At 33.0% G+C, this 71488-nt stretch overlaps 8 protein-coding genes across 10 annotated transcripts in view; 2 read left to right on the forward strand and 6 right to left on the reverse strand.

The window, feature by feature from the left end:
• The window catches only part of LOC102578828 (probable membrane-associated kinase regulator 6), a 1635-nt gene extending 229 nt beyond the window's left edge, over window positions 1-1406 (forward strand). The window contains exons 1-2 of the mRNA XM_006360126.2: window positions 1-389; window positions 1102-1406. The exon at window positions 1-389 is cut by the window's left edge and continues 229 nt beyond it. Of these exons, the coding sequence (XP_006360188.2) occupies window positions 1-389; window positions 1102-1112 (400 nt within the window). The 3' untranslated portion in view covers window positions 1113-1406. The remainder of the gene's footprint in view (window positions 390-1101) is intronic.
• Window positions 1407-9142: 7736 nt separating this feature from the next.
• Window positions 9143-12241, reverse strand: LOC102586339 (S-type anion channel SLAH2-like). The gene is made up of 5 exons (XM_006360146.2): window positions 12102-12241; window positions 11087-11593; window positions 10115-10885; window positions 9793-9824; window positions 9143-9698 (listed from the first exon to the last, which is right to left on the reverse strand). Exons 1-5 carry the CDS (start codon window positions 12174-12176, stop codon window positions 9287-9289), a joined length of 1797 nt encoding a protein of 598 aa, XP_006360208.2. The 5' UTR covers window positions 12177-12241; the 3' UTR covers window positions 9143-9286.
• A 5244-nt stretch (window positions 12242-17485) lies between these two features.
• LOC102579160 (reticulon-like protein B2) lies at window positions 17486-20376 on the reverse strand. Its single transcript, XM_006360127.2, has 5 exons — window positions 19972-20376; window positions 18501-18681; window positions 18282-18423; window positions 18073-18142; window positions 17486-17958 (listed from the first exon to the last, which is right to left on the reverse strand). Exons 1-5 carry the CDS (start codon window positions 20171-20173, stop codon window positions 17792-17794), a joined length of 762 nt encoding a protein of 253 aa, XP_006360189.1. The 5' UTR covers window positions 20174-20376; the 3' UTR covers window positions 17486-17791.
• Window positions 20377-22152: 1776 nt separating this feature from the next.
• Window positions 22153-26115, reverse strand: LOC102579484 (protein SGT1 homolog A-like). Of its 2 annotated transcripts, XM_015314729.1 has the most exons (11): window positions 25842-26115; window positions 25601-25670; window positions 24740-24864; window positions 24333-24498; window positions 24072-24168; window positions 23917-23982; window positions 23565-23703; window positions 23266-23345; window positions 23067-23171; window positions 22635-22790; window positions 22153-22277 (listed from the first exon to the last, which is right to left on the reverse strand). In XM_015314729.1, exons 1-10 carry the CDS (start codon window positions 25999-26001, stop codon window positions 22683-22685), a joined length of 1116 nt encoding a protein of 371 aa, XP_015170215.1. In that variant the 5' UTR covers window positions 26002-26115; the 3' UTR covers window positions 22153-22277; window positions 22635-22682. The 2 variants fall into 2 exon arrangements, with proteins under 2 accessions (XP_015170215.1, XP_006360190.1); XM_006360128.2 differs by lacking the exon at window positions 22153-22277 and having other exon boundaries at window positions 22414-22790.
• A 13953-nt stretch (window positions 26116-40068) lies between these two features.
• LOC102579808 (probable NADH dehydrogenase [ubiquinone] 1 alpha subcomplex subunit 5, mitochondrial) lies at window positions 40069-46456 on the reverse strand. Of its 2 annotated transcripts, XR_368324.2 has the most exons (3): window positions 45980-46456; window positions 40418-40676; window positions 40069-40346 (listed from the first exon to the last, which is right to left on the reverse strand). XR_368324.2 is itself a non-coding variant. In XM_006360129.2 (2 exons), the coding sequence occupies exons 1-2, from the start codon at window positions 46296-46298 to the stop codon at window positions 40468-40470; spliced, it is 528 nt and encodes a 175-aa protein (XP_006360191.1). In that variant the 5' UTR covers window positions 46299-46456; the 3' UTR covers window positions 40069-40467. The 2 variants fall into 2 exon arrangements, 1 of the variants encoding a protein (XP_006360191.1); XM_006360129.2 differs by having other exon boundaries at window positions 40069-40676.
• Window positions 46457-47067: 611 nt separating this feature from the next.
• LOC102580234 (uncharacterized protein At3g49140-like) lies at window positions 47068-52491 on the forward strand. Its single transcript, XM_006360130.2, has 10 exons — window positions 47068-47342; window positions 47430-47658; window positions 48268-48370; window positions 48493-48560; window positions 49313-49495; window positions 49578-49700; window positions 49892-50233; window positions 50948-51100; window positions 51653-51748; window positions 52186-52491. Exons 1-10 carry the CDS (start codon window positions 47236-47238, stop codon window positions 52288-52290), a joined length of 1509 nt encoding a protein of 502 aa, XP_006360192.1. The 5' UTR covers window positions 47068-47235; the 3' UTR covers window positions 52291-52491.
• Window positions 52492-52604: 113 nt separating this feature from the next.
• Window positions 52605-53839, reverse strand: LOC102580560 (delta(1)-pyrroline-2-carboxylate reductase). The gene has a single exon (XM_006360131.2). The coding sequence runs from the start codon at window positions 53719-53721 to the stop codon at window positions 52744-52746; it is 978 nt and encodes a 325-aa protein (XP_006360193.1). The 5' UTR covers window positions 53722-53839; the 3' UTR covers window positions 52605-52743.
• Window positions 53840-71402: 17563 nt separating this feature from the next.
• Window positions 71403-71488, reverse strand: part of LOC102581249 (uncharacterized) — a 1227-nt gene continuing 1141 nt past the window's right edge. Inside the window, exon 3 of the mRNA XM_006360133.2 lies at window positions 71403-71488. This exon is cut by the window's right edge and continues 608 nt beyond it. The gene's annotated coding sequence lies outside the window, so the exon portion shown is untranslated.

Consider the following 71488-nt stretch of genomic DNA (forward strand, 5'->3'; position numbering starts at 1 on the left):
TGAAATGGATCCTTCACTTTCTCCTTCTAAGAGATTCTCTAATGTTAATCGACATGATTTCAATTTTGCGATATCTGATCAGGAGGAATTGATAATGAAAAATAATATGGCGGAGCCTTCGAGTTCTGATGAACAAGTGCTGCATAAGGTTGGGATATTTCAGAAATTGTTGGATTTTCTGAAGAAAATGAGTTTTGGGTGCAAAAGTGGTACTAGTACAAAGGTGCTGGATGGACCAATGTTAATGAAGAAGTGGGAAAGTTCTGAAGGAACATCTTTGACTCCAAGGACAAGTATAGCTAATTATTCTGAAGAGGATTGGCGCAGATCTTGTGATTCTGAGGCATCTATTTATGAAGCTGTTCTTCATTGCAAAAGAACTATTAATGGTATATATATATCTCATACTCATCAACTTCTTCTCTATATTTAATGACTTAATTAATTTCGCCCTATATTTAAATAAAAAGTAAGGTTTTCTTTAGTAATTAATTTGATCCAGATCTCCGATCCATTCTTCTTACCGCTCCTCAATCAAATTCATAACTGTTTTTGCTTGTGTGTTCTCTCTTTATATGATTTTAAACGATTCTCATATCATAAGTTAAATTTGGCAATTTATTTACTTTACAATATTGGTATTAAATTTTATTTGTCTAGTTTTGAACATGTTGGACATGTTAGAAGAATGAGTTGTTGTATCTCTAGTATGTACATTCTTTTACAATTTTCTATCTCATGAACTAAAATTTTGGATTGAGTTTATTATAGGTCTAAAAAGCATTTTCTTGATAGTTTATACTACTACTTCTATTAGTTTGGTATTAAGAAGTATTAATATATAGTTAATGCATATATAAACTACAATTATTATACACTACAATAAAAGATACATTTAATGGCAATAGATTTTTTTTACAAACATTTAGCGATAATTGAGTTCAAGTCATTATATTCATAGTTACTAAAACCTTTAACAACATTTATATTAGAGTGTTGGTTGTACATATTCAGATCATATTATTACTGCTTAATAATTGCCGCTAACATACCTCCTTTATTCATTATACTGATAGTTAAAACTTAATTTGTCTATTTCAGGTGATGAGTAATAAGTGAAGGTTTTTTCCAGTACTAGCAAGGAAGAAATGAAAGTCTACTTGAATGATATATAGAAGAAAGAAATTAAGAAAAAAAGACAAGAGATGTATGAAAAATATTTTTTTTGTGTTGTTGAAAGTTTTGAGGAGACAGAGAATCTTAATGACTCACATTGTTTGTCCTTGTGTTTTCCCCTTTTCTCTCAAGGAACAATCACTTTCCGACTTGGAAAATGTCTTGCTTTCTGCTTTGTAAAGTCATATATGTAATGATATTTTTATACTCTGGTTTTAATTTATGTGACGTTATTTATTATATATGAATTATTTTTTAAAAAACTTTTAAAATTTATAATTTTAAAGGTGTCATAATATTTGTATATCTAGAAGACTTTTAAAACTTAAAATGTCGATATATGATGAGACAACAATCATCTATGCATCAGCTTCAAACAAATTTGAATTTTGGAGTTCATTTTATATCATCATCATAAAAAAATTGATAATGTTACTATTAGAAAAATCATATTGTTTTTCTTTAATACGATTTTTCTAATATTTTAAATAGAACTTACTATAAAAGATTGTGCATATTTTTTTTTCCTATTCATTTTGTATGCGGCTAAGTAATTTCAACTCCTCCCTTTTTATGTTAGATTAGGTCTTAGGCCTAACTCACACCCCAAAAGCTAGCTCAAAGGGAGGAGGATTGCCCAAGCCTTATAAGGAGTCCACTCATGGTATCAGAGCAGGGCCCGTCTCACCCGATGTTGGGGCCCCCAAAATCAAAATTGCCCACGCACCAGATGCTAAGCACTGGGCGTGAGGTGGGGTGTTAAAGAATGACAAAAGTCCCACATCGGTGGTTAATGAGATGAGTGGACTCCTTATAAGGCTTGGACAATCCTCCTCCCTTTGAGCTAGCTTTTGAGGTGTGAGTTAGGCCTAAAACCTAATTTAACATTTTAATGCCCAACATAAACAATATGCAAATGAAATTCACATGAAAAATGTCCCCAAAAAACCAAGAATATTGATTCATTTAAATAGATATTTTAATTTTTTTTTTTTTTTTTATAAAGCTTCTAAAATAACTAGAAAAAGTTACATGTATGTACAAATTTTCAAAGCCAAGGATGAAGCATCATAATTTTCAAAAATGATGATTGATGATATTGTGGGGACCTTTCAAAAAAGATTTTACAAAAGCATGAAATTCTAGCATAAGGACTATGGTCGTGGATTGACTTTTTGTTTCTTTGAACCAACGGAGGAGCATAGCGCTTCAATTATGGTTTCGATCAAATCAGTAACTTTAGTCTAAATTCAATATTTATATTTAAAATTTATTAAATAGATATATAAAAAAAATTAATTTAGAATAATTTAATAAATTTTAAAAAGTATAATCTTATATTTATCAACTTCAAATCAGGTCTCCCTCTGCCTTTTTTGACGCTCCTCCTAATTATTTTCTTTAACAACCATGATTGTGGAATATGATCGCCTAGTGAATTGTTTTTATCTGCGAAAAGGACTTAAAGTTCTATTAATTTATAATAAAAGTGTAATCCGAAAAAATACAAATTATATTTCAAATCTATTTGTTGAAAAAGGGTACTGGTCATCCTCATCTTTTGCACCAATGACTAAGTAACAAAAGCTCCTTAGTATGCTTTTGAACAGAGGTGGACCCACATTCGGGGTGCACGTGCACTCGTTAATTTTGGAAAAAAATCATATATATATATATATATATATATATATGGATAGAATTAACGTTGCACCCATGGGGAGTATAGGATTTCCCTTGTGTTGTTGGTATAAGCTAAAGAAACCACCTGAGAGACCAGGGTTTAAATCCAACTAGAGCCTTATTTTTAAAAATATATTTTAAATTTATTAGTGCACCAAAATTTTCAAATCTTAAATTCGCCTCTGCTTTTAAAAGATTAAAAAAAAGTGAGTTCGAAAATATGTTATAAAAGGAGTCACATTTTTTCTAATACATGCAGTTGGAATGCCTGAGACCACTTTTAGCCTTGCTGCTCTTGCTTCTCTGGCTACTGCTCCGGCTAAGGCTTTCTTTCTGCTTTGACTTGCCTTCCTTATCTATGGTTAAAATAAATTCTTTAGGTAGAAAATTAAAACTTGAGTTTGTAATTAAACTCATTAACTCCTTTTTGTTAGAGAATCCTTTCTTTGGCTTAGCGCGCTGCTTGAGAATTTCTCCCTTTAATTTATAGTCCTATTTTTTGTTTTGCGCCAATATAAATCAGTCAATATTTTCTATACGTATAAGTTAATGATGAAGTAAAGCATATTGATTTAATTTCTCTGTGACTTAATAAGATGGATGATAAATCATGTCTCACCGATTATAAATTGAGTGCATGGTGATTTTTATCTTTGGTATAAATTTTTCTGTGTCACTTTAATTTTCTTCTTTGGTGTAAATTATAAATGGGGTTGAATAAATTCAAATTCATCTAAGTTTCAACATACAAGAGGAGCCTAAAATGCTCCTTAACAATTTGAATTGGTACAAAATTGTCTCAATCCACCTTTTGGTCCCGAGATACCCTTGACTTGAAACTTTTGGCTTAAAATATCCTTATTTCTAACTGCTCACACTCAAAACGTAGATGAAGGGCAACATTATATCAATTCAAATAGTTGAGGGCTATTTTAGGCCTTCTCCGCTCAACGTATTCAATTTTTTCATAGTGAAACCTCTTTTATATATTGAACTTTGTTTAAGCAATATCCTTAAGTTAAAATAGTTGTTGATCTTTATTTTGATTACTCAGAAATTTATGTTTCAATAATTTTATGTGATTATTCGAATTCAATTATGTACCAATTTTTTTATATAAAAATACACGTGCCAGAGAATAGCAATTTTCTTATTGTTTGGATGATTCACTGCCGTGGCTGAGAAAAAGAATGCGAAAAAATATGAACACCTAACTCAAAAATCTTACAGAATTAGATAGAGTAACGTAATAACTTTGATAAACTATGAGAAAAAAATAATTCTTAGACAACCAATGTGATGCAATTATATAACTCAATATCTTCCCACCCGTGTAACACGATATTAATATTCATACATGGACTTTAATATAGACTTAAGAAATGTAAAAATGAAATTACCAATAGATTGATTTTAATACTACATGAAAGGGGATAAGGCACAAATATCCCCTAAACTATGGCCGCAATCCCATTGTAGGGCCTATTTGGCTTAGGAGGTTGGCTTAGTTGTGAACTGACCCTTCTGAGTAGTAGTTGGGAGATTGCTTTCGCCCGTTTAGTCTTTTGGATTCGTCTGCTTCTTGTGGTCTTGGCGGTTGGTTATTGCTAGCTGCAGTGGCGGATCCAGAAATTTTGTATCTTGGGTGGTCAACTATTTTTATCTCGAAAATTGCTACATATAATGGGTGCTCAGTTAATATATTTCAATGAATTACTAAATTATGTACATAAATAATAATGTTGTCACAAAAGGCAGTAGGTGCTTAAGCACCCATAAGTCACTACATAGGTCAGCCACATGCTAGCTGGAAGGTGGAGGTGTGATCCCTTGTTGTGCCTGGACTAGTTGTTGTGTTGGTTCTTTGTTGTTTCGCTTATATCCCTCAAGGCGAGTGTATGATTTAGAGTCGGAAAGGTGATGCTCATCGGTGATTTCAGGCCTTAGCCTTGTCGGGAAATGAAAACTTGCTAAGAAGATTCATCTTCACGATAGGGTCATGGTAATTTGTGGGATTTTGGAGTTGGCTCTAGTTTAGGATGCATGGTTTGCTTTTATCCTTCTTGGTAGCTTGCATGGTTCGTGGTAGGGTTGGTACATTGGGCCACTATCAGCCAGTTAACTATGTTGATACACCGCCTTCCGGCTTGGTTTCCCTTAAAATGGGGTGTTTGACTCGAATTTGCAGTGGCAGAGCAGTTTGTGAGCTCATGGTGTCAGTGTTTCAGAAGTTCCTTTGGTTGGAGTAGGTCACTGGTGTGAGGCTCAATGCTACCTTGTCGTTCACATGATGATCGTCATTTGGATTAGTGTGGTTAGATTTAGAAGGTCGTGTTTCAGATGGGTTTGTTGGTTTTGAGGGTTAGAAATGGATTTTGGGGTTTTGCCTTGGGCTGAGTTCCTTGTTTGGGCAGTTGTCATTCCTCGATGTTTGGGAGAAGCATGTTGTTCTTCTAAGGTTGATGTTGTGTGGGCTTGTAGGAAGGTTTCAATTGGTGCTGGAAATGTTTAGGATAACTAAGGACCAATAAAACGCTTTTGGTGGTTAGAAGATGTTAGATATGGAGCGTAAGGTTAGTTTTTTTATTTGGGAGTTGTGTTGCATCTACCATGGTCTTCCGTTTGCTCAATTATGTTGTTTTAGGGTGGTGTTTGCTTTTCAGATGAATCTGGTTCTTTTAGGCAAGTCCAGTTCAATTGGGTGAGAGTTTGAGACCAAAATGAATTTGGAGGAGTTTTTGGTGTTTTGAAGTAAATTTGAGGATTTTCCTCTTAGCTAAGTTTCATGATGGCATTGTTCGATCCGAGAGGTTGTCCAAGGGTCTGGTGGAGCATGCGGCCTCAGTATCCTCGTCTTTTTGTGCCTTTAGGCTTTGTCTGCCCTTCTACTTTCGCGGACGAAATTCCTTTTAGTAGTGAATGTTGTAATGACCCTTCAGGTTATTTTCTTCATTTTTTTTCAGTATTTAGAGCTTTCTTGTAGCGACCACAAGCCATTTATGACTTGCTGAGACTGACAGTTGATCGTCGGGTCGTCCTTTTAGATTTCATGTAATTTCGAATGGTATTTTTAGGATATTTAGCTTTTCTCTTGTTATTTCATCCTTTCTTGATTCTGTTTGGGCTTATTGTGGTGTTAGAATCCTTAGTTTAGGCTGTGGGTTCGTTTGTGGTGTAGATGATCTCACTTATCCTTGTTAGGATTGATTCGTGATGGCCTTAGACTAGGCTGGACATTAGATTCTTTAGGTTGTGTTTTATCGCCTCATAGTTATAGTTTGCTCCCTTTAGGGCTTGTTTTATGTAATTCTCCTTGCGATGATGCTTGTGACCTTGGTTGCTCGTCATAGTCGTGCTTTGGTCATGATTGTGCTCAAGCTGGGACTGGAGCAATGTGATTGGGGTAGGATATTGTCCCTTTAGTTTTCTCCCCCTTTATAGATTTGAAATCTCTTCTTAATCCCTTTGCTTGTTGATTTGCAGTGGGCATGGTATATCCTTATTGAGCTTATGATTATACTGTTGGGCCCGATGACGTATGTGAGGACTAGTTGGATTCCAGGTTAGTAATATCTACCTTGGTAGCGTGGTTACATCAGTCGTATAATTATTTGATTTTAAGTGCCTCGTTTGAATGCTGGTGATGGATTGCATTGCATTGTTTGCACATTTTCACGAATTTTGTGGTACGATCTCAGCCCATGCATTGACATATTTATCAAGTATCTTACTCAGCTTTTATTCTAAACTGATTTTAACGGGAGTTATACCACTTGGATCACTTGACTTGGTGAATTTTGAGATTACGAGCATCATGGACATGATCCTTTTTATACTTGAGATATTAGAGGCATTTGGGATGTGCTCAGTTTTTACTTGACTAATCGGCGCGTCGACTCCGTTTCATGCATGTTTTTGGTCTTTCTGGCGCTCTTGGGATTTTACTAATCGGGTAGGCGGCCCCATATTGGTTATTCACGGTTCGAGACCGTTTCTTCCGGTTCGAGGCCAATGCTCATGGTTCGAAGCCATTATTTCTAGTCTGAGGATGATGTTGACGGTTTGAGGTCGTTATTCCCAGTTTGAGGTTGATGTTTTGTGGTTCGAGGTTGTTACCTCTAGTTAGAGGTTTGGATGGTGTTGCTCATCATGCATTCATATGCATTGCCTATCACTAGTATACTTGTTTGTTGTTTGTACCCTCCAGATTATAGGGGTCGGGTGGGTTATGTTTGTTGTTTGTACCTTCCGGGCTTATGAGGGTCCGGTTAGGTTATTGTTTGACTACATTCTGTTCTATGCTATTGTTTTATTGTTACCTGGTGGGTTTTGATGTTAGAATTGTGGTTGTGGGTCCTCCTGACACTGGGTAGTTGACTTGGTATCTTAGTTGCTTGCAATTAGGTTGTTGGCTTGCAATCCAGGTGTGTTCTTGACTCGACTTCTTACCCCTTGTTTCCTATTTCTATTCTTTATTTCTTGGCTTCTTTAGTATCTCTTGTGTTATCTTTGAACTCAGTCGGTCGTTGCTTGCTGAGTACCGTTTTTGGTACTCATACTACACTTCTACCCCCTTCAGATTGTAGTTGATTTATCACCGTTATTTTAGAGTCGTGCGGAGTAACTTGGGATTTCGTAGATTAGGGTGAGCTTCTGGCGTCTGGAGCTACCGGTTTTCGTCTGTTTTGGCTAGGCTTAGTTTTTATATTGTATTCAGAGACATCATGTACTTGCCTTGTATTTGTGAAAGCCTTATACTCTTATTTTGGATTAGATGCTCAATTATTGACTGATGTTAGGTCTTGGAATGGTTCCTATATTGTTTTTCAGTTGATTATCATTTCTTAGCTTGATATAAGCTTTTTGCTTTTTATTGTTGGCTTCTGCTTGGTAGCTCGTTGCTTATGGCTTCAGGCTAAGGGTTAGGCTTACCTACTGGTGGGATGTAGTAGGTGCCGTCATGACCTGAGAAATTGGGTCGTGACAGTTTGGTATCACTAGGGGCCTATTACCCCACTGAACTCATTTGTTCGTATTTTTGTGCACCTTTTGTGCTGATGTGGCACCTTCAACCACCCAAGTTGGTTGTGTTTGTACACACTCCTCTGCCACGTGTATAAATATTATTATTTTTATTTTATTTTTTAAAATTATTTTATTTTCTTTATCTTGTATTTAAATTAAGTTAATACACTTTTTTTTACCTTGTATTGAAACTTTTTTTTACCTCTTTTATTTTTCTATTGATTTTATTTTATTTTATTTTTTAAAATTATTTTATTTTCTTTATCTTGTATTTAAATTAAGTTAATACACTTTTTTTTTACCTTGTATTGAAACTTTTTTTACCTCTTTTATTTTTCTATTGATTTTATTTTATTTTATTTTTTAAAATTATTTTATTTTCTTTATCTTGTATTTAATTAAGTTAATACACTTTTTTTTACCTTGTATTGAAACTTTTTTTTACCTCTTTTATTTTTCTATTGATTTTATTTTATTTTATTTTATTTTTTAAAATTATTTTATTTTCTTTATCTTGTATTTAAATTAAGTTAATACACTTTTTTTTTTACCTTGTATTGAAACTTTTTTTTACCTCTTTTATTTTTCTATTGATTTTATTTTATTTGGCTTTCGTTTTGATTTGATTTCTAATGTGATAATCAAATACAGGAAGAATATTAACAGATTGTCATATTTGATTTTAAAGTTTTAGAGCTTGATCTTAAATCTGAACTATCTGTCATAAACACTTGAGTAATAATAATAATTTGGATTTGCTCAAGCACCATGAACAATTAATTCAAGTTCGCATTGAACTTGATTTAAGGGCTTGATAATTTGGCCATGAAAACTTCGATGTTCATCATCCCTGGAAAAACTTGATGTTCACAAATGAGGATCGGCCAAAAGCTATATTCACTCTCTGGGTTTATCTTATCTACGCGGCCACATGTAGCTATGCATGGAAACTAGTGAGTATTTGTTCTTGGCTTCTCTTTTATTTTTCTATTGATTTTATTTTATTTTATTGGGGGCGTAAACCTGACCACTAGGAGTCAGGGGGCATATCCTTACATTCTAACTTATCAAAATAAAATGAAGGATTGCTCCTCGTTAGATAAGCTTACGAAAATATTCTAGAATCCTTAGAACTAGAGTCTAGAAGCAATGCACTAACTCGAACAAATATAAGAACCTTCATAACATTAGGAACACTCAACTCGAACAGTTTATACAAACGTAAAAAATTTGGAAAGACACTCAAAAAACAAATTTACATCTCCATAGAAGAACCTTCACTTAATACATTTCTATATCAAGTTCACAGGAACTGTCAAACTCTTGCTGTTCCTCACTTGATTAACACTTGTTAAGAATTTTACAAAAAAATTCAAGAACATAAAGGGTTGTGGAACTGCATAAATCATTGCTGACGAACTTCGGTTGAGACAGAGGTGATCAACTCTATGGTACTAGAATTTGGATGTGCAAGAGAAGCTTCAATATCTTTTTCATCCGAAGAATCTACATATTTAAGATATTGTTCGATATCTTTGGTGTCTGAGCTACCAAATTTACTAAGATGCCATATTCCACTTGATTTATGCCTTCTTTCACTAATTGCAATTGAAATGTCATTTGGGAAGAGGTCTCTTAGTACAAAGGCATAGATGATAGTTGTCACAAGAAGCGCAGTTACTGTGAGTGTAGCAAGAGAGCAAAGTATGACGACTAGACACTTTGTGAGAGTGTTGGTAACTACAGCTGAATACCTGATGGTAGCAATAGCAGCTCCGGTCATGGGGAAAGTATACGCCCACCAAGTCAACGAAAACCTGAAGTTAACAAATGACATAAGCTTTTTGAAGTTGAGACAAAGATGTTGAGGAATAAGAGAGGTTTTACAGGACAAAGGGAAATTACACATACCTGATGCCTCGAAAGAAATTAATACGAACAGCCTGTTAAGAGACAAGAATAAACGATTAGGCTGACACTTGAACGTCAAACATTTTCAGAATTAATGTAAGGAATATGATTCTCGTTAAGCTCAGAAACTCGATATCACATCTTATATCTTCAATTATCTATCAAATAGTGAGATAATAACCGTCTTAGTATGAACTCTACAGGAGCCTAGAACTTGAACTAGACTATAAAATGCACGCCTTGCACTGGCTTCAGCATTAGCTGCATTACAATAGAGAGGGTGTATTTGAATGCTAAAACTCTGCCTAGCATAATGACTTACCAGTGAGAAATAAAGGAACAGAGCGATGAAATAAGAAATCCGAGATCCATAATCAAATGACCCTTTGATTGTTGCCCATGCCATAGAAGCAACACTAGGTGCAGCAACAAATAGAAAGAAGACCGGGTGAAGATCCTTTGGCAGTGTCTCATTTGTTGGAAGTCTTTGGTAAAGAGTCACAAACAAGACCACATAATGAGCTAATCCAACAGCATAGAAGAATATTGGGCCTTCTTTTAGTCCCATGGATGCACCTAGCAAAGCACCAACAAAATTTCCAACAACGGAGAGATGATTTACGGGGTTGGCTACCTTTGAGAGCCTTCGTTGTCCTCCAGACATCCATTGGCCGTATATCTTAAGCTCTAAGCAAAAGATTGGGGTCATAAGAATGTACCATAAAACTGTGGGAAGTGTTTTAGTAACTGATTGTGGAACTCCTAATGCTAAGAATAGAAGAGATATCCAGGGAGCAAAGAAGAAGTTAATACGTATGGGGTGATAGTACTCACGACGAACTGCTTCAAAGTAGAAAATGATTTTCAAAGCATAGGTGAAAGCAACAACCGCCATAAGGACCACAGATATGCACCAAAGGACAAGATTTACATCTAAGCTTATGTGGAGGAATTTTGTTGAGGAAGAAGTGGCAAGAGCTTTCCACATAACAGCTTGGCTACTAACACCAAGACAGATACCAAAGGAAGAAATAGGATATCTAAGAAGGAAAGGCCATTTCTTGTCCTCAGGAAGAATACTTTCCTCGGATGCCTGTAAACGAAAAAACATGTGTTACCAACATTACCATCTTGATCTCGGACTAAAAAATAAAGACTTTTCAAACTGCAAGTGCATCCATAATTTCATGATCCACATGTGAGTAATACTTAAAAACTACTATCTTTTTGATCATTTGAAGCAAATTACTGCAGACCACTAAAATGGATGGTGAAACCAAGGAGAAAATCTTACCCGTAGAGTATCCAACTCTGGTCCCTCCAAGGCAGCAAAGTACCGGTCCACAGGAATATTTTCCATCTCTGCAGTTGGTCGAGAGTTTGACTCTTGCTGTCCTTCCACATTCTTTCCGCGCAAAGTTGAAATTTGTCTCTCAAGTTTACCAGACCATGTTTTGTAAGAGTCAAACCTTGAATCCCTTTGCTTAATGATCTTGGGATTCCTTGATGGGAAGTCTGAATAGCTGAGAAGTTTCCCCATAGCAGGTGCCTCAGGAAATGCAGTATGTCTTGGCATTGTCTGAGAATAAAACTTGACCTTTTTGTTACGTCTAGTACTATTATCGGTTGATGTAGTAGCCGAATCAGAAGAACCAACATTGCTGAATATAATCTCATTATTATCACTGAAAACAACTCTTTTTTGAATTGGTGGTGAGTAACCTGCCAAAGGAGAGGGTGGCAAACTAATGGAAACCGAATGCTTCCTTCCATGCTGTCGTTCAGTAGCAGCTTCAGTTACCTACAAAGATCAATAGAGAGTATTATTAGGCCAGGTGAAATGTTAGCAACGTATTAAAAATAGGCGTAGTTACATGTAAGTCCAGCAGCAAACTTGCAACGGTTGGTGAAATTAATCTGCAAATGAATTCCCAACACAATATTCATTTCTACTAGTTTTTCTTTTCTTAACTTGTAACATTTCAGAGGCTAGTTTATCCTCACTAAAGGTAGCAACTTTTGACCTCAAGAGAGTCGAAAAATTAGGCTTTTAAGGTAATTTCTGATGACGTTAATCTATAACTGTACATTATAGGCACATCTTGGCTCATAATGAACTAGGAAGTTGAGGCTGCTAGAAAGTAAAACCGTACAACCTTAGTCGAGTGGTCATTCTTACATACATGAGATTATAAATTGTAAGCATAGTAAAAAGGCACAAACAATTGGAAGATGTGATGATTCATCTAGATTGTTGATAGAATCGAGTAGAAATGAAGAATGCAGCCTTACTAAGAAGAACGACTTACCACGACAGGTGAGTTCTCAAAACTAGATCCTGTTAGCTCAAGTTGATTATCTACTATGATGCCAAAGTCATCCATTTCATCGGAAATAAATTTGATAAGAGATGGAAGTACTTCATTTGTAGCAGAATTAGTTATTTCACTTGTTTCCATGGCTATATATATATACTGCAGGAAACAATAATCTTATTAGTAAATATGTGCTACAAACACAGGAAAGATAAACATTAATTTCGTTCGTATGCAATTGAAATGTAGACCTTTGATCAGCCACAGTACTTAGATTGAATGAAGCTCTTTCTTGTAGCACCAAAGGATGTAACTTTTCTCTCTAACGACGAAGAAAGATCGATCAAGGTCAACTAGTAACAACCAAGATTGAGAGAAAAAACACAAGTCTGCAAGACACATGAAACATTATATATAAATAGGATGATTCATGCTAAGTTCTTGGAAGCACACATCATATTTTTTATGGATACAGCTGCCATGTATGAAGATAATATCCCTTTTAGTTAAAAGAAAAATGTAAACAATATGAAACCAAGAGAAATGAAAAATAGCAGGTACAAGCTTGAATATTTGTCTTCCATTGTCTTGACACATTTGACTGCTAATAAAACAGAACAACATGTACATTGTTGATACACATTACGATAGTATTCATTAATTTAGAGGGTAGGCTTACCTAGAGTAAATCTAAATTAGTCGAATCAAATGTAATAATTTATATTTATGTCCTTTTTGTAAGTAAAATTAATGAAGTCATGAATTTCCACTCACATATAGTTTTGGCTACCCACTCATATCTAATTTTATTAACAGAAACACAACGGAGGTTCTCGACAGAATAATTTACTTTAGAATTCTCCAAAAAAGCGAGTAATAACATAACGTAATATAATATAAACCGACCTATTAATATCAAAAGGATTCATAATTATTATTTTTTATAATATAAAAATAGAAACCAATTGATAGTATTAATTAAACAAAATAAGAGCCCCCACTAATTGATTGATACTCCAATATATTTTTCAGCTTCCATATAAAATACACATACACACAAAAAGTGATATGATATAAAATTCCAGGCTCACAATGATATATATTTTTTTAGCTGCATTAAAAATTATATATATATATAGAATGAAGAAGGAACATGAGGAAATCAAAAGTCAAATTGTTATTTATATTAATAAAAAAAATAGACGGCCTGGAATAAAGGAAAGCATCTTTAAGCCGTCGATTAAATGACTGCCTAGCACTAATTATACACCAAACCATTAAAATGATACATCTTTAAGTCAAACACGACAATATATGTGTAATGTATTGAAAGAGCCCCTCCATACTATATACCATGACTCAAATTCATAATTTTAGAGGTAGTTCAATACGTATATGGATTATAATTTATGGACTAATTTATTCATCTCGAAGATGAGATAAAACAATCTCAATCACCAACAAGGATTGTGATGGAGTGGTAAGTATTCCTTCATCCTTAACCAAGAGGTCTAGGGTTCGATTCCCTTTGAATACGGAGTCGCCTTTGTTAGGGAGAGCTTATCCCCCAATGTGGAACTTCCCGGCGCGAATCCGGATTTAGTCAGGCTCCAATGTGGGTACCGAACATCGATTGGAAAACAAAATAAAAAATAAAAAAATCTCAATCTAGAATATGGAATATCTTACTTATCCCTAATACCAAACGATTTCTTAAGGTTAATAGTGAAGGATATTTACCATTTAAGCAACCTCGATCGTCTAATCAGATGGTTCATTTGGACAATCACAACTTTTAACTAATTCTTGAGATGATCACTGGCATGAAGGACCATATAATTAAAAGTTCAATTTCTATAAACTGAGATTGTATAAAGAATAGTTTCTTTACACTATCAATGGCCTTAAAAGAATACTATATAAAGAACTTCGGACAAATAAGGCAAATAACCTATTATAACATGTTAAGTTTATTACAAACTTTTTTTAGACTTATGTCCTTTTATAAAAGATGTTTTACTTTTACACATAAAATGTGAAAAAAGTTTTTTTTTTTTATTTAAATCGTAAAAGGTCAAGAGATCTCATTTTCAATCTTTTAACTTGCTAAAGCAATTTTTGATTATTTTTTTTCCCCTTTTAATTGTGTACATTTTCTTGAGAATGCATCAAAAATGCATATTCAGGCAGAGTTTGAATTAATAAAAATCAAGAATTCACATTTCTGCATGAACTGCGTCCAAAATAAGTTTGTACAATGAATGTACTACTGAATTTCCACTTTAATTTAGTTCTAGGAACCGCATTTCTTTCGCCGTAATTTACTTTAAAATATATAACTTAAAATCATTAAAATATTACAAGTGTGATTAATTATAAAGAAAATAACGAAATAATAGCAGCAGTAAGTGTAAGATGGTTCATTAGGGCTATCGACGGCTTTTCTTGAGATTATGACCAATCGAAAAAAGAAAAAGAAAATTCATTGGCGGCGCAGTAACGTAACTTTAACTTTTTATAGTCACTTAATATTTAATGACATGTTTACAACTATAAATTTCGAAAAATTATATCATATATTTATGATCACAAATTTCAAAAATATTATTTTATTTAATTAAATATTATATATCAACTCAAACTATAACAATTAAACAAAGTAATTATATAGTTAATCCTAATAGGATCTTAGCTGTAGGTTTAATCCTAGGAGCTGCACCGTAATTTAAGTACGTAAAACAAGGGAAAACATGTTGTCTATAAGTTAAACACGCAAATACAGGTGTATGCTTTAGAGACGGAGAATAAAATAATACTGTATTGAGTTTGGTAATAATTTCGAAAAAGATAAGTCAACATAAGATTAGAGGCGAATGTAGCTTTTTAGCTATACGTTTAATCTAATCCAGCATTTTATATACGGGGTCATTTGTTTTTGTGCCAATTACAAGAAAAGAAAACAAAGGTTTTATCTTAAATCTCTCATGAGATCTTATCTTAATATGCAAATTGTAAAGAATTAATTTCGAATATAGTGTGACTTTAATGTTAAGAACTTTAAAAGTCGAGTTTATCAAATGCGTACCTTAACAAAGTTGAATGTGAATTCCTTCGTACGATGACCAAGTCTAACACTGGAATCTGAAATGGGCTGGCTGTAGGCTGGAAGTCATACAGTAGAAATGGAAATTAAATGAAAGTAATATTTGAATACAATAAAATTATGTGTTGTTTCTGTTGGAGAAAGAGAGTTATGAATCGTGTGGCGAATTCAAAATTTAGGTGTGAATTTTGAATTGCGATAGTAAATTCTGAAATGTATAGATATTTAATTATATTTATATTTGATTTTCATGACCTTAAAGCACGGGATTATGTTAAACGGTGAACTCACATTTGTATACATCTGCGCGCTACTTGTAATGAGTCAAATTCTTCTATGCATCTCCAAGCCATAGATTTAATTTCCTTATATTTTGCCATTTTATTCAAAAAGTTTAAAGGAGATAGCATAACAAATTATTTGCAATTAGATCAATTTAATTTATGTGTTCAAGGGGTCTTACAAAATTTTCCATCATTTTACGAGAAGAAATCATCAACTATGAACCACTAAACCCTATTGATTTGTAAGAATCTCAAACAAGAAAGTTCACGTGACAGTACGTGTGTCATATTTTTGTGGATTGTTAGCGTCTAGAAGGGTCTTGACTATTAAATTGTGAAGTTGAGGGAGGTAATTAAGTCAACATAAATTTTAGATTTTCACAAAGGTTAGTTTTGACCTATTGAGAGTTTAGACTAATATTAATGAATGTATTATGTATCTCCAAACATCTAACATTTGTATAGACCTCATACATAGTTTTTTACCTTCTTTTTTCTGTTTGATACTATCACAACTTAAATATGTGTTTCAGTTATAAGTTTAAGGGAAAAAGACAAATCTACTCTAAAACTATCGTAAACGATATACGTATATCATTTGTTATACTATTAAGACATCAACATCCTTACCGTCCAAAATGTAGAGCATATCTATCCTTTACACTAATGTAATCCTATGCTTCTATCCATCAGTAAACAAAGCTGCATAGGGAGTGACTTGTTCTTCCTTGTGCACACTTTTGGTTTCTCTGTTTTATTACTTTTTGTTGTTTTTATTTCTTTTTTACTATATCTTTTAATTCCCAATTGGCTGTGGATTGTCAAAATTGGAAAAGATGAACTTATAATTGGATTTTACCTTGGTGTGATCCATTTATCGTCAAAATAAACAAATTGGAATATAAGTGTACAGTTACTTTTAAGTATACAAACTCAATAAATTAAAACAAATAGAAAACTACATTCCTGAAAATTGTAACTCTTTTATACAACAATATTGTATATGCAACTGGCTTCCACTTCCTTTCTTGTCTCACATCTTTCATGCCTCACCTCCAGGCTTTCTATCAAATAACAATGGAGGCTAATGCAATCGATGTACCGTGAAATCGAACCTACAATAGTTCGTACATTTTGTACATCATTCACTACTAAGTTACCACTCTTAGATATTTCAACAATGGTAAACTCTAAGTATTAGACTAGAACCCAATCACCCATATTAACCTACATATATACTTGTATTTTCGTCCTACTCATGCCATCAATGACTAGTCTGACACAATCAGAGGCGGAGCCAAGTAGGATCGAAGGGTTCATCCAAATCCCCTTTGACAGAAAATTACATTGCTTATATCAGTTGTCATTAAAAGTTTTGCTAGTATCTATGTTAAAACAATGGTTCCCCCGTGAGTTTCAAATCCTGAGTCCACTATGGGTAAGGATATGCTTATTTTATCACCACGTAAAAATAAATATTGTATGGTAGTGGCAAAAAAAAATCTTTACCCTTAAAGGACAAGGTGCAAAAGAATTTTTTCAAGAAGTTGTTCCATCTCGAATTCGATCAAATACCTAGTTACAAATTCATTTATTCCCTTTTCTAAAGGTACTTTTTGAAAAGAAAAAAAAAATCCAGGATAACATGATTACATTTTGATGCTTTAACATAACATCACTACACTTGGAGTAAATAGACCATCTCAGAAAAGACACCACATCATCGTCAAACCATTTCATGTTTTTGAAGCATGTCCTACTAGTGCGAAGAAAATACAAGAAACCTGTTCAGAAATTGGAACTGTAACTGATACTGAGAAGTTCAAATGAGCCCTTGCCAAGGAGACTGGCAATTATAATTGTCACCATGTACATTACACTGAACATTTTGTGAGAATCTCACATATTGATCTGAAAAATGTCAAATGTTGCCAACAATGTAACTGCACCGAATCTTAGGAAACCAAAGATGTGTTTCAACTTGGCATAAGTGAAAATTGCAACTAGAGTATTTTCCTTTACCATCATTCAATAGAAGGGCTGAAAACTCAATTTGAATAAGGCAAAGCAGTCCATGACTGCCAATAGATCATACAGCAGTCTTTCACAATTTAACTAGAAAGAAAGCCAAAACTAAATGTGGAAATCAAAACTACCTCACAAAATGCCATACTCATTAAATATAAATTGCGTAATAAAGCAAATCCAGTAAACTAAAGGGCTCTAACAAAGGGAGTCGCAACATCTGGAAAACTGGAAAACTCCAATATGAACATAGTAACATGACTTATTAGTCTCTATTGCTTTTTGCCTTTAAGTGGACCTCTTGGAATTTTGCTAAGAACATTGGCGTCAAAAACAGCATAATGCTTCTTGATCTCTGCCTCTGCTTTCTCAGCAAAAGCATCGACCTTGTCCTCATACTTCTCATAGAGCAGAGGGACAGTATGCAGTAATACAAAAACTGCATGCAGAGAAAAAGGGGGATACAAATTAGAATCAAATAAGCAAATATGGTCACAGTGAGCATTGGAAAATATGAAAGTCCCAGTTAGCAAAATTAAAACTAATTACTTACCTATGTAAAACAAGGTGAGGAAGTTCCAGATATTCCCCAATACAGAAACTACCCACAAGCCAACAATGACCTGCATGTACAAAGTCGAATATTTAACATCAATACTGTGAGAAACATAAAACTCAAATAGGTGAACCAGTGGGAAGAAACTTGAGCCTTAAAACAACTATCAAGCTATGAACTTTGGTTATAAAGCTAGATGCACATACAACAAGGAATTTCTTCAAGTCTTTCCCAGATGCAATATCCCGTAGGATCTCAAGGGCCCGATTGATTTCAATCCTCAATGCAGACGCAACACCAAGGACAATATCCTTAGGTAGAACAACTTCTGGAATTTGAGGTGGAGCCCTGGTCACATATTTCAATGTGAATCTTCATGTAAAATTAGATGGACAAATAAGTAAAGATTAGTAAAATATACATACGTGTTGATGAACGCGGATGCATTGGACCACAGGAAAAGTACTGCTACAGCAACAATTAGAATATGGCAAACAAGTGTGAGCAAGTGATATTCAAGCAACTCAAAAAGCGCCCAGATAACAGTGGCAAAACCAAGCACGCCAGCTGTAACTTTCTTGTCCCGCCATAGGAAAATGTCAGCGGCTGTCATTCATAGGACATACTTAGTGTATTTACAGAAACAAGCGAATACAAAGAGAGAAGGTTTCTGTAAAAGCACACAGATTTGGTGGTCACTGAAGTTCTACAAATACATTTAGAGAGCCTAGCAGGAGATACTGAAGCATAGAAGATAAAGGAGTTAGGCTTTCCAAGCTAAAGCAAAATAAACAAGTCATTAATGTAAAACTTAATAACTTCGCAAAGTCGCACCCAAGGATGGGGCTTACAGGTCAATGAAGTGGTTGAGAACTATGAGGACTTAGGTTCCAATCCCAGTGGAGACAAAAAAAAAATAACTAGGTAACTTCGCAAAAGTCTCACTATATTTCACAGGACGAATCAGACTCCGGCAGTATCCCCTTGGATCCCAATCCCAATACAGAGAAAAGCAGGTGCAGAAAAGAAACAGCTCCATCCTTCAACTTAAAAAGAAACAGCTCCGTCCTTTTCAAACAAATTCTTCATGTATAAATTCAACTCTTCAGCAGGAAATTACTTAGCCCTCAAATACGTCTCAGATATTTTAATGAAGCTATCATATACCGCCTTAAGTTTTTGCACTTTCATCCTTGGCTTTTCCTTTTGCCAGTACAAATCCATGTTGCGAAAGTCAGATTTCATACCATATATTCTTTTATTCTAAAGAAAATTCAAAGCTTAAGTGGCTACAATCCTTTGTCTATATTGTTTTTCCTAGGGTCCAATATGAGCAACAATGAAAATTGCAAAAAGTGTTCATATATATGAAATATTCTTGTGGATGGAAACCTCTTTTAAAAAACAAAACCGTTCCATTTTGAACCAAAGAACGTTTTATGTCACTTTGCAACACTAAAATGGTACAACGAGGAGAGGGGCGAATTAACAATTAAATAACCTAGGAATAAGATCCAAATTTTGAAGCAAACTGTGATGAAACTCAAATCGATAATAGCAGTTCAACATCGAGAAACCAAAAATAAATTCAATAAAGAATTTACTTATTCTAAGAAAATAAAAATACAAAAACCGCTCACATAATCAAAACAAATTATTCAATAGGAACTTCAGAGATAAAGAGATTTATATGGTAAACGCTATCGACTTGATTTAAACAAGCAATATTGATCCTATATATTCACATGAGATTTATTTTCAGAATCTGGAAGTAAACCAATGATAAATTAATTTGTTTGGAATACATTTAAAAATGAATCAAAATCACAGACATTCTGAATAACCTACATATATCTGCATTTAAAATAAATACTGAGAGAGATTTGAGTAATGTACGTTTTCCACCGCCTAGAACCTTGTGGAGGGGCTTTTCTCTACCGAAAAGGCGGTAGATCTTAGTCTTAACAGCGTTAACCGGCGATCTTTTACCCTTGTCGTCATCAGAATCCGACGAAGAATCGTGGCTGTGCAACTTATCGTTGACCTTGTCCATTACCGAATCAACAAATGAGTCGTTCTCGCCGGCGTGATCAGCCATCGCGTTGACCTCCGATCTCAGAACGGTTCGCCGCCGGCAATGGGTGCGAGAGATTTTCCTGTCGCTTGAATTCGAGTGGGAATGATGAAATATCAAAACACCTTAAATAAGAGAGCTCCGAGCCTAAGGCTTGCTACCGAACCAACTGGCTCGTAAATAACGCAAATCAAAGAACGGAAATTATCTTTTTGTGTTTCGAGAAAATTGATTGGACATTTTTGTTGGGATGGTAGGAAAAAAAAACCCTATATGTTCCTATTTACTTGTTCATTTTAATAAATCAAGAAAGGATAAAATTTTTTTACCTATTATACTCTTAATTAAATGATTAATTACTTTAAAAAATATAGAACTTTTCATCCACTTCATAATTAATATGAGTAAAATAGTAAACTCGTTATGTCATTAATTGTTTTCTTAATAGATGTGTCAATTCAAAAGTAGACAACTAATTAGGGACAGAGTGAGTAATTTCTTAGTTTTAATTTAAGAGTTGAAAAGAATAATGTATATTTATAGCCTATAGGTAAATATAAGGGCAAATTTACCATTTATCCCTTAAAAGTTTATAATTACAGAAATCCCTCAAAACGGATACAATAATATAAGCGCTGATACATTAATCTAATGCGCGAGATACATTAATCGTTAAGTAAGATACATTACATTTTATACATGATACACTATCTGATGCGTGAGATACACTAATCTGATGTACATTTTATACATGATACATTATCTGATACGCGGGATACACTAATCTGATGCGCAAAAATGAGAGATTTTGGAGATTTGTAAAACTTATAAGGGATAATGATAATAAGTAAACTAAAAGATGGGATTTCTGCAATTTATCAATTGAATGGAAAGGAAGATATGTTTGTGAATACTTATTCCCACCTAATGTTTACGCTGTAAACTTATTAATAAATTGAGACGTATGTTAATTAATTCTAATTAAGTGTCAGTTTTTTTTAAGCAGTAAGGAGGTATTTGAATAAAGTTAAAAAAAATGTTTATAAGTACTTATTTTAAAATCAAAATAATAAAAATAAGTCATAAGTTGGAAATTCTAATGTCTTTTGGCTTATAAGTCAATCAAATCAGACTCACAAAGTGTATGCACAAACGCATATTCACTTTATCCAATTTTACTATATTAAAAATAAATATTCACTTTTATTTGTTTAATTTAAAAAATAATAATTTATTCATGATGTATGTTTATTATTAACTATAATCATTTATCAATATATATTTTAAAGCATTAAGTTTACTATATTCAAAGTCTGATATAATAAAATTGTCATACTAAATGGATTGAGTATCTTAGTAACTCAGTTAGTTAAGTATTAGGACTCTCACTTTATTGGGGAAGGTTTTATTCTCCACCTTATAATCACTCCCCGTTTTTTCATCACATGTATCTGTTTTGGCATACATAGTGGCTTGATAGTTGATACAAACACTTTGTCCATAACCTTTTGCGTTAAAAAAAAAAAAAAAAAGTTCTCTATTCCACTTACTTTGCGCGAGTATAAATGGGAGAACGAATTGAGACTTTGGAATAATGCTTTCTTCACGGCGTCAATTGTGCCGTAACCGAGTCTTTTTCTTCCTATAATAATAATAATGAAAATGCTAATAATTTGGCATGTGTGAACGTTTTCTTTGTTTAATCACACCACTTACAAACATCATTAATATTTTCACTTATTCCTGCCAAATTTTGGTGAAAGTAAAGATCACTGGAGCAAATATTTTGGAGTTTCTTGAATATGCTCTCAAGACTCTCCTTTTTTTTTTTATGAAGGCTAATATTAATGCACTTATATCAGAGTACCCTGTATGTTACTCCATATGTTAATTTTAATGCACAAAGTTGTTTTATACAGAGGAAAGGATTCTTGGTGAAGGAACATCTTATGATGATGCTACTCCATTATTATTATTATCACATGCAGACAGAAGAATTATAATTCTACCAAAATTACAATATCACCTCACTAACTAATGTCGAACTGCAAATGATGCAATAAGACAAAGGGACAACGAGTGACTAAGCAAGAGATAATAGTATGTCGAAATTCCATATTACACTGACCACGCTTTAAATGTACAGCTCATAGAGTGTTAGAATATCAAATGAGATGATATTTCATTAAATGATCTTTTGAGCATGCAATGCTTTTACCTCATGACATAAAATTATATTTCACTTCCTTGTTTTGCTCCCTCAATGACAAAAAAAATTTATTTCATTGTTGAGTTTTTACGGCTATACACGCTAACACAGAAGCAGGGAGAACGCAAGAAATGGTATATCTAGAGAACAGAATAGCCAAGCCTTAATGTGGCGAACTGGGAAGTTCACAAGGAAATTGCCATATCCCATAGATCAAAATTCTATTAGCCCATCTTACACTAGAAACTATGGACAAATTCTACGACAACCCAGTACCAAGAATGAAGAGCAAAAAGGAAAATAAGAAAATAGTTACTGGATTTCCTAGTGTTCCCATTGCTTCAACTCCATGCCATCTGGAGGGCTTCCTTCCACCTTCTTTGTACCAACCTCATTCCAGTTTGTGGACAGAACAGTCCCATTAGATTCCACCTGTGAGGCAGAACACAGATTAAAAACAAATTTTACTTGCTCTACTTGTGCGATAAAGGCAAGCAAGAACTGAAGCAGCCCCTTATTGTGAGTCGGTAAAAGGGAGAAAAGGAATTAAAAGACAGATTACTATCTATGTCAAGAAAGCTTTTTGTTTTGGTTAATTCATTCTTTTCGAGTCAAATGTCCCCATAAAAATCCCCCGTCCCTCCCAGACCCCTTTTCTAGAATAATGACAAAATCTAACATTATGTATTCAACGAGCAATGCACTTACAAATGATTTCATCATGGCTCTTCTTGCATCATCATCGCCATCTTTGTAAATATCTCGGAAAAACTTGTTCAGTGCTGCATCTCCCTCCAATTTTTCTTCTTTTTCCTGGAATACAGACCACCGGCAAATGACTAAAAACTAAACAGTGAGGGCTATCAATCAAGGATTTATAACAGAGACCAGCCAAAACTATCAATACCTCTTTTTTCATTTGAACCTCTAGTTTATCCCAATCCTTGCATATCATATTAGAGGAAGGGTAGCTAGGCTTATGGCTGTCTGTCAAATGCAGAAACAGAAAGTAAGCTTAGCATCAGAAGATGTCAAACAACACAACATGTATAGCCTATAGGAAGACATTGGTAACTTGTCCTTAATTGCAGAGAAGAACTTGATGTACTAAAACGAATGAAGATAATGAACACAGAGCAAAGGGAAGGGGGCAGCAGCCTGTCTGCAAGCCAGAAATAATTCGTTTAGAAGTATGTGAAAGGGTACCTGATGACACACTTGGCCTCTGTACTACAGCAGTTTCCCCAGTATACTTGAGGCATGTCCAGTGTATAGATTCAGCTTTAGCAAGTCGAATCTCAATTTTTGTAGACATAACTTCATATTTGCATTTTTGAGGTATTATCTGCATATCGGAAAAGGACCAACAGATCACAGGTTATGTGTCATAAACTGCCGATGCTTCAGACACTATAAAAAAAGAAAAGCATCACAATATACATAACCTGAGTTACTTGTGTAAAATCTAGGCAACAACCAACATTACCAATCTTATCATTTACTTAGAGACATCATTTGTACTGAAAATATCAGATGTATCTTTTAAGTTCAATCTCACCTTACCGAACAACCTAGGCTGGAAAGAGTATGCAGCTTCGCCAGGTATATCAATGCTAACACTAAGCTGAAAGAAACCAACGGAAAAGCAGAATATGATCCATCAGTCGATTATAGAATAAAAGATATCTCAAAGAGATAAATGACAAAACATACTATTTGTTCGCCAAAGTCAACTGAAACATTCTCGGCAGGTATGCCCTTGGCAAATATAGTTACCACCGCCTCCTCCGGTTTCTGATAGAATTCATGCCTGCAGTTAATTTATATTAGACCTCCATACACTCTTGGGGACTCAACCAGAATTATGCAGAATACCACATCTTCTTATATTAAAAAAGCAAAAAATATCTTCTAGATTAATATTTGGGATAACTAATGCTGAATCTCCTAACAAGGCGAAGGGTTTGACATAACCTGTACTTCGGTTTGACAGCAGGTGTTCCTTCATATGATAAGTTGAAAGCCAGTTGAGTCTCTTTTGGAACAGCAGCAACATTATCTAATGACTTTGATTCAGTGGGAGGGACAACACTTTCTGTGGTCTCAACTGTTGCATGCTTAGGTAATTTTTCAGCTTCCTCTGAATATAGTCAGCAAACATCACCAATTATTCATAATAAGACTCATATAGTTTCGAGATAAGTTACAGACAAGAACTGCTTCGGTTTATATCAAACAGTAAGCAGAAATCTTGTCCTTGAAGAAGATACGATATGCATTAAAATAAATTAACAAGTCAGCAAGGATGGAATGCTTTGATTCTGGAATTGACAGTGTTGGTGCAAATTGTCAGGAATTCAACTCAAAAGGCAAAACCTTACTTTCAATGTGTTCATCACATTCTTTGATTAACCTAGTGAATCTTGATTCTCCTGGTGCTAAAGAAGCACCAGTTTCCAGAGTTGCCTTTGCAGTTTGGTACTCTTCAAGCTTCATACAGGCCAAACTGTAAGTGTAAACCGGAAAATCAATTCAACGACATCATAAAAGATATATAATGAAAGAAACACCAACAACGGTATCTAGATGCTGTCACAACAAGATATATCTGCCTTTTCCTACTTAATTACCGAAAATTAGAACAGTCAAAGCAATGATCATAACTGCAACAATAAACAGAAAAAAGAGAACTCATCAAGGTTGGCTGTGGGTAAAAATTGAGGCTACAGCACCCAAATTGAAGAATGAAGGCCATTATACATGCAATAAACTAACAGATCATGGAATGACAAATATGATTATATGGCCAGGAATTACAATGGCCTAGAAATTCGACGTCAACCGGGTTTGAAGTTAGCACTTGGCTAATTGAACATTATCAGCTCAAGAAAACAAGACCATAACATGTGAAATTTAACGATACTAACAACCATCATCATACCTCAACACCACATTAATTAGGATCCATAATCATAGAAATCCATTCACTCTACTCAGGCACATTTCCTTCTGCCACTGGTTAAATAATTTAGGGATTCTATAAAACTAGATGCCTTTAAAATCTCACTCCAATCCTATCCCAATCACAATTTAAGTCTATTAACACGTGAAGTTATTTTTAAAATAACACTACCCTGCACCAAACAATAAAGATATAGAAAACTAAATCCAGTGGAGAACTCTAAACAAGATTATGTCATTATCACACAGAAGCTACCAATAGAAATGATTGATATACTCACCCCTTGCGCATACATGCTTTTGCCATTGACGGATCTAACTCAATCGCCTTATTTGCATCAGCAACAGCTTCTGCTCAAAATTAATCACAATCACCAAAATACTTCGAACAAATGCATGCCATAGAGATCCATTTGTTTACGCAACCAAAAATTTAAAAAAAAAAAAACAGAGTATGCCTATGTTTGTCCTTGTTACCAACATAAAGAGAATGCAAAGGGATCATATTAACAAAAAAGTTACCAGTGAAGTTACGGAGTTTGATATTGGCCTGAGCACGGTCAGCAAAAAGCTCGGCATTATTAGAAGTAATAGCAATGGCTTGAGAGTAGAGGTCAACGGCGACCTCAAAGTGGTCGTCGATGAATGCTTCTTTAGCTTTAGTTACGAGATCGGACGCCATGGATGAGAATTGAGATGAGAAGAAGTTTCTAGGACAAGAGAGGGAAAAGGGATGAACGGAATGGATGATTAATGAATGGAATTGGAGGGGATTTTAAAAGATGATTATTGGAATATTTAAAGACTGTACACAGCTCAAGTCTTCGTTTACTTGTAATTAAAAATTACAACTTCACAGCATTTGACTGAGTCCTGTCTATTGAGCTATTATTGAATCGGTTCAACTATGAGTCAAATGGTGAAACTTTTAGGAAAGTGCATTAGAAAAAGAGAAACATTCGCAAATAACAAATATAAAAATCATATTTTTATATTATAATTATAGTTTGCATAATTAAGCTTCATAGCAAATTTTATGTTTGCTATGAAACTTTTGAATTGTGTAATTCGTTAGAAACATTCAATTTTATACAAATTGTTCAGTTTTGTATAAATTCATTTATACATTGTAATTTGTATAATAAGATCTGTATTTATATAATTATAAGTGTATAGGACGAAAATATATGTATTTGTATTTGTATATAAATTTTTCTCTCGCTTTATACAAACACAAACGCATTTTATACCGAAATATATAAAATGGCTAATTGTATACCGAATCAGATGGCAAAAAAATGGGATGTTTGTTGTGAATAACAATTAAAATAAACGCATTTAATTTGAATTAATAGTTTGTTATTTCAAACAATTTTCCCTTAGAAAAAATTACGTATGTACTTCCTCTTTCATATTTTATATGACACTTTTTGAATTTCGAGATTTAAACAAGTTTATATTTAATAGTAAGTTTTTCATAAATCTTTTAAATATTTTGAATATCAATTATTGTGACTTATAATATTTTTTACGTAGTCTAAAAATATATAAATTTCATTGCAAAAGAATTGAAAATTCCATGTGCAAATTTCCGATCAAACTTAAACTGTCTGACTCTCAAAAAATGAAAAGTGTCACCTAAATTGGGACAAAGGGAGCATTAGTTTTGTGTATTATTAATATTTTATGAGAAAAGACATAAAGTGACACCTGAAGTTGTCTGAATTTTCAAAAAGACATCTTAACTATGCGGGCGTCCTATTACCCCCCTAAACAATTTCAAACATATATTATTACATCATTTTTCGATCAATTCCAAATTTTAAATGGCAAATGTCATCACACACTAATCATTGTGTGACACGTGTTAATTTAATTTGAAATATAATTCTTTTATATACGTTTTTCTTTATTTCTCTCTCTTACTTTTTGATTTATTTTAATTTTATTACTTTAATTTTAATTTCATTTTATATTCTGCTTCATCTTCCACACCTGCTTTCAAGCTATCCCTCCCTTCATTTTCTTTCTTTCTTTCTTTCTTCTTCACCTCCTACCCTCACCTCACCTCACCCACGTCAAGTTGAGCCCCTCCATTTTCTTTCTTTCTTCTTCTTCTTCTTCTTTGGTCAAATTAATTTCTTTTCAAAATTATACTATTTTCTAGACTTTGTTGAGTTATTGATAACAAAACTAATTATTTTTCTAAGAAAAATCAAAATTTTGAAGGTATCATCAATTAATTTATCTCATTTTCATATAACTTCAAAACTAGAAATGATAATTTTAAAAGAATCAGAATTCTCCAAAAATTTAAAAAGTTTAATTGAATTTGGATAAAATAACTAAATAATACCTACTAATCATCTTGAAATCTAATGGGTTTATCAATTGTTCGAAATGTAATAAATGTTTAGATATAATTTTAAAATTGAAGAAAGTTAAACTAATAGTAGTAAAAAGGGGAGGCGGAGTTGCGGTAAAGAGTGACATTGAAAGTGAGAAGCTACAATGAAGATGACAATGAATTTTTGAAGAAGAAGGAAGAAAGAAAAAGAAAAAAAAAATAAGGAAAAAAATTTAAAATAATAAGAAAAACAAGAAAATATATTTTATAGCAATATACTTGTAAAAATAAAATTATATTCGTTTTTTAAATTTGTTCACGCTCTTTAAGAGAGTGCATACACATGCACTCTCCATGCCAGGTGGACAAAAAATAATGTAATAATATCAGTTCAGGATTGTTTAGGGGGGTAATAAGACGCTTGCATAGTTTAGGTGTCTTTTTGAAAATTCGGGACAACTTCAGATGTAACTTTATGTCTTTTCTCATATTTTATTTGTTTTACCTTTTAAATTTATGTATAACTAATACATAAAAATCTATGGTATTAGTAATATAAAAAGTTTTAATACATGCATTAACATGGTTAAAGATACAGTTGTTCATTAAAACCCTTTTTCACATTCTTGTCATTATATTTGTGAAGAATATTTTTGTAAAGAAGTAATTTCCATTAGAAGTTATGTAATGCATGTTATTTTTATTTCACATAACTAAATACAATATAAGAAATATGATCAGCATTACTAATACATCATTTTTAACATTATTTTTTAGGTTTTCAACCAAACAACCTCAAATGAAAAGAGAGACTACTTATTAAAGTGTTTTCGAGATCTTAATAGGTCAATTGGTTGATTACTTCTACTTTTATTTTGTTGGTGTGAATTTGATTCGTAATTCTTTCTCCTAGTGGATGTAATTTTTTTTTTAAAAAAAAATTGTTTGGATATAGATTTAATTGAAACTTAATTTTGAAATTAAAAAGATAATAGGGTGAAACAGAAGATTCAGTTAGAATTATGTTATGAATCGAGAACACATTCACAAATGATATAATAGGGTTTGTATTTTGTTTCTTATAATGATGACATCTAGCACCTAATCTCAATCAATTAAGCTACGTTCACACGTACCAATTGTAGCAAACACTAAAGCTAATTGGTTCACACTGACCCAAAAAGAAAAAAAAAGATTCCTAACAAACACCACATTAAGCCTTCAATTGTTGCTCCAATTCCAACGTGCTAGCTAGAATTAGGATTAGTTGAAAATTATGCGATACACCAACTTATGACTTATGAGTAAGTGCTTAATTGCTTGCTCAATTTTTACTTTTTTATTTATCTCTTTTTATTTGTTAACAATTATTTTTTTACCTATTGTATCCTTAGTTAATTAAATTTGAAAAAGATAGAACTTTTTGAAAATCTTAAATTTTTAATTCATCCACTTCATATTTAATAAGAGTAAAATGTTAAATTCAGTATGTCAATTATTGTTTTCTTAATAGGTGTGTCAATTAAAAAGTTGACAAGTAATTAAGAACCCATGGAGTATCTTTCTTTCACAATTAAAAATGACATAATATATAACTGTATCTTTTAATTCGAATTTATTATGCCCTTCAATTTTGATGTGCATAAATAAGCATTTAAATTTGTATAAATTAAAATTAAATAAGTAGACACATACATCTTACGCGTCATAATACATGTAAGACAGTATGTATGACTTGAAGGACATATATGCCTACTCGTTCATTTTATACAAGTTTAAGTTTTACTTGTACACACTCAAAATTTAAGAGTATAAATGTCAACAAAAAATAAATTAAATGACACAGTTATATATTATGTCAACAAGAAGTTATTGAAGATCTAATAAATAAATAATTAACAGTATATTAAAAAACCTATTATTTTTACTATACGAAATTTCTACTCTGCTCACTTGCCAGATGAGTGATGAATACTTTAGCTTCATAACTACTTTTATATGTTCACATAAATGGTTGAATTATAATATATAGTATATATATATATTTAAAGGTTCCTTCATATAATAATCTTTTCAAAAGAATGTCGGCATTTCCCTTCTTGTTTACTTTTCAAAGTCTTCCTGGAGTACTACTGTCTGTCCATATTGACAGCTTCCTATCAAAGGTCCCCCACCTTGTCATTTTCCTCTTTTAGATTTTAAAATATAAAAGCAATCAATTTCTGATACTTCATTGATCATTCTAGGTTTTGCTCTTTTGACTTCAATAAAAAAGCTCTTTTATCAATATTATTGTTTCTTCTATAAACACATCTTACAACAATACCAACAATAATATATCAATGGAATTTCATAAGTATGAGTTTAAAAAGGTAGATAATAGATACTAGTGAACTATAAATGTACACATTATCACTATTCCGTAAATATAGAAAGATTATTTTTGGAGATCTTTGATTCAAGTACAACAAATTCAAGAATTAAAAAGAAGATAACAATGAAGAAACTACAAAAAACTATTAAGAGAAACAGTGCAAAAACCTATAAAAAAAACAAACAATAACAACAACTACAAAAGATTGTGATAAGTGAAACACAATACATAACAAATTGTGATTGTTTGCAACAAATTTTAAACATATGGAAATAAATAAACCACACAAATAAAATTTGAAGAAACATAATTTTATTCATCAAGATAGCGGGTACAATTCTGTTCCTCCCTTGATTCTCCTCTCCTAAGATTTATCCATGATTCGAGGGCCGTTAGTGCCGTATTTCTCGAATTAGGATGATTTAGATTTGACCTCTATAAGAATATTCCATGTCTTTTGTGGAATATATCGAGGTCTTGATCTCTATATGGAATTTTTGAGATCGCCTTTTAAGAGAATTTAGTACCCTTTATATAGGTATAAATTAGGGTTTAAGGTTGAGTAGCCTCCAAGAATCATAGTTTGAGTTGAACACAATTAGTAGAGTCCCAACTCGAATTGAACACATCTTGTAGAGTCCCACAAAATTTCAATGTCTACAAATGACCCTGCTTCAAGGCTTGTCGGAGTGTAGACTTGATGAAACTTAAAGACGAGGCTTGAAGTACTCATTCTTCCACCTTTGCAACTTCAAATTTTCAGATTTGATTTAAGAGAGAAGAGATGAAGGGCAGATTTGGTCCCACTGGGCGTGCCAATTTGTTTACAACAAATTTTAAACATATAGAAAATAAATAAACCACACAAATAAAATTTGAAGAAACATAATTTTATTCATCAAGATAGCGGGTACAATTCTGTTCCTCCCTTGATTCTCCTCTCCTAAGATTTATCCATGATTCGAGGGCCATTAGTGCCGTATTTCTCGAATTAGGATGATTTAGATTTGACCTCTATAAGAATATTCCATGTCTTTTGTGGAATATATCGAGATCTTGATCTCTTTATGGAATTTTTGAGATCGCCTTTTAAGGGAATTTAGTACCCTTTATATAGGCATAAACTAGGGTTTAAGGTTGAGTAGCCTCCAAGAATCATAATTTGAGTTGAACACAATTAGTAGAGTCCCAACTCGAATTGAACACATCTTGTAGAGTCCCACAAAATTTCAATGTCTACAGTGATATCAAAAGAAAGGATTACAAGAATACGACTTATACAATGACAAACACCAACAAACTTAAACCCTTGAAAAGCAAGACAACACGTACTCTAGTACCTATTAACATTCTACCCTAATACACGTTCTCTACACCGTTCTATCTATAGTCATGTCCTTGACAATCTTAAGCTGCAACATGTCTTGCCTAATAACCTCTTTCAAATACTTCTTCACCCTACCTCTACCTCTGCTTATACCTATTATATCCAACACCTCGCACCTCTTCACTAGGATGCATGCACATTTGCTCTTCACATGTCTAAATCATTTCAATCTCGCTTTTCTCATCTTTTCCACAATAGAGGTCACTTCCACTTTATCTAAGATATCTTCATAATTCATAATCTTATTGAATCTAGTACACTCACACATCCACCTCAGCATCCTCATTTCTTCAATATGGATTTTTGACTAGCTAGCATTCCACCTCATACAACAAAGTCGGTCTAACCACCACTTTGCAGAACGTAACTTTAAATTTTGGTGATACATTTTTGTTGGTCTTTTTGAGCATTTTAATATTTATTTATTATTAAAATAGTCTCATAATTGTGTCCTAGGCTTAATTGCATTTCAGCCTTAGTGAATGTGCAGAGAACGTTGGAAATTATGACATTTCTTTTGTTGTCCGTTAGTGGACTTTTCTTATGCCTAATTACTCACTTTGGTTACTCACTGTGCCTGTGTTTTATTGCTCATTATTTGGTGGTTACAAAACGTTCAACTTGAGGTTGCCGTTAGTGGCAGAAGGTGGTCTACTATGACCACTAATTCTTTTCATTACTCCTCCATTATTCTTTGTAACCTATGTAGCCTTTAGGCCATTTATCTTCACTATTTACTACCCCATTATCTTCCTATTCATTTTTAGGAAAACTTCTTGTACTATAAATAGTGGTGGTCTTCATTTGGATTGTTACACACAACATATAAGAAAAATATAGAGTGAAAGAGTTAGTAAAAAAGAGAGTTCTTATTAGTTGAAGGGAGGTGTTCTTTTTGTGGAGCTTTGGACTCAACTCTTGTCCAGAGTTGTTGATTTATATTTTGTGATTAGGCTGTTGTATCCTGGAGGGGACAAGTCAAGAAGGACTACTGCTGGACCGATGAAAACATTTGCTGCAGTGGGCTTGAATCTCCTTAAAGAGAGCGAGATATTCGCGCCTCAGCCTGAAGAGATTTATTTTCTTCATATTTATTTTCAATTGTAATCTTGTATTTTTGTTATCTTATAAGTTTTCTCTAACAATTTTAAGGAGATTCACCATGGCTACAATTGAAAAAACCGCGGATGTCAAGATGGGAGACCTTAACAAGCCATTTTAATTCAATGGTAACCATTTTAAGAGATGGAAGGGTAAAACACTTTTCTACTTTAGTCTTCTCAATGTTTCTTATGTGTTAACTGAGAAGAATCCTAATAAAGTAGAGATCACCTCTATGAATGATGATGAAACTATTTCTCATCTAGAGAAAGTGGAAAAGTACGATGGTGATTCCTATAAGTGCCGGTATTATATTCTTAATTGTCTATCTGATAATTTTTATGATTATTATGATAGAACTTACTCTAGTGCAAAGAAAATTTGAAAAGTATTATGATAGAACTTACTCTAGTGCAAAGAAAATTTGGAAAGCATTGCAGAGTAAGTATGACACCGAAGAGGCACGAGCGAAAATAATATGCGGCCAGTAGATTTTTTCGTTTCCAAATGGTGGACAACAAATCAGTGGTAGACCAAGCTCAAGACTTTATAATGATTGTTGGAGAGCTAAGGTCCGAGGAGGTAAAAATTGGAGATAACCTTATTGTTTGTGGCATAGTAGATAAGCTTCCACCTTCTTGGAAGGAATTTCAAAAAAACTATGCGCCACAAACAAAAGGAAACCTCCCTTGAAACCTTGATAATGAAAAATCCGCATGGAAGAAGAGGCTAGAGATAAAGATGCACTTTTACAAACAGAAGAGAGCAACATCACAACGAAGGTAAAATTAATTACTTTAAATAATGCTACTCCTGAAACTCACAAAAATACTTCTTTGAAGCCTAAGAAGAAAAAAATCAAGAAAAATAATGGTAGACCTCCCAAGAAAAATAATGGTGAAAATATCCAAGCACAAAATCAACAAGTTCAAGACAATGAGCCATCCTTTGTTTGTGGCAAGAGTGGGCATATTGCTCGATTTTGCAGATTCCGGAAACGTGGTCCTAACCCTCAGGAAAACGTTACCGAAGAACCTTTTGTGGCAGTGATTACCGACATAAACATGGTTGAGAATGTTGATGGATGGTGGGCAGATTCTGGTGCAAATTGTTATGTCTGTTATGACAAAGACTGGATTAAGAAATGTACTCATTTTGAGGAGTCCAAAACCATCATGCTTGGTGATGCTCACACTACTCAAGTGCTTGGAAAGGGAGATGTCGAATTGTGTTTTACTTCTGGAAGGGTATTAACTTTGAAAAATGTACTTTATACTCCTTCTATGAGGAAAAAATTGATGTCTAGTTTTCTTCATAATAAAGTAGGCTTTAAACAGATTATTGAATCTGATCGATATGTAATAGTGAAGAAGGGTATTTTTGTGGGGAAGGGGTATGCATGTGATGGGATGTTCAAATTGAATGTTGAAATGAATAAAACTTCTACTTATGTTTACATGCTTTCTTCTAACAATTTTTGGCATGCTCGTTTGTGTCATATTAATGACCGTTATGTTGGAATCATGAGTAGTTTAGGATTAATTCCAATGATTAAAAAGAATTTTGAAAAGTGTGAGGCTTGTAGTAAAGCCAAGATCACTAAAAGGCCTCATTTTCAAGTTGAAAGAAAAACTGATTTGTTAGAATTAGTTCATACTGATATTTGTGAACTTGGTGGAATTTTAACTCGTGGAGGTAATAGATATTTTATCACTTTCATTGATGATTTTTCTAAGTTTACATATGTTTACTTGATGAAAAATAAAAGTGATGCTTTTGAAAACTTTAAAGTTTATCTCCATGAAGTTGAAAATCAGTTTGGAAGAAAAATAAAAAGAATTAGAAGTGATAGAGGCCGTGAATATGAGTCAAATGAGTTTAATTCTTTTGTTAAATCATTGAAAATAATTCATGAAACTACTCCTCCTTACTCTCATTCATCTAAAGGAGTAGCGGAAAGGAAAAATAGAACTTTGGTTGAATTGACAAATGCCATGCTTATTGAGTCACATGCACCTTTAAATTTTTGGGGTGAAGCTATTTCCACTTCTTGTTATGTGTTGAATCGTGTGCCTCATAAAAAGTCTAAATGACACCTTTTGAATTGTGGAAAGGTTACAAGCCAAGTTTGGGATATCTAAGACTTTGGGGTTGTCTAGCCTTTGTGAGGCTAATGGATCCCAAGATTACAAAGTTGGGTAAGAAAGTTACTACTTGTGCTTTTCTTGGTTATGCTTCAAATAGTACAGCCTATAGATTTTTTAATCTTGAAGATAAAATTGTGATAGAATCGGGTGATGCTATTTTTCATGAGAATAAATTTCCTTTTGATTCTAAAAATAGTGGGGTCAAAGGATTGAACAAAATATTTTGTCACTACCTAGTTCTTCTACTTCTACTTTGAAAAATAAAGAAGTTGATGATTTTGAGTTAAGAAGAAGTAAAAGAACTAGAGTAGAAAAAGATTTTGGCCCTGACTTTTATGTGTTTAATGTTGGAGATGACCCTCTTACTTTGAAAGAAGCATTATCTTCACATGATTCTATTTTTTGGAAAGAGGCTGTAAATGATGAAATGGAATCACTAATTTCTAATAAAACTTGGAAGTTAGTTGATTTACCACCGGGTTGTAAAACTATTGGTTGCAAATGGGTCTTAAGAAAAAAGTTGAAACCGGATGGATCTATTGATAAATATAAGGCTAGGCTAGTTGTAAAAGGTTTTAAACAACTAGAAGGCCTAGAATTTTTTGATACTTTTTCTCCGATAACAAGAATTACATCTATAAGACTTTTAATTGCTATGGCTGGCATTTTTATATATCAAATTCATCAAATGGATGTAAAAACTGCTTTTTTAAATGGAGACCTAAATGAGGAAATTTATATGGATCAACCCGAGTCTTTTGTTGAAGCAGGCCAAGAAAGCAAAGTATGTAAACTTACTAAATCCCTATATGGTTTGAAACAGGCACCTAAGCAATGGCATGAAAAGTTTGATTCCTGCATGATTGAGAATGGTTTTAAAACAAATGAGTGTGATAAGTGCATATATCATAAGTCTTGGAATAATTCACATGTGATTATTTGTCTATATGTTGATGATTTGTTGATCTTTGGCTCTAACATGAATGTTATTGATGAAGCTAAGAATATTCTTAGAAGCCATTTTGATATGAAAGATCTTGGTGAGGCAAATGTTATTCTTGGAATAAAAATTACAAGAACATGTGATGGAATTTTCCTTAACCAGTCACATTATGTTGAGAGAATTTTGAAAAAATATAGCTTTCTTGATTGCAAGCATGTTGCTATTCCTTTTGATTCAAGTGTTCACTTATTTCCTGTTGAAAGTGAAAATGATGTAATAAGTCAAAAGGAATATGCTAGCATAATCGGAAGTTTGAGGTATGTGACTGATTGTACTAGGCCTGATATTGCATATGCAGTAGGAGTACTTGGCAGGTTTACAAGCAAGCCAGGTAATGAACATTGGCATGCTGTAACAAGAGTTATGAGATATTTAATTGGAACGAAAAATTGTGGTTTGTTCTATAAAAAATATCCTGCTGTACTTGAAGGCTTTTGTGATGCAGATTGGAACACTTTATCAGGTGATTCATGTTCTACCACTGGTTGTGTCTTTACTTTAGGTGGTGGTGCTGTTTGTTGGAGATCAAAAAAGCAAACGATAATTGCTAACTCTACCATGGAGGCTGAACTAATTGCTTTAGCTTCAGCTAGTGAGGAAGCGAATTGGTTAAGAGATTTATTATTTCAAATACCTTATTTTGAAAAACCAATTCCTCTTATTTTAATTCTTTGTGATAGCATCGTTGCGATTGGTAGAGTTCAAAACCGTTATTACAATGGTAAATCCAGACCTATAAGGAGGAAACACAGTAATGTAAGATCATATTTGACAAATGGTACCATTAATATTGATTATGTCAAATCCTGTGATAATCTTGCAGATCCTCTTACTAAGGCCTTAGCAAGAGAAAAGGTCTGGAGCACATCGAAGGGGATGAGATTGAAGCCTACAAATCCTTGAGTCATATATAGAAAAAACCCAACCTGGGGACTAGAGATCCTATAACCAGGTTCAAAGGGAAAAACTAATCATATGATGACTTGTTGTGAAAAGTGCACTATCTTTTTATTTCCCTTCCTATGATGTGAGTGCATTGTTTTATGTAGTTTGTGAAGGTTGAGTTGATAAAACTCTTAATGAATATTTGTAACCCGTATGAGTGGAGTGTTAAGCTTATAGGAGCACTCTCGACAGATTTCACCTATGTGATGTGTGGAAGTAGGTCGCTTCCTATGAGAATTGGGCTTATTCTCAAAAGCACTCATGAAACCGGGATAGCACATGGCCATAACGTGCTGGCTTTAAAACTCATGTCAACACCTTGATTATTATGTGTGAGCAGTGATATTTTATTTCCCTTAAGCAGTCATAGTTCAAGTCTGAGACCACTACGACTCTGGAGTAAAAAGTTACCGTTTCACTAAGTGGAGGTTCAATGCAGAGCACACCTTCATTATGCATAGTAGTCTTCCTTCAGCTGATAGACTCTCTTGATTAATATTAAAATGAGTGGGGAATTGTTGGTCTTTTTGAGCATCTTAATATTTATTTATTATTAAAATAGTCTCATAATTGTGTCCTAGGCTTAATTGCATTTCAGCCTTAGTGAATGTGCAGAGAATGTTGGAAATTATGGCATTTCTTTTGTTGTCCGTTAGTGGACTTTTCTTATGCCTAATTACTCACTTTGGTTACTCAGTGTGCATGTGTTTTATTGCTCATTATTTGGTGGTTACAAAACGTTCAACTTGAGGTTGCCGTTAGTGGCAGAAGGTGGTCCACTATGACCACTAATTCTTTTCGTTACTCCTCCATTATTCTTTGTAACCTATGTAACCTTTAGGCCATTTATCTTCACTATTTACTACCCCATTATCTTCCTATTCATTTTTAGGAAGACTTCTTGTACTATAAATAGTGGTGGTCTTCATTTGGTTTGTTACACACAACATATAAGAAAAATATAGAGTGAAAGAGTTAGTAAAAAAGAGAGTTTTTATTAGTTGAGGGAGGTGTTCTTTTTGTGGAGCTTTGGACTCAACTCTTGTCCAGAGTTGTTGAGTTATATTTTGTGATTAGGTTGTTGTATCTTGGAGGGGACAAGTCAAGAAGGACTACTGCTGGACCGGTGAAAACATTTGCTGCAGTGGGCTTGAATCTCCTTAAAGAGAGCGAGATATACGCGCCTCAGCTTGAAGAGATTTATTTTCTTCATATTTATTTTCAATTGTAATCTTGTATTTTTGTTATCTTGTAAGTTTTCTCTAACAATCATCATACAAGACTCTGGAGGCTTGCATCACTTCATTCACGCTGCACTAATATGATGTTTGATATTATCATCGATGTCCTCACTTTTCTGGATTACAGACCCAAGATACTTGAAACTATCTTTCTAGGGGATGACTTGTATGTCAAATCTCACTTACACGTCTACTTCATGCATTGCATCACTGAATTCGTACTCCAAATACTCATATCTTGTTTGTTCTCATCTAGTCTGGTCACTCTTCCCTAAACGTCCTACTAATAGCACGTTTAACCTCTTCAACCTTAATACACCTACAATACTCAAAATCTCAATATTTTCCAAAGTGCTCCAAATTACCTAGCATAATATTTATGTCCCCTTCTTCATTCAATAGTTTGTGGAAGTAAGCTTGCAATCTTCACTTAATAAAGGCCTCTTCTATCGACGCCTTATCTTCCTCATCCATGATCCTAAGTAATAAGTTTAACTCATAATCCATAGACAATGAAAATAAATTTTGCTTTATAGGTATCCGTTTATGATAATAGAATTACTAACTTGAAATTTAAAGCAAGAAAAACGTTGATTAAACTACACCTAGGGATGACAATGGGGCAGGGAGGATGTGGGGCGGTGTGGTTTAAGACTATGTGGGGGGCGGGTTTAAGGTTGAGCGGAGCGGGATGCATGCAGATCGAAGTGAGTTTTCTTAAAACTAATGTGGGGTGGAACGGGTTGTGAGTATATGTGATTTTATGTTGAGCAACTTTCACATATAGTAAACAAAAAAAATCATATTTGTATGCTATAGCACAATTTGCATAATTGCGCTTCATAGCAAACATATATATGTATAATTCGCTATACATATACAATTGAAATCTATGTCTATTTCGCTATACATATATACAAAAAGAAGCAATTGTATAATTCGTTGGCTCCTCTTCAGATTTGTATAATTTCACTAGCAGGCCATTTGTATAAATTGTTGTTAGCCTCTCGTTTGTATAAATCGTTGACAAAAATATTTGTATATAAAAAATTGCTCTCTCTCACTTTATACAAACATAAATTATACGTTATATTTGTATAATCTGTGTTTGTATAAAACGAGAAAAAAGAGAGAGGCAAAAGAGAACTGGGCAGGGAAATATTTGTATTGTATAATTATAAGTGTATAAGACGAATATATATGTATTTGCATGTGTATATACAATTTTCTTTCGCTTTTATACAAACATAAATTTTACACTATATTGTATAATCTGTGTTTGTATAAAACGAGAAAGAGAGAAAGGCAAAAGAGAATTGGGCATGGAAATATTTTTATTGTATAATTATACGTGTATAGGACGAATATATATGTATTTGTATGTGTATATACAATTTTCTCTCGCTTTATACAAATAGAAACGCAATTTATACAATTCTGTTGTATAAAGCGAAAGAGGCGAGCATAGAGGGAGCGAGCGAGAAAGGGAGAGTGGCGAGCCAGAATTTGGAGGGAGAGAGGCGACTGGCAAACGTTTGCTACGGGGCGCAATTAAATCAAACAGTAGCCATTCCATTTATTTTAGATTATAAGTTTGTCATTCTATACAATTATCCCTTTTATGTTGGTTCAAACTTAATTTTAACTTTTTACATGAGTGATAGACCAATATTTATTAAGATAATTTCTTTAAAGCTACTAAAGCATTCAAGATAGTAAATGAAAAGGGTTCAATAAAAAAGAATACAATTTCTTACATGTTCCACAATTAACCTCTAAGAAATAAATTTTTAAGTCACTATCCTATTAAATTAATGCAACTTAATGAAAAAATGATTATATTTTTAGTATCAACTTAACTAGAAAAAGAAAATACTAAAAAATTTATGCGGGACAAGGTTCATGCATTGTCATCCCTAACTACACCAATTTCATAATAAGTTGAGATACATAAAAAATAGAGTAATACATATCGTGTTTAGGTGAATAATGCAACCCATAATATTATATCACCTTCATCGTGAGCAAATTATAGGTGAGAATTGTTCTCGACCCAACAGGAAAAGGAATGCCATTTTGATTAAGAGCAAACAAAAGCAGTGGAGAAAAGAAGCTACAGGGGTGTAAAAGAAAGTGGGAAGCTCGTAAAAAGAAAACGGGAAGTGGCTTTCAGAAACTCTTCCTAAAATGAGGACAGAGACTTGTTGATCATTCATCCATTCTCTTAGGAGTTGTAGAATTTTATATCATCATTATCTATAAAATACATTTTTTCATAAAGTATTTTCTCTCATCAACCAAACACCGCACCAAAAAACATTTTGTTTAGAAGATATATTATTCATGGAAAATGACTTCCCTCATAATACACCATGTTGATGCTTTTACAAACAAAAGAAAATAGCAACTGTCTGCTAGCTTCCACAAAAAAAAAGGAACTTCTGTTTTATTAACCAATGATTCAAGCATTTGTGTCCACCACCTCCAGTAAACAGGTATAGAAGATCCACAAAGAAAACAGGGATGGTAGAGTAGCACATGTTCAGTTTTAAAACTTTGCATGTATTGATCAATAACCAAAATGAGCTTCTGGAAGCCAGACCCTACTTTGACTGTGAGTTGCCCGATGAAATTGCTGGTTCATCCTTCTTTGAACCAGCATCCAATTTGCCAGAAGTAACCGCCCCCATTGTATTATAGAATTCCTCAGGGAGAGGGCCAGGACGGTGCAGTGGAATGTGTTTTGGTACTGGAGCATCATTTTCAATGACTTCACATTCATAATCATCAGGAATACCCCAAGGTTTCCACTCTGCATAACAAAATAACTTTTTAAAATTAAACTTCCATAATCCATACCCCTCTGCATTACAATGTTAGCGATTCAAAGCTTTAAAGGGAAGTATAATAACAAATATCTTTAGCAGCTCCAATTGACAAAAGAACTTCAACTCAAGGAATTGATAAAGTTGGTCAAATTTTGCTGTCAGAATCTTATATCAAGTCACTCCCAATTACCCAGTCAGAATCTTATATTAAATGCCCAACTGCTTCCTCGATTGTCTTAATTTTCAAGGAGCAACAGAACTAGGAGAGTTCAGACCAATAAGTCTATTTGGCAAAGGCAAAGATCTTCGATCAAAGGAAAATGGTGATAGAGAAAATAATCATAGGTACTCAAAATGCACTCAGCCAAGGAAGACAAATACTATATGCTTTACTTGTCACTTGTCACACATGAGACGTTAAACTCAAAGATGAGAAAAAAGGAGGGGAGTTGTGTGCAATTTGGACTTGTAGAAAGCCTATGACTATGTAAATCGGTATTTCCTAATAAAGACTATGCAATGAATGGGCTATGGGAAGATATGGATAAAAGTTTGTATATCTACCATCGGTCTTCCAACCTCATAAACAGATCCCCATAATGTTTCTTCCCTTTACAGAGACGACTGAAACGAAGTGATCACCTATCACACTTTTGGTTTTCATTGGTGATGAAAGTTCTAAGCAGAATGAAATGTATGTGGAATTGGGAAAAGCTTCCAAATTGGTAGTGTATGTAAATATAATAGAGATTTCCCACAGTGTATATGCAGGTGATGCTCTCACTCTAAGCGGACAGACGAATGTAAAAGAAAGTATCTTGGAGTGGTGCAGTTCATATTTGAAGCAGTCTCTGGCCTGCATTTTAATTTGGCTAAATGTAGTTCCAATGAGGTTAGAGATACTATTCAAGATCTGTAAAGAATGGTGCTGTGTTAATGATGAGTTTGATGAAAATTACCTTTCTGGAAAGCAGTGTAAGTACGGCATAGTTTTACTGCAAGTTTGGACCAAAACTATCTTCCCTAAAAACACTACTTATACGTAGGAAGAATAAATTGTGTGTTGGATGGATTATTTGTATACTTAAATGTCACTATTATACCAGCCATCTAGCGTGGAGAAGCAAGCAGCTAGACAAAAATGAAAGGAAACTGTTTAAATCATTTTTCAAAGACACAAGATGCATCTGGTGAAATGGTCATCAGTAATTAAATCTAAAGGGAACGGGAAACTATGGTGAAGACATTGGGGGCACAAAAGAAAAATTTACTTTTCAAATAGTTAAGGAGGTTTCAAAGTGAGGAAGAGCAGTGGAAAATATAATCTGAACAAAGCAAGGCATGTAGAGCCAATTGTGCACTAAATAGAGGCAGGCATAAAACCGAAAAACCAATAAAAAATTCCGGGTTTTAGGTGCATTCGGCCAGTTCACAGTATATGTTTTTCATAATTTCGTTTTCATGCGTTTGGTTTTCAGTTTTTTTATATTTCAAAACCATCCTTTGGTGCTTCCAACTTTCAGCCCAAAACCAAATGCCAACACCGAAACCCAAATCCATAATACTCCTAGGGTCCATTCCATAGTGCTAATCATGAACAAAATCAGAAATGCGGCATTGAAGAAGGTGAAGTAAAAGAAAGATTCATAGGACGAGAGTTCATCATCTGCCATTTTGAGAGTATTTCAGGTTCTTTCGTTATTTACCCTTAGAGAATGGACTCAGTTTCTTCTTTAGCATTTCTCAAATTCTTTTGAAAGCCTCTATTCGTCCTTAAAGAAAGTGGAAAAAGATTCAAGGTGTGGGCATTTGGGTATTCAAGAAAAACACGCTCAGTGCTTTGTGCCTCTGCTACCAATGACCAAAGACACTACCTTACCAGTTGCCGATACTCCTAGTCGCTGCTTCATTTTCCAATTTTTAAATTCTAAGACCCATTTATGGTCAAGAAAATGCTTGATTCGACAGGCCTAAAACCAATTAAACTGAACCGGACATGGAAAAAACAAACCAAATGTTATCAAAACGAACCGAAGCGACCGATGTCCACCCCAAAACTTGACCAATAATAACATCCTATGGAGTGGCACCATGAAAACAAATCAGTTATTATCTGGGCGAACCATAACTAGGTAAAACTGAAAGTAGGAAATAGCAAAAGGCAGGAGTATGGCAGGACATGAATGGAACAGTCAACATGGACGAAGTTGTTTCCTGATATGTAGTCTTGTTTTAAATAATGGAGCCACATTTGCAGAATGCAGAAATGGAATGGATAAAGCATAAAACTCAGAAGAAACTTTCAAGACAAAGGTGGGAACTGGGAAGGTTGATACAAAATTTGAGTAAACAGGTGGGCTAAGATAATTGACTTCAGACTTAGTTACTATGTGTTTGGGGGCAAGGCAAGAGGACAGATTCACAGTGAGTTCCTGCGGAAAGGGCCTAATAATGCATGGATAAAGAAAGAATCTGGAACACAAAAGCACCCCCTAAGGAGGCTTGCTTAGGTTGGATAACCATGAACAAAATTGCTTAACTCAAGACAGTCTGCAGAAGAGAGGATTCACCTTATGCAGTAGATGTATATTCGAAATTTCGAACTGGCAATAGGTGTTATATGTTTGAAAATGTCTAAGAGAACCAAAATAATTGTTTTTGCATTGAACTCAAATTTGACGGGTACGGTGTAACTTAAACTTTTTGGGTACAACAGTGTAATGCGGAACCCCTGAAGAAGTTTCTACTCAGTTGAGAGGGACAAAGGATCACATAGCAGATAAAAACCTTGTATAAGACAGTTCCTATGTGTAATTGTTGGACAGTGTGGCAGGAGAAAAATGAAGACGCTTGAAGGAAGTGCAACAACAACTTTCTGTTTCAGATACAGAAGCTTGCAGTTTTTGAAATTTTGGTGGTACATGAGAAATGTATATGATTTTGATGCTATGTTGGATTTGCTAGACTTTTGGCATATTCAAAAGAGACTGTATCCAACTTATTCTGCAAAGCTTTTAGTACACCTACTTGGTGCTATTATTATTAATAAAAGTATTTAATAAAATTTTTAATTCACATAAAAAGTAAAACTCCCTTCAATAGTTGACCACCACATCCTCACTCTGAGTTTTTGGCTAAAATCATTCCTGAAGTATGACCTAAACTTAAAGTACATCCTTGTGTTATATAAAGTGAATAAAAAACATCCTTGAACTATCCAAAAAGTTAGCAAGATTCATCCTTCTGTCTATTTTTTTAAAGAAACTCACGCCACCAACAAAAAATGTGTCAAGTTGAATGAATATATGTACACATGGTTAAGCTAGTCAAGTTAAGTGAATTTTTTTATTTTTAGAAATTGAGGGTTTAAATCATATTTAGACAAAATATATTCAAATTCTAAATATTCTTTGTAAAAATATGGCCAAAATACTACTCCAATTTCAAAATTTTTCGAATACAGTAATTATTTTTTTATTTTTCATAACTAAACGCCTACGTAATTTCACTAAATTTCCAGCATTTCTGTGCATTGTATAAAATGCGAATTGCATTGTATATATAGTACATACGCCCTAAATATTTTATTAAAAAAAATCCCTAAATAGTTGGACGTAAAGCTTTTCTTCTCTCTCTAGGTTCCATTTCTTTGATCTTCTCTGCTTTTTTTTTTTAATTTCCTTTACCTTACCATTGAAACCTACTGTATAAATATTTCAAAACTTCTGTATTGTTGCAAGTCAATTTACTTGATGATGCAAAAAACATATAAACTAACAACACACAAAATTTAAAATCCGAGAATGGAAGATTCATTTCCAATCCATATCCTTATTCTTTTTAGGCAACTTTGATATTCTCGTCGTGGCCAAGACATGACCAAATTGATTTTTTTTATTGGTTCAATTAGTTTCTTAATAAAAATAAATTGAAGGATGATTCTTGTTATTTTTTGGATAGTATAAAAATGTTTTTTGCTCACTTAGATAATATAAGAATGTACATTAGATTTGAGTCATAGTTGAGGAATGATTTCAGCCAATAACTCTCCTCACTCTCCAATCTTTTTATTCTTTTCAACATGTCAAAAAGAAATAAACACAAATTTTAGACAGAATTTGAAGGAAAGAGAGCATATAATCTGTTTAGCACATAAGTAGTTCTATCTCTGCAGGGAAGGACAAAGGATTTCTTATTTCAAGAAAATTTAACTCTATAGAAGATGAAGTGGCTAGATTTCTGGCCTTCCAGATCCAGTTACAATGTGAGAATTCCAACAATATTTTTCCAGAAGAAGCTGCTAATCTATCAGGTTGGTTTCCAGATTCCGGAGTGTAATCATAGTGGTTTGTTTCAATAACTTTCTCAAGGAATAAAGAAAGGGAAAATATGACAAACAAGGAAACATTGATCCAATGAAGGCCTGCCAGGAAGTGTGAGCAAGGTAGATGTCTATGGCAGGGGATTTTCCAAAAGAAGGAAGAGGTTGATGATATTGGATAAAAAGGCAGTGAGCATTGATGATAGAACAATCACTTAGCACTTGCATATTTTTGTAAGGTTGCCTTACTATAACAAAATCATACTTATGTCGGGACACAATTCTGAAGGAGTCTGTCTTATTCAAGGTAATTGTGTGATATGCTGCATTTGCCTAATGCATATTAAATAGTAACCTAATGAATCACACCATATTCTAACACTCATCATTTTGTAAAAAACTAATTCCAAGGAACTTCCAAATACTCATAGAAAAGAGAACAAACGCAGGGAGAAAGCTATGTTATTGGGAGAAGGGATTGACTCTTTGTTCTCTCCCACTACTGATCCTTAATGAGTTCTTAAGTAGAGTGAACCTTTACAAGAAATTGTCAGTTTGGAAATGCATTCATACATTGTTGAAAAAGAAAGGATCAATCTGATCGGGAATGTAATCTTTTAACCAAGCGGCACAGTGCTCCATTTAGCACGCCAGTTTACTCACTACTTCACTAGTTGAAGGCTCGATAGGTACACATTTTACTTATCTTGAATAATGTTGCCCGAGATTTGTCCAAATTAATCAGCATTTCAATCACACTCATCTTATTAGGTTTTAGAGGACAGCATTCACTCTCATATAATATCATTGGTATCACAACCATTCTATAAAAGCAATTGTTTCCCTTCCGACAAATTTAAAACTTCAATTTTCCTTGCATCCGATCATTAATTCACAAAGCAGATACAATTTAGAAAAAAAAAAAACGAAGTGAAAAGGAAGAATTTAACGTAGAACTATACGAACCGTTCATGTGACCAATGAGCTTGAGTTCATCTTGGGCTTCTTCAATGAGCTCTTCAACCTGACCACAACCAAGCCGTTTCTCGATCATTTCAGATTCATGTTCCTCCACACAGACATTGAGGCGGTGGCGGGTGAAGCTTTCCACTGCCTTGCGGTATCCTTCGTCCTCAGGTACCGCCTTGATCTCTTCTAGGGTTTTCCGGTACAGATTTATCAGAACTTCCCTTGCATTTGGGACTACCTCCAAACCTACTATACCTGTTGTTTCCTTCACTTTCGCCATCATCATCAATGGCCTTGCTATCCTCCGGAGGAACATTTTTCTTCTCTGTCAGTTCCTATTCGATTCGACTTCCACAGATGTTTGCTCGAAGCTCGCAAGAATGGCGAAGGAAAATGATTTAACCGGTTGTAAGAGCAGACTTGATTAATTAAGATGTTGGACCTATAGTATTGGATCAGAAGAAATGGGCTTCCCCAACTTTCACAATATATTGGGCGTAGGATTTGTGAGGTTCATTGCCGCTTTTGCCTTTTATTTTGTGTTGGTCTTTTGACTACTGCCCCTGTAACTAAAATAAAAACGAATAGTTAAAAATATCTTTAAATTAAATTATCCTTGTCATGTCTTAATTTAGGGAGGCAATTGGTATTTGATAGTGCATTTGATTTTGAGTCGATTTTTGCCAAATAACTATGTTAGTAGTGTAATAACAACCACGAAATCAAAAAATAAACAAGTATATTTCAACCAAAAAATAGGCTTTGAAACAAAAATTAAATTTGAATTCATGATCAAAATTCAAAAGAATTGTAGTACATAAATTAGGACAAAGAAGTAATGGCGGACCATTTTGACAATCAACTTTCACTTAACACCTCAAATAGTGGAGTCTTTACTTAATGTGTTTATAATAAACGAGACTTACTTTACATGATACATACATCTTTAATATTAACATCCATATTTCTAGAATTAACATCTTTTAACGGACAACTTTAAGAAATTGTCGATCACATAAGTCTTTTCAAAATGATAATACAAGTATAACGTGACAAATAATGATCCATGTAAAATATCCAGTGGGTAACGAAGGTACATAAGTAAGCAGGGAATCTTTATCGCACAAGGCATCATAAAAGAAGAAGAAAAAGGCGGATAGATAAAAGAGAGAGAACCACACGGCCGAGTAGATAGCTGGGTTTATACTCAACTCCAGCACTTCTCTAGCTTTGATTTTGTTTCAATTCGGAAAATGTTAACCGTAAAACCTACCGCTGCCGCCCTCAGATTCTCCGCCGTCAACTTCGATACCACTTCCCGCCGGTTATCTCATTCTCCCAGCTTCTTCATCCCTCCTCGGTACTACTACTTCTTGCTTGCTGCACAGTTACATATACTGCCCCCAATTTTTCTATTATTTTTATTGATTTGAGAGTTGTGTTGCAGAGATAAATTTGGAAGATTGACGGATAATTATGCTGGAAGAAAAACGTGCAAGGGAAAAATTGGAATTAAAGCAACTGCAAAGGATCATTTCAGCTCGGGTTCTGAGCCAGTAAAACAGAATGCGAAGCAGTCGAGCTATCATCCATCTGAGGATATTGGGGAGCCGGAACTATTTGGGAATGAGGAAGCTCAACTCAAGCCAGCTGAATGTACAAGGACAATTATTGAGGTTAAAAAATGATGTTTTTGCAAAAGAAACTTATTCATCAAACTCATTAGCTTTGAGTTGATCGGTATATCTTGGCTTCTAATTGCTGCTTGCTAATTTCGATGATATAGTGAACTTGTTGTTTGTGCTTTGAATTTTGTGAATCCAAATTTTGTTAGATGCCCTTGTAGGTTTGCAGAACACTTGGGATTTATAAAAGGGGTTGTAATTAGAGATATTTGTACTATTTTTCTCATTCATAATAGAAAACTATCTCTGCTTCTCCCCAAGGATGTAGGCTTGGCTGGACCTCATTACTCCTGCTAGTCAAACCTGCGATTTTTCGCAACAAACACATTATTTCCTCCCCTTATAAACTTAAAAAGAATAGAATTTACTGCTGACCATGCAATATGCTTTCCTGTCTTATGCTTTTAGTCAATGAAGCTCTCAGACATCTATTTATTGTCTGAAATGGAATCTTACGAACTATAATGACAGGACATTGTCCACAGGATCTCAGTCATCAATATTCTTTGTAGCTCATTAGCAAATAGAAGCTAGGCTGCTGATCATTATGGTTGTTTGTCTATGGTAGCTGATATATTGCTATTATCACTTGATACCTAGGTAAATAACAAAGCAACACTCATGTTTTCAAGTGCTATCAGTGATGTAATGCGTGCAAATATTTTCTGGCCAGATTTGCCTTACACAACTGATGAACTTGGAAGTAAGATGCACAATTCTTTTTATTAGCATATTTTACTCAGGCTAATAATTTACTTCTTACTTCTTACTGGTTTTGTGGCATATTCAATCCTTGAAGGTTTTTGTGTTTTCCCTTTCTATCAGATGTCTACTTCCAAGTGAAGAATGACGAAGACGTTCTGAAAAATCCAACAACTGAAGAAAACGTTGTGGTATGGAACATTTAAACTAAGAAATTCAGTTAATTTTCATCGTTAGGTGTTTTTGTATTTTTTTAAACGATGTATTATTTTGCTTTTCTTTATTTTCTAGCAATTAATTTTGACATGGTATACTGCCACCACTGGGTCCTTTCAAATGATTCTGCTTCATTTGGGGATAAGTGGATAACTGTTTCCGGATCACGTAGGCATTTTCCTGTTTGATGATTCTGATTAAACTGTTTTTGAGTTTCCTTATTATGTCATGGTCATTTTCCCCATTTTGATAAATACAGGAAACATGAACCATGACATAACAACTCATGGTCTTTAATAGGCATAATAGCCCAAATCTAATGCTTCACAAGTTTGTCTATCAGAAGAGAGAAAATTATTTTTATTATGGTCGTATCTTGATTATGAATTTTATGACCATCTTCCTATGGAAAGATTCTTCTGTTGCATTGGTCTCTAAAGTGGAACTTTGCTTTTATCACTTTATTGTAAATCCAATTTATCTTTTAAAAGCTCTTTCTTTCTGAGAGATAAAATAGAAATGCTTAAGAAAATGTGAGGAAGCTGTGTTACACCCAGATAGTAAAACCTACCATCAAGCCGCATAATTCTACTTTCCATAATTGTATGGAAACACTCTAATGAAAAGTTAAATAAAAAGGATTCTCGGATGGCAACTTCCATAGATAAACTATAAGTAAAGTATTTGCTTTTCTCCGAAGGCTTACTTGATTTCCAATAAAATGCAGGAAGTAATTATTGGCCTAGATACATCCGAAATGCAGAGTGAGATGGAGTCATCAGGTCAATCCCAACTTGATTACCATATAGATGAATTTGATGACGAGGATATCGATATTGATGATGAAGACGACATTGACGATGACGATGACGATGACGATGATGATGATGATGACGATGATGATGAAGCGGTATTACTGGTTTTAAATGGTTTACTTTTCGAATATAACTGCTATTCTGTCCGTCATTGCTGGTAAATATACTTGTTCGCAGGATTGGGTTTCTGTTCTTGACGATGAAGAAGATCCGAGTGGGGATCCTGACTTGGAGGATTGGGCTACATTAGAGACGATGCGATCTTCTCATCCGATACACTTTGCCCAACAAATTAGTGAGGTAATTGTCCTTGTGATAGATTTATGCAATGTAGTTAGAAGAGTGAGAACTATCAATTTGAGTTGCTATTCAGTAAAATCAGCGGATCATGTTATATTTAGTTTCCCAGATGTGTGGCATATAACTTTTTGTATCTGCCATGGAGAATAGTAATCAAACATTTATTTTTGTGGTCTATATTTGCTGCTCAGGTTGTAACAGATGATCCTATAGATTTTATGGATCAGCCTCCAGCAGGTCTTATTATTCATGGCCTTCTAAGGCCAGCTTTCCTTGAAGATCACACCACCATTCCAAAGCAGATATCTGAACATGAATCAAACGATGCTGGTATAGAACAAATGGAACAAGTGGCAGAACATAAGCAAAATGGCAGTGTTCAAGTCAATGGCCACAAACATGAAAGTGAATCTTCGCAAGATAACCCAAGTTGTCCAGAGGAATTGGAGAAGGATGAAACCCTTGGAAATGGAACTTCATTTTACAAGCTAGAGATGATTAAAATTCAGTTAATTTCTTCACATGGGCAGCAAGTAAGTTCTGTAGGTTCATCATTTATGAGGTTCAACCTTGAATTTGTTGATCAGCATTACAATACTTGCATTGCATGAATCTGCATCCGTTGGGTGCAATTTATTTGAATCATTTGTGTCATCCCAAAACTTATCTTCATTAAGTACAGAGAATTTTTGACTTGATAATCTCAGAGGGGTTACAGTGGGTGGCACGGGAAGCATATATAAGTGTGTGACACCTTATTTATTAAGTCGAAAAAGAATAATATCACGAGAAAAGAGCATACTATTATTCCGAACAAGTTGAGAAAAGGGTATTCTTTTCACTTGTATGCAGTTGTTACATGCAAAGATGAAAGTTAGTTTAAATCTAACACCAGAAGCAGAATTGGAAGTGTTCTGTGTCATGATAGACTTTTGATGACATGGTGATGCGCGCTCTGAGATTGGCTACCAAGCTATTTCATGTGGACAAGTTCCATGGGATGCTTTCTTTGTCAGTGCCGAATCAGCTAATATACATGAATACAGTGACTCATTAGTCATTATCATCCACATTATTTTTGTATTTCACATGTGTGCTATATGTCATGCCTGCATCTTCAATTCTTCACACTAGAATGTTTTTGATGGTTTAGAAAAGCTTAACAAATTTTGCAATTGTGAGATTCCTGTGAATCTACCCTCAGTAGTCATGTCATTCAATTTTATGTTTTCTAATGGTGTGCACAGATCTTAGTTGAGTTAGAAGATTTTTGTCAAGCTAGGCCTGATGCAATAGCTCATTCGGCTGCCAATATTATATCACGGCTTAAAGCTGTAGGAGAAAAAACCACGCAGGCTCTCAGATCTCTCTGTTGGAGATGCAAGGGAATTCAAGTGGAGGTATGACCAATCTCAATTCCCCTAGATTATGTTCTAGATAATTAGCTTTTGTTGTCTTCCCTTCTTTTCGAAGATTTGATGCTTTACAATCCATCAAATAGTTCGCATTTTTCATCAGTCAACAGCCAAATAAAATAGTAGAAAGCAAAAGCTGCAACTCTTTCTCCCCTTTCCCCAAACCTTTTCCTTCTAATGATGAATTAACTTGCATAAGTAGGTACTTCCCAAATATTGGAGCCATCTTTTTTTTATAGTAGACAACCGAGGGATTTTGTTAGTTCCATACATTGATGAAATGGAAACTAATCTGCTGCTTTGTTGCTATTGTTGTGAATAAAATACTCTTACACATGTGTGCAGACATCATTTAACTTCTTGTTTCTGATGTTTTGTTGCTTATTTGTTTATTGTTATTTTTTGAATACGAGAACATACCCTTCTTGCAGTGTGTTTGATGCATTAACATGGAACTGTAAGACTTGAACCACATCACTGTTTAGTGTGATGTCCCACCGAGTAATTCGTTTTATTTCTTTTTGTCTTGTATGACAGGAAGTGGTTCTGATAGGTGTAGACAGCCTTGGTTTTGACGTAAGAGTTTGCTCTGGAGCACAAATTCAGACACTGCGGTTTTCCTTTAAAAAGCGGGTATGATACTTATAGTACTTATGTTTTGTTTTTGAGATTCGAACTTCATTTTCCAGTGTCCCTGCATATTTGCTGCATTCAAACGAATTGCTGTCAATGTGGGTTACTATGTCTTTGACACGGATCTGACATTCAGACTTTGTGTTCATGTAAAACCATTTACAGGGTATCTGGAATTTTATTTTCTGAATCAAATGGATAGAAGTGCAACATGTTTCTACATATTTCTCATACTTGCTATTTTAAACCCTATAGTTTTTCTGGTTTTTGAGTATCACTTTCTGCTACTTCCAAGTTCCAAGATAGTACCTCTTTTGTTTTCATCTGAGCAAGTAAAAAAATTCACCCTATGAAAACATAGCACATATTGATTCTTTAGTGCCATTGCTTTTGCTCAAAGTCTGTGTGGAAATAGTAATAGAATGTTCTATTTACAGGCAACCTCGGAGTACAGTGCCGAAAGACAATTAAACGATCTGCTGTATCCAAGGGTCCACCCTAAGTTACATCAAAAGAAAGAAACTCACCAAGCTGAATCATGAGGGGAAAAAAATCTGTAGATTTTGTTATACTTCTGGCTCAAAATTGTATATAGACAGAATATATACTCTTCGATTCATCCCATTAGAATTATTTCTTCAGTAGAGTTCATAACTACTCGGTTCTCCCTTTACTACTGTTGTAACTTGTAACCTCAATTTGTTCTACTCAAGTTCAATTCAAATGCAATTTTGGTTAATACATTTTTTTTAAAATTCTTTGTTGTGCTAGATTCATGTGAAGCGTATGCCATTAGCAGTTAGAGGTAACATTTTCATATCACAAACTTCAATAAAAAGATGTCAAGGCTGTTTGATACGACATTAAACTGCATTTCCATCTTATTGAGACATAGAACAAGCACTACAGAGAAAATATGCCTTTATCTTCTCTTATTATTGTTATTATTTGTATAACCACACAGAATATATGAGAACAGAGCTAATAAACTAGAGTTAATGACTTTTCATGTAAGTCTCATATGCCAATTGAGCTGTGAGGAGATCAACAACAGCAGAACCAACTGATTTAAACACAGTAATTTCTTCAGCAGTTGTTCTCCCATTCTTTTCTCCCTTGATCAATTCCAACAAGTCCCCAACAATCTCATCCTTTGTAATTACCCCTCTCTCAAATGCACCCACAAGCTCCCCTGCCTCTACCAAAGCAGCTTCATTATCAACAAACACTTTCCCCCTCTTCAAAGCTTCATCATCACACTCCCTCATAGAATGCTTAAACGATCCAACCAAATCCAAATGTGCCCCTTCTTTAAGCTTCTTCCCCTTCACCAATGGCGTCTCTGAATTCGTAGCACAACTCACAATATCTCCCAACCCCACAACCTCCTCAAGAGACCCATTACTCTCAAAACTCACCCCTTCAAAACCACCTTCACTTTGCAAATTCTCGATCACCCTTTTCGCCTTATCAGCAGTTCTATTCCACACTATCACTTTCTTCAAATTTGGCCTCACTGTCAGATGTGCCTTGATCAAATGCGGAGCTAAAGTACCTGCACCGATCATCAAAAGGGTCTCGGAATCTTGTCGTGATAAGAATTTTGAAGCTAAAGCGGAGGTGCAAGCAGTTCGATAGACGGTGAGTTCAGTGGCATCCATAGTGGATAAAGTTTGTCCTGTAATGGAATTGAAAAGAACATAACTGGCATGAACCCCAGGTAAATTTTGGGTTGAGTTATTGGGATGGTAAGTGACTAGCTTGACTCCGATATAGGGAAGTGAAGAGGAACAAGACCAAGAAGGCATGAGGAGGAGAGAGGTAGAAGGGCTTGTTTGGTGGGCATGGCGAAGTGGGGATTCAATGGTCGAAGTGAAGGTGGGGAGGGAAGATTGGAGGTGGTCGACGAGGGATTTGTGGGTGAAAAGGGTGTGGAGTGTGGCGGTGGAGATGAAGATTGGTGGTGTTGCCATGGTGGATTGGGGATTTTCTTCTTCTTCTATGGCGGAAAAAATGGAATTGGTGGACTTCGTAGGACGGATTTGCAGGAGAAATGGGCAATTACACAAATGGCTTAGTTTAGGCCACTATTTATATTATATATACTTACTACTCCCTCTGTCCCATTTTATATGAGGTAGTTTGACTCGGCACGGAGTTTAAGAAAGAAAGGAAGACTTTTAAAACTTGTGGTCCAAAATGAATGATAGAAATTTGTGTAGCTGTAAATCATTTCATTAAGGGTAAAATAGGCATTTCATAGTTAAATTGTTACTTAATATGGAAATGTGTCATTCTTTTTGGAACTGACTAAAAAGAAAAGTGAGTCATATAAAATGGAACAGAGGGAGGAGTATAAGAAAAGACATCAGAAATTCCAGGAAAATTCTGCATACGGTAAATCAGGCAAATCCAATGCGAAGAAAGGATTAGGCGGCTATATCCTCTTGCATCCTTTTGGAATTCCACATCTGCTGCGCCAATTTAACCGATTGTGAAAGGATTAGATGAAATTCAATTTTTGGTCTCTCTTATGACATACGAATGTTATATTTAAATTTACGAGAGATAATTTGATCCATTGGATGACCTATTTTAAGTCATTAGGCCACGAAAATGATCTATTTCGAAAGTATAACATATCTGTTTTTCAATTCCACCTTCATAAATTCCAAATGAGCTGCTATTTTCTTTTCTATTTTATAAAAAATTATAACTAAAACACAATTTTATCTTCAACTTCGATTTCACAAATTCTAAATAAAATAAAAAATATGTGAAAAGTATGGCCAATGTCCTACTTGAAGTAGGATCTTGACGAAGAAACCAAAAATAGGAACTTGACTTTATTATAGTGGACTTGGGAAATTACATGGTAAGTATCTCAGCAAAATGACCTAAATTTATAAAATCAATAAATAATTTATCATTTTGTGTCTATTTTGCCATTGTTTTTAAATACTACTATTTATTTTCAATGTTTATATAATTTATATTTAATAAGGGTAAAATTACTCCTATTATCTTCGGCTTCTTAATCTCTATATCAAATTAACAATAAACAATTATTATTGGACAGATAAAGTATTTATAATAAAAGGAATTATCATATTAATCCAAGCAAAACAATTGTTAAATAAAAGCAATAAATTGAGCATCCTAACTTATTGCTTTTGGCATAAAAGTTACTCTAAATTTTACCAAACAATCCAAAAAAATAAAATAATGACAGCTGTTAAACCTATCCAAACGGATTCTTAATTATTTTATCAAGTTTGTTCCAGCAATTGTGGTCACTTTGATATCCACTAAGATCTCTTCCTTAATTAAACTATAGGAAATTAATAAGTGTCATATGAGTCAACATGGTGTTTAGAGATCCTTAGATACCAATCATTCACAATAATCTTATTTAAATTAGATACACTATCATTAAAATTCTTAATCTCTTTCACAACTTCGATTTGGTATCTTCTTATGAAATATGCCTCCCTAACTCATAATTTAATTGTAAGAAAATCATCAAACTAGTTTTTCTAAACAAAAATTTATTTGGCTTTCACTAAATATCCTAGAATATCAATTTGATTTCTTAAAAAAAAAATACTATGAAAATTGACCTGAACTCATCCAAACAGATTCTAATATCATTTTTCCACTAAAAACATTTTAAACTTTAATAAAAATTAATATGAATAGCTTTTTCTTTTTTTCTTTTTATGCTTTGATAGTGAAACTACGTATACTTCGCGACATTATTAAATGACATAATACATAAACATTTTTTTTAACTTGGCTTGAGTTGACATTTATGTCCTCTAACTTTGTATGTGTATGAGTAGATACTTAAACTTGTATAAAATTGAACAAATAGACACACGTGTTGTATGTGGGATAATACACGTATGATATCATGTCATGCATGTAGGACACAAAATAGCCACGTATTGTCACCACATAAGACAAATGTGTTTATTTATTTTTTTACAAGTTTAAATATCTACATGTGCATATTCAAAATTAAGGATCATAATTGACCGTTGAAGTCGGAACGAAACTCCACTAGCTAGCAAGTAGCACCAGTATATGCCACACTAAACCATAAGCAAGTTTGGCAGGAATAAATGACATCGAATTTGATATTACTAACATGTTTGTTGTCATTATGAGTTGAATGTGCAATGCTTAGGAATTACTCTTCATATGCCGATGCTCAATTGTAGACTGATGCTCACCCTACAAATTTTTCTGTTTTTCGATGTCTCAAGCAACTTCCTGGAAGTGGCTTTATTTAATTATGACATGTTTTTTTTAACATGCACTTGCCTTTTTGTGGAAAATTTTTATCATGGTAGAAGCCCAACCAACAAAAATTGTGTGAGGCTCCATTCATTTTTTGACACATGGACAAGTGGGCCATTTATGTATTTTTCTACTTTAAAGCAAGAGCTTTCTACAACTAACAAGAGAGAAAATATATTTACACATAAATTGAGTTGAGCAAATATAAAAAATACAAGAAAAACTATGTGTGTTTGCTACTTTTCTTTAATCATTATTAATTTTATATTAATTTGTGGGATTATACCGGATATATTATTGTTGTTGTAGTTGTATGTTAGTTTGATAAATTTATTTTGATGTGATATTTTTTTTGTGTATTCATGTTGTGTTTTTTGTTTTTTTTTTAAAAATTCTTTCATAATTATTGTGATTTTAAAATGTAGTCTATTTTATTTTAATTGTTATGATCTGAAATGTCGATTGTTACCTTATTTTTAAATTAGAATTTTTTGAAGGAAAGTAAAAAAAAGTTAATTATATTATTATTGTGGGGCTGATTGCTTAAAACAAAGTATCACTACTAAAAGAAATAGTTTTTAAAAAGTATCGTTATCCTAATAACATTTTTTTAGTTCAATTTGTGTAAAATTTCAGTTGATGTAGAGTGTACGATTTATCATCATTACAATTTGATCATTAAATTTTTTAATAAAATAATATTTAAAATATTCTCTCGAGTACATTTTGTTTATTTTAATTTTAAAAATATTGTATGATTATTGTTAAATTTGTGAAATAATAATTTATTTTAATTAAAGATGGCTAGATATAAAAAGAGAATCAAGATCTGAAAAACTAATTTTTATTTCTTTTCAACATCAACGAGGATGTCAACTTTTTTCAAACATCAACGAAAACGATAATTTTTTATTAGAAAAAATACACATTTAGTTTGAACATCAAAATATGTAATTTTGATTTTTAATAAAATTAACAAGATCATGATTTGATTTAAGAAACAACGTTATAAGGAAAATTCAAAAAAGTTATTTGATTAAATGAGCATTCAACAAGTATAAAATATGAAGCGTACGGTCATTTGTTATTATATTTTTATAATTATTCAGTGAATTGTATTATATCTGATAAGATATATATTAATTATAAATATTATTTTACTTTTTGTTATTTTAGTTTAGGTTTAAAGTTTTACTTTTTAAAAACTATTTCTTTGAGTAGTGATACTTTGTTTTAAACGATCATCCCTACAATAATAATATAATTAACTTTTTTTTACTTTCCTTCAAAAGTTCTAATTTAAAAATAAGGTAACAATCAACATTTCAGATCGTAACAATTAAAATAAAATGACTACATTTTAAAATCACAATGACTACAACATGAATACACAAATAAATTATCATATCAAAATAAATTTGTCAAACTAACATACAACTATAACAACAATAATATATTTGGTATAATCCCACAAATTAATATAATATTAATAATGATGACTACAACATGAATACACAAATAAATTATCATATCAAAATAAATTTGTCAAACTAACATACAACTATAACAACAATAATATATTTGGTATAATCCCACAAATTAATATAATATTAATAATGATTAAAAAAAAAGTAGCAAACACACATAATTTTTCTTACATTTTTTATATTTGTTCAACTCAATTTATGTGTAAATATATTTTCTCTCTCTTGTTAGTTGTAGAAAGTTCTTGCTTTAAAGTAGAAAAGTACATAAATGGCCCACTTGTCCATGTGTCAAAAAATAAATGGAGCCTCAGACACCTTTTGTTGGTTGAGCCTCTACCATGATAAAAAATTTCCTTTCTGTGTACTGCTGCATTAATTTTATACTCCATTGACAAGAGAAAGTTGCTCAGATGGTAAGTACCTTTCACTTCCAACCTTAAGGTTGTGAGTTCAAGTTATCAAGGGAGCAAAGGTGGGAGCTTCTGAAGGAAGTAATTAGTATTTGAATCAAGAATCTATGTTTCGCATCTCACTTTCAACCTTAAAGTTGTGAATTTGAGTTATCAAGGGGGCAAAGGTGAGAGCTTCTAGAGGAAGTAGTTAGTATTTGAATCAAGAATCTATGTTTCGCGTCTCATTTCCAACCTTAAAGTTGTGAGTTCGAGTTATAAAGGGAGCAAAGGTGGGAGCTTCTGGAGGAAGTAGTTAGTACGTATTTGAATCAAGAATCTATGTTTCGCGTCTCACTTCCAACTTTAAAGGAGTTCGAGTTATCAAGGGAGCAAAGGTGGGAGCTTTTGGAGGAAGTAGTTAGTATTTGAATCAAGAATCTATGTTTCGCGTTCCTTTTTACACGCTTATTAGAAAAAGAGAAAAGTGATGAATATATTCTTGAACTTGGCGTGAATTACTAGTTTCGTCCTCAAACTATTGACAGCTCTAAAAACATTTTTTTTACTTGATCAATTAAATTTAAATACACATGACATAGCAAGTGGTGTCAAATTCTTGTGAGAGTGTAGTGCTCTTAATAAAAAGACGAGATAAGTATTGAAAATGCCCATGAACTTGACAAGAATTACTAGTTTCGTTCCCGAACTATTGACAGTTTTAAAAATACTGTTGAACTATAGGAAAAATATAAAAACACTTTTCATCCACCTATTTGCTAAAAATATTCCACCACTCACCTTTTTCCCTCATTTTTATACCCTTGAAACAAATTACAATCGTATTTTTATTTGGAAAAATCACCCCACATACACATTTAAGAGATAATATTACGGGTTTTAATTCTACTTTTAAAAAATTCTTACTTATAACAGTTTAATTACCGGTTATAACATATCACTATTTATTTATAAATCAATTAGATTTTACTTTATTAAATAATTAATATTTTATATTATTATTAGATTATTTAAATAAAGAATACATCATAATTATCTCTTACACAATTATAGGGATTTACATTGATTTCTGTTACTTTTTTACAGTTACACGCCGAATTTACATTGATTCATCTTCCTTTTACATTGTCATTATCTCTTACACCATTTCATGAATAACATTATTATTAGAGAATCAATTGTCATTATCTCTTACACCATTTTAGAGATTTTTTTTCCAGTTTTCACACGGCAACCCCCCACCCACACCCCCACCTTCCTCTTTTATCCATACACAAACCCCACACCCACACCCCCACCCCCACGTTTGTCTTTTACAGAGAACTATTTTTTTCTTTCTCACCATATTCAACGTTCGTCTTCTTCATTCAAAAAGAAAATCAACAAACTCTTCCACATGTATATGATTCAATGATGGGAGGAGATCCACACCGAACAATGTGGAGAAAGCAGTTAATAAACTTGCCATTTTCTGATTCGGATTCGAATTTGTAAGTAAGATAAAAAAGAAAAAAACAACAAATATCGAAATTGGTAAGTCTTCAAAATCATCAAGAAGAAGAGCAACAACGAAGGAGAACTCAGAAATCTCAATATCCAAAAGAGGCAAAAAAAAATGGTTAGAGTAAGTATTATATTTAATTTATTTTCAAATTATTCAAATTAGTGGTTTTTAAAAAAAAAAAATTATATTATGCATATTGTTGGTACATAACTTGTATTGGTGTGAAACTTATACGAAATGTGAATAATATTGATATGAATCTGACTTTAATATATGATTTATGAATATGGCATGAAATGTGATTTAATATTGGTATGCAACTGGTATGAAGTGTGTTTTGACGGTATGAAATTTGTTTGATATCAGTAGCCCAATTAGGTGATTTTAGTGCAGTTTGTTAAATTAATCTTTTTTGTATGAATTATGACTAATATTGCTATGAAATTGATATTTTTTCTAATAGGAAGGTTTATTTTTCAATTTCTCCACTAATGTATTTCAATTTTTAACATTAGTATGAAATTGGTATAAATTGATATTAAATGTTGTTTTGAAAATTATTTTGATTGTAATTGGATAAATTTATGAAAGTAGTTTGTTAAATGCCACAGTGCACATGAATCTGATATGATGTTTCAATAATATTGGTGTGAATTTTTTTTCAAATCTGGTATGATGTATTACTAAAATTTATGTATATGAATGTGGAATGAAACATGAATAATATGTGGAATGAAAAGTTAACTCAATTTATTTCTTAAAAATATTTTTCTTTCAATTTTTTTTCCAGTGATTGTGGTTTATACACATGTCTATTTGCTGAATACATCAGTAATGGAGTTTTTGATATGCATTATGTTGATATCGATGCAAAGTACCATCGTCAAAGGTATCCATAATCATATGACATTATGGAAAAACAAAGAACAATGATGGCGCGATCAGTGAGAGTGGAGTAACTTGAACTGTTGCTAGCAAATTTGGTGGACATCGCATAGCAAAAGAACATGCTCTGAATACCAGCAATTATCCTACACCAAGACCACAAAGATCTAATTTGAGATAGTTGATTGCAGCTTAGACTTTTTAGAATTACAAGTTTTTTTAAACTTTTGGACGATATTTTTGTGTTTGATACAGTTTAAGTATTTGATGATATATAATATCCACTGTTTTCTTCCAGTCAAATACTAACTACATATGAATTACAGATTGGGTATTATAATTTCAGGATACTAATTATATACAGACAGCATACCAATTGGATATCCCATTCAAAAGATAAATTACACATTGAATATAATAATTTTTAGGATAACAGTTATATACAAACTGCATACCAATTGAATTCAACTTTTAGAGTTCATGAATTAACAGTGTCTAACAAAACGAACACAAATTTAGAGTTCATGAACTAACTTTGTTTTATAATTGGTATCCAAACTGTATACTTTTGGCATCCAAATTCATACATGATTGATTTTTTTTACTTCATATTCTAACACAAAAAATAAAAATAAAAATAATAAATGAATGAAGTTGGTATCCAAACTGTATAAATACCTTGAAGAAATGATTATGCCAATGTAAAATAGTGATCATTGTATTTTGTAACAACCTCAATTACATCTTGTTTTATATTATCAATGAAGTTGGTATACAATCTGTATTAATACTGGAAGAAATGAATCTGACAAGTTAAAACAACGATCATTAAATTTTGCACCAACATCAATTACATCTTGTTTTATTTTGTTTAGAGTAGGACACCAGTTAGATACAAATTAATACTCATGCTAAATTACATTAAATAATATCAGTGGCTATTCAGTTGCATACCAAATGGATATCAAATGCATACCATAATTACCTTATATAATGTTCACTAATATGAACAATACCTTATATATTAAACTGGCATGAATTTGATTTCAGCAGTATGCAATTGGTATGATTACTGAATGAATCTTGTATAAAATATGAACAATATATTAAACACTTAGCTGGAATGCATTTGATATCAATTCTATATATATTTAATATGCATTGTCAATAAATATTATTGGAAAACAATGAATACATTATCACAATCAAAATAAAATATGACTCTAAAAGACAAAATAAAATAATTTTTTTGTATAGTTTAGACAAATAAACTATCATTGTTTTGGCTCAGGATAATTTGAACATGTCTTCCTGTTGTGACCCACTTGACGACATCATTGTTTTGGCGCATGATATTTCCCTATTTCATTACGAAATCATAGTCAGTTTTACATAACACAAAAGTAAAAAAACATGTGTTGTATTTATATTCAAATTTCATACCAACCTAATATAAATTTCATACAAATCATCATACTTCTTACTCATATTTTTCACACAATAGTGAATAATTATTCATACCAATATCATTCCAAATACACTACCAAATTCATTCCAACCTACACATTTTATTTATATTTTCAGGAAAAAAAAAATAGTATCCTATATTATAATTTTAAACTGCATACCGAATCCATCTCATTATTATTATCAAATTGACTAAAAAAATACCAGTTTCATAACAATGTTACAACACATTTCATACATGTTTTTGTCACAAATTTCATAACTTTACAACGCTAATACTATTAATGTTCCATACACTTATACTCAAATCATTCAGATATTAATCCAATATCGCACAAATCCATGGTATAAACAGTATACAAAATAACCAAAAAAATAAATAACAAACACAATCGTACCAACATTAACTCCAGTTTCACAAAAATAATTACTTATTATTAACAAAATAATGTTCATACAAAAAATATCACAACTTAAATCTAGTATACATAAAAAAAAATAAAAAATGTCATTTACAGTTTCATTGTCCTTTTTTTTTTTACGTTTCAGTAATATACAAATACAAACAATAAATCGTAAAGAATACTAACCAGATTGATGCCATATACCACCATGTTTAATTAATATAGATAAGAAGCCGTTCATTACAACAAAATAAAGATTATTCAACAAAAAAATTTGGATCTACTCGTGAGTGACGCCAAATTCTGAAGAAAAAAATTGAAGAGAGAGAAATGTTTGAACAAAATGAATAAAATCTAATTTTTTAATTAATGTTAACAAATTTGAGTGACTGCACAAGCGGTGGAGCATGTGGTTTAATTCGATACAGGAAAATAAATATTCCTAATTTGTTTGAATCTCCTAAATTTATGCCAATTAACAACTATCATCAATGAATTCAAAATTAATTAATACACCTTTATCCGTTTTTTATCTTCTTCTTTTTTTCAAATTCGATTTTTTATCAATTTTTATCTTTTTATTTTTTTCAAACCTGATTTTTTACAATTACTTAAAAAAACTTTTTTTTTAATAAAATATTACAAGCTGAAATTTTTTATTGTTACAATTTGAAAGTTTTATTCTACTGCTATAACTTGAAAATATTAGTTTAATAAATATCATTTATAAAATTTTCACTTTTATTTTTATTTTAAAAGTATTATTTAGTACTTGTCAGATTCTTATTGAGTGAACTAAAAACTTCGGACCCGTTTAGTGATAGATTTTCCAAGTATATTTGGGCGAAAATTTAGCAAATAGTGTTTGTCCATGCAATTTGTCATTATTTAGCAAATATCCCAAATTTCCAAACACTAATTTTTTCTAGTATTTGTGCTAAATCTCATTATTTGGGATCTTTTAAAAATTGAAATTTTACACCAAACTTTTATCTTTTACTAAAACTCCCTCTATAGTAGTTGTTTGCGTTGTATTGCATAATTTTTTATGTGAACACCAAAGTAGTGATGAAATATTCAGTGAATATGAAAGTGACGATATGGTTGTTGATGAAAATAATGAACAATCGGCCCATGATAACAAAGTCATGTGCTTTGTCTACTTCATGATGTATGATTCTTGTTGCACTCACTCCAAACTACCACATTGCTCCAGTGTCATGGACACTACTTGTTATTTGTTACAACGAAGATCCAACTGACTTGTAATACAAACTTATGGTTAGTTTTGATAATTTTTAAAACTTATGGATATAAATCATAATTTTTCTAAAAAAGTGAAATATGTTTCCCAAATATTATGGTCAAACACATGGTGAAATTTCACTCAAATAATGTTTGCCAAAAATATTTGAAAATCTATGGTCAAACGCTAGCTTCAACTCATCAGAATTTTTTTTCTATAATTTTTTCATTTAAAATAATATACCCGCACTATAACCATTAATTTTTTTTAAAATAATCATGTAATCACAATTTTTATAATAAATATTTATAATGATTAATAGAAATAGTTGGAGAATATTTAAGAAATAATTATGTATTAAATTAAAGAATTAAAAAAAAAAACTAATTCTTGACTGAGACTTAAGACGGTAATTGAATCAATTGTTGCACTCGACTTGTATATTTACACCAAAATAAAAAATTTAACTATAAGTTATATTCGATTAAAACCTAGCGGAGGGTACCATGGCTACTGCCAGCAATGCCTGGCCACCACCAGTACTTATAATACCTTCGTACTTGAACTCCTTAACCCCAAAAACTGCCAAACCTAAACACTCTATTCCCATAAAGGACATAACTTATGTACATAGTGAATCAACAGTCTTGTGGGATGAAGAAGAAGTGGATAATATGGTTATACAAGAAGATTTGGAATTTGCTGTCATCGAAAAATTCTCTTACGGATGGCCCGAGTTAGAGGAAATACGAAAAATTATGCCTCTTCAGTATAAGATCAAGGCAGAATGCAAAATAGGCTTTTTAAGAGATAGACATGTTTTAATTCGACTCACCACCATGGAGGATTAAGTACACATAATGTCAAAACCTGCATACTTTCTTCGTGCCAAGGATTGGTTCTATCAGATGAGGCCTCTTAAGTGGGAACCATGGTTTAATCCAGAGGCAGAAACAACCACAACACTGGCTTGGATCTCGTTTCCTGGTTTGTCCCCTAATTTCTTTGTTCAAGAGTCCTTATTTACTATGGCTAAGGTAGTTGGAAAGCCTCTAGATGCGGATATGGCTACTAAAAATAAATCCAAACCAAGTTGTGTCAAGATCAAGGTGGAAGTTGATCTTTTGAGAGATTTTCCCAAACGAATTAATGTTGGAGTGAAGAAGGCTAGTTTGGGGGAAATCATATCAAAATGGATTAACATAAAATATGATTATATGCCAAAGTATTGCAAAACTTGCAAGTTTCAAGGGCATACAGAGATGGAGTGTTTTGTCCTTCATCTAGAGTTGAAAATATTGAATGATGAAGGAGAAAACAATGGTGATAGTCAACATCAAAATGAAGGATAAAAAATTCTAGCAAGTAGTAAGAGTGTAGGGACCCAAACTCAGAAGCAGGAAGTTAGGATTAATGAAGAAACAAAAATGATGGACTTTCAAAATAAAAGGGATAGGAAGACAACATAGAAATCCTAATCTACAAGTCTGGAACGTAACAAAGGATATGCGAGTTTTTACCCCAAACAAAGGGAAAAGACCTCAGCCAGAGAAGATAGCAGAGATCCTAATGGTGAATTCTTTTGCTTCATTGGATAACAAGGAGGAGGAACAAGTGGAGAAGGATCCTAAGAAAGCACATGATAGTTCTTGTAAATCTTGGGTTGAATCATCCTTTGGAAAACAAAAATCCTCAGCTCCAAAGGACACAATAACATATGATGGTGAAGATGCTGAAAATTCTAGGCAGCATATTTTGCAAGTGAAAAACGAGAATCAAACAAAGAACTAGACATTGGTTGCACACAAAAAATCAACTAGTAGTCGGAGTCTTTCCCCTACTAGTCAAAATAATTCTCCATGTAATGAAAAGGATTCGACTGGAAATTTTCATGACAGTGAGAAGAGGCAAGATACTAGTAATGCATCAAGAGACCTATTATGTTCGAATAGCTTTGATGCTTTATTGAAGACTACTGGAAAGCAAGTAAGGTTAACATAGAATGACCACGATTTGATCTAAGAAAACAAGTCTCACCACCTACTTTAAATAGCAAATTAAGTCCAGAAGGTCATGTATGTGTGCCTAAATGTGTGCTTGCAAGGAAGAATGAGTCAAGTGTCTTAGTGTCAAATACAATTGATTTGGGTGAGGATTCTCTTGATGAAGATAGAGTGGATTTGGGTGAGGATTCTCTTGATGAAGATGAGGAAGACAATATGCTGGACATTTGCTTTGATAGAGTGGCTAGGGAAAGGGATATATCACCTAGGCAACAAAGAAGTGGAAGCAACAAAAGCAAAAAGAAGACATATGGAAGGCAACATAGTTGGGACGATAAAATGATTGAGGAGTTTGTTCCAAGGCATCTATCGATGCGACAGGCAAAGCAAAACCATTTGACAGTATCAATAGGTTCAACTAGATCCAATAAATCAGTAAAGAAGTAATGAATCATCAAGTGTTGTTGGACTGGTTTGAAGAAGAAGACAAGAAAAAAATACTTCAAGTTAATTTTGATGGGCAATTAATCTTTTTTAATTCATGCTTTAGTAATAGAAAGTTTAAGGCTGGTAACTCAACTTTCTTCTTGATAGACATATTTTTACATTATTTAAACATTCTCATTTGTAATATCATCATGGAGTGTATTACAAACTCTGTGATGATAAAAAAATATTTAGTTCTCTCTAGCTCTTATTTTCTTCATGCTTGTTAGGTAGCAGAAGTTAGGTACTTCATTAGGATTAGTAAGGTAAGGCCTAGCCCCCATTGCTTGTACTTGTCCCTATTGATATTTTTTATGTTTAATAAAAGACCGCTAGACACCATCTAGTAGTAAATTTGCCAAAAAAAAAAACTATAAGTTATATTCATTAAGCATGTCTTTGGCGTCTTTTTTTTTTTAAAAAAAATGAATTATGGGATCGGTATAGTGATTCGGATCACATTTTATAAGGAAAAATTCTAACGAAGGACGAAGGTAGTTGTAAGAAAAAATTCTAACGAAGGTAGGTTATAAGGAACAAATTCAATGGATGTGGATTTTTTATTGGGGAAACTAAGCAAATACCTCTTAAAAGTAAAATAATTACAACCATATGTTGTTTATATTCATACCCCACTAAATAATTACATTATATACCCTTAATTAATTTTGCTTAACTGATACTAAATTAGTATCATATAGTATATTGGTATTGTTTGCAACAAATTTTAAAGTGACAGAAAATAAATGGTAATCACAATAAAATAAGAAGAAACATAACTTTATTGAAAAATATGCAGGTACAATTTTGTTCCTCTTTTTATTCTACTCTCCTAAGATTTATCTATGATTCGAGGGCCGTTAGTGGCGTATTTCTCGAACTAGGATGATTTAGATTTGACCTCTATATGAGTATTCCATGACTTTTGTAGAATATTCGAGATCCTGATCTTTAAAAATACCTAAGAGTTTATGGGATATTTTGAGATGTCTTTTAAGGGAATTTAGTACCCTTTATATAGGCATAAACTAGGGTTTAGGGTTGAGTAGCCTCCAAGAATTCTAATTGAAACTGAACACATCTTCTAGAGTCCCAATTCGAATTGAACACGTCTTGTAGAGTCCAAAAAATTTCAATGTCTAAAAATGCCCCCTGCTTCAAGGCTTGTCGGAGTGTAGACTTGATGAAATTCAAAGACGAGGCTTGAAGTACTCATTCTTCTACCTTTGCAGCTTCAGATTTTCAGATTTGATTTAAGATAGAAGAGATGAAGGGCAAATTTGGTCCCACTGGGCATGCCAGAATTTTGTAGACAATAAAATTCGCGTAGAGAAAAACAGTAATCAAGAACGGAAAAATATCACAACAATCATTTTATTGATCTCAAAGTGCGAGTGTTACAATCTCTATGATTCCTCTGAATTTGCCTTTTCGGATATAATTCAAGGACTCTTGAGCTTGATCTTGAATTTATCTTGAACTTGATCTTGATCTTTGATCTTTGAACTTGAACTTTATCTTGATCTTGATCTTGATCTTGAACTTGAACTTTATCTTGATCTTGACTTTTAGTTGATTTCAAGGGCTTCGAGCTTGATCTTAAATCTGGTAGTCTTGATTTTGATCGTTCTTGAACTTGAACTTTATCTTGATCTTGATTTCAAGTTGAATCCAAGGGCTTCGAGCTTGATCTTGAATCTGGCGGTCTTCATCTTGATCGTTCTTGAACTTGAACTTTATCTTGATCTTGACTTTTAGTTGATTTCAAGGGCTTCGAGCTTGATCTTAAATCTGGTAGTCTTGATTTTGATCGTTCTTGAACTTGAACTTTATCTTGACTTCTAGTTGAATCCAAGGGCTTCGAGCTTGATCTTGAATCTGGCGGTCATGATCTTGATCGTTCTTGAAACTTGAACGCTTCAATTCTTAAACTTGAACACTTGAATTCTTGAACACTTGAGTTCTTGAATTCTTAAACTTGTAGCTTATAGAAAAATTTGTGGCTTTTAATCCAAGAGCTTTTTCTAGCTTCTTGTTAGAATTCTTGGTTCTCTTTTCTGAATTATGAGGACCTCTATTTATAGTTTTAAAATAGAGGAGTTGTGATTGGAACATGACTCCCTTCGGCCAATCGGATTTAAGTAACATGGCATATGGTCTTTATGAAGCGGGCTTTAATTAAATATATATTTATTGAATTTAAATAATTAACTCAATTATATTAATCCATAATATTTATTTGGACTAATATCTTCATGAATTTGAATCATATAATAAATTTTAAATGTCTACAAATGCCCCTTCTTCAAGACTTGTCGAGATATTTTATCTTTCAAAGACTAGTTTTGAAGAATTTGAAGACTTGAACTTGATCTTGAAGGATTTGAAGACTTCAACTTGCAGGCTTAAAGAATTGGAAGACTTCAACTTGTAAACTTGAAAATTTTGAAAACGTCAACTTGCAGACTTGAAGAATTTGAAGACTTCAACTTGCAGACTTGGAGAATTTGAAGAATTCAACTTGCAGGCTTGAAGAATTTAAAGGCTTAAACTTGCAGACTCTGTTCTTGAAGACTTGAAGAATTTGCAAACTTCAATTTGCAGACTTGACAAATTTGAAGACTTTAACTTGTAGAGTTGGAAGATTTGAACACTTCAACTTGTATACTTGGAGAATTGAAGACTTCAACTTGAAAATTTAATTGATTTGAGACTTTAGCTTGCGGATTTGAAGAATTTAAAGACTTTCAACTTGTAGACTTGAAGAATTTGAAGACTTCAACTTGCAGACTTAAAGAATTTGAAGACCTCAACTTGCAGACTTGAAGAATTCGAAGACTTCAACTTGCAAACTTGATTGATTAGAAGACCTCAATTTCTAGACTTGGAAATTTTTTTATTTTTTTAGTTTTGAATACTTCAACTTGCAGACTTGAAGAATTTGAAGTAAACTTGATTGATTTGAAGACCTCAACTTCTAATTGAAACTGAACACATCTTCTAGAGTCCCAATTCGAATTGAACACGTCTTGTAGAGTCTGCAAAATTTCAATGTCTACAAATGCCCCCTGCTTCAAGGCTTGTCGGAGTGTAGACTCGATAAAACTCAAAGACGAGGCTTGAAGTATTCATTTTTCCACCTTTGCAGCTTCAGATTTTCAGATTTAATTTAAGAGAGAAGAGATGAAGGGCAGATTTGGTCCCACTGGGCATTCTAATTTGTTTGCAACAAATTTTAAAGTGACAAAAAATAAGTGGCAATCACAATAAAAATAAGAAGAAACATAACTTTATTGATAAATATGCGGGTACAATTTTGTTCCTCCCTTGATTCTACTCTCCTAAGATTTATCCATGATTCGAGGGCCGTTAGTGGCGTATTTCTCGAACTAAGGTGATTTAGATTTGACTTCTATATGAGTATTCCATGACTTTTGTGGAATATTCGAGATCCCGATCTTTAAAAATACCCAAGATTTTATGGGATATTTTGAGATGTCTTTTAAGGGAATTTAGTACCCTTTATATAGGTATAAACTAGGTTTAGGGTTGAGTAGCCTCTAAGAATTCTAATTGAAACTGAACACATCTTCTAGAGTCCCAATTCGAATTGAACACGTCTTGTAGAGTCCGCAAAATTTCAATGTCTACATGTATCATTAAGGCTGATACTTTCGCTTAGTTGATACTATATATATATATTTACTAATTAGTAATTTCTGAACAAGAAATATTAATGATACCACAACAATATACATATACTCTTATAGTATCATTGACTAATGAGTTATTCTGAACAAGAAACCTTAATGATACCACAATAATATATATATACTGAGTTAGGATTAGTTAAGCGAAATTATCAGCCTTAATGATCTCTTATTGTATCATTGACTAATAAGTAATTTCTGAATAATAAACCTTAATGATACCAATACAACATATATATATTGATTTAGTATCAGTTAAGCGAAATTATCAGCCTTAATGATACTAATACAACATATATATATATATATATATTGATTTAGTATCAGTTAAGCAAAAATATTAGCCTTAATGATACCAATACAGTATATGATACTTATTTAGTATCAGTTCAGCAAAAAATATCAGTCTTAATGAATGAGGGGAATGGGTTGTAAATTATTTGTTTAGAGAATGGGTATTTCTTGAATTGCTTTGGATTGGGATATGAACATGTAATTATTTTGAGTTTGATGACCCATTTATGTAGTTTTCCCTTTTTTATTTCACCCAATAAAAAAAATTACATGGTTAAGCAAACATATACTAGTTAATTAGTCATTATAGCTATAATTTTAGTTAGTTACCACTCGCGATCAACATTCAGTGATAATTATATGGGCTGGGGTTTCGAGTTTGTATAATTCACACGTTTGTAATTTGAAATTTGTATAACTTTTGTATAATGTAATTTTGTATAATATATTTGTACAACTGTTTAAAGTTCAGATGTTTGTGTTTGTATAAATTCGTTAAAAATAGCTTAAATGCAAACGTAACCATGAATTATACAAAATCACCCGCATATTATACAAACCCGCGAAGTATACAAACGAGACAGACTAAATTATAGGTACATCCCGTAAATATGCAAACTATAACTATTAAACATAATTAAGTTTATTATAGTAGCTGTTTGCAAAAATTTCCCATAAAAATTGACAAGTAATAAATAATATTTTAAAAGTAAAATAAAGATGAGGTTGTTAGTTTCGTCCCTGAACTTGGCGAGAATTATTAGTTTCGTCTTTGAACTATTGGCAGTCTTAAAAAAACTCTTCTACTTGTCTAATCGGATTTTATAACACCTCTCTCATGTCATACAATATATCTATGTATATGTCACATCAGCAGAAAATTCCACGTGTACACGCGTAAATGACACATTTATGTGTATGGTATGGGAGGGGTGTATTTTAGTTTAAGTCAAGTAGAGGAGTGTTTTAAAGACGGTTAATAGTTTAGGCACGAAATTAATAATTAGCGTCAAGTTTAAGGGTGCTTTCAATACTTTTTAAAAATAAATAAATTATTATGATGACTTTGTGACTACTTTATCCCCATTATGTCTTTTAAGATATACAATTTTTTTTATTAAATATATTTTATTGAGGTGTTTGTAGTCTTTAAAAATACTTACTATTATTATCAAGAATAAAATAGAAAAAAAAATGTTACGAACTTTTAAAATGGGAAATAACTTAAGATACTCATACTATTTTTAAAAATTTATGATAAATAATTTGAGATGAAAAAAAGTATAAGATAAGCATTTTTTTCATGGATGGAGTCATGGAGATATGAGTGTAAGCAAAAAAGAGCGATCAGGTTATGAAGGCAAATGTAATAGTTGATAACTATAATGTGTCAAGATTGGTGGCTTGACTTCAATATACAGCCTTTCAAGTGAAATAGACGTAATGGAAATGTGTCTACTTGAATGATTTAAATATCTATGTATACCTCCAAAATTGAAACACATGGATGACGATTAAAGCCCAAGTTAAAAAGTACATCAT

This window comes from Solanum tuberosum, unplaced genomic scaffold (assembly GCF_000226075.1).
Source record: "Solanum tuberosum cultivar DM 1-3 516 R44 unplaced genomic scaffold, SolTub_3.0 scf00315, whole genome shotgun sequence".
NCBI classification, from domain to species: Eukaryota; Viridiplantae; Streptophyta; class Magnoliopsida; order Solanales; family Solanaceae; genus Solanum; species Solanum tuberosum.

Excerpts from the sequence above, each read along its gene's own strand:
- LOC102586339 (XM_006360146.2), bottom strand. The coding sequence starts at position 12,176 with ATGGATGACTTTGGCATCATAGTAGATAATCAACTTGAGCTAACAGGA. Across the intron at positions 11,594-12,101 it reads TTGAGAACTCACCTGTCGTG|GTAACTGAAGCTGCTACTGA; the intron begins GTAAGTCGTTCT and ends TGATCTTTGTAG. Across the intron at positions 9,699-9,792 it reads AATTTCTTTCGAGGCATCAG|GTTTTCGTTGACTTGGTGGG; the intron begins GTATGTGTAATT and ends TGTTAACTTCAG.
- LOC102579160 (XM_006360127.2), bottom strand. The coding sequence starts at position 20,173 with ATGGCTGATCACGCCGGCGAGAACGACTCATTTGTTGATTCGGTAATG. Across the intron at positions 18,424-18,500 it reads GCATCCGCGTTCATCAACAC|GGCTCCACCTCAAATTCCAG; the intron begins GTATGTATATTT and ends ATATGTGACCAG. Across the intron at positions 17,959-18,072 it reads CCTCACCTTGTTTTACATAG|TTTTTGTATTACTGCATACT; the intron begins GTAAGTAATTAG and ends CTCTGCATGCAG.
- LOC102579484 (XM_015314729.1), bottom strand. The coding sequence starts at position 26,001 with ATGGCGTCCGATCTCGTAACTAAAGCTAAAGAAGCATTCATCGACGAC. Across the intron at positions 23,983-24,071 it reads TTGACTTTGGCGAACAAATA|CTTAGTGTTAGCATTGATAT; the intron begins GTATGTTTTGTC and ends GGTTTCTTTCAG. Across the intron at positions 23,704-23,916 it reads AGCCTAGGTTGTTCGGTAAG|ATAATACCTCAAAAATGCAA; the intron begins GTGAGATTGAAC and ends TCCGATATGCAG.
- LOC102579808 (XM_006360129.2), bottom strand. The coding sequence starts at position 46,298 with ATGTTCCTCCGGAGGATAGCAAGGCCATTGATGATGATGGCGAAAGTG. Across the intron at positions 40,677-45,979 it reads GCTCATTGGTCACATGAACG|AGTGGAAACCTTGGGGTATT; the intron begins GTTCGTATAGTT and ends TTTGTTATGCAG.
- LOC102580234 (XM_006360130.2), top strand. The coding sequence starts at position 47,236 with ATGTTAACCGTAAAACCTACCGCTGCCGCCCTCAGATTCTCCGCCGTC. Across the intron at positions 48,371-48,492 it reads CACAACTGATGAACTTGGAA|ATGTCTACTTCCAAGTGAAG; the intron begins GTAAGATGCACA and ends CCTTTCTATCAG. Across the intron at positions 51,749-52,185 it reads GGTTTTCCTTTAAAAAGCGG|GCAACCTCGGAGTACAGTGC; the intron begins GTATGATACTTA and ends TTCTATTTACAG.
- LOC102580560 (XM_006360131.2), bottom strand. The coding sequence starts at position 53,721 with ATGGCAACACCACCAATCTTCATCTCCACCGCCACACTCCACACCCTT.